The sequence below is a fragment of the Musca autumnalis genome, unplaced genomic scaffold (genome assembly GCF_047663935.1).
Source record: "Musca autumnalis isolate F117 unplaced genomic scaffold, ASM4766393v1 scaffold_2, whole genome shotgun sequence".
NCBI lineage: Eukaryota > Metazoa > Arthropoda > Insecta > Diptera > Muscidae > Musca > Musca autumnalis.
The window spans coordinates 40,899,669-40,971,757 of NW_027411755.1; positions in this window are offsets into that span (position 1 = coordinate 40,899,669).

A 72,089-nucleotide genomic window follows, 5' to 3' on the forward strand; every position below is an offset into this window, starting at 1 on the left:
GAGTCTATAAATTACTAAAATAACGTCTATTCTATGTAGCAATTAAAAATTCCTTGCACAAACTACTTTAAAAACAAACGGTTATGCCATTTTGGTTATATCATGTGGCTCTTTTGAGTTCTTTTCAGGTAAATATGTGCTCATAGTGACTTCAAAAGTTTGTCAAAAATGCTCATAAAGAAACAATTTCAAATTACTTTGTGCGTGAGTTTTTTTTATCGAACCTCCTAATAATTTATATATTCGAATAATTTATATATTCGCAAATTACTATTTCCATACGTTACGGAGAAATAATATAATAATAATATAACCTCCATACTATGGTGGAGTATATAAAAGAACAAACAAAAATAATAACGACTGTAACTTGTCAATTGAGTATCCAATTTTTGGGTGTTCGTATGTATATCGAGTTCCAAGGACGTCTGTATCGGACAACACAGTCTGGTACCTATCTCAAAAAAGTACAAGGCTTACGCTTAAGTATATGCTAAAGGCAGTTTGAGAATAATTTTTAGTTTTTTTCCTTACCCTTACCCTTAGCCTTTTGACTAATTATGCCCACAGACTTTAGGCTAAAGAGAGTATTTCAACTTATACAATGAAAATGTGCCTCGTCGAAATAATGGTTTTGGACGTAATCCGTTTCAGACAATTTGGAGCCGATTTAGCCATGTCTGTCTGGCTGGAGCTTATCATAACTCTCGAACGGATCAACCGATTGAATCCAAAATTTTAGCCCGTGATATTTTGTCCAAACATTGTTTAAGTTCGAAGATGGGAATACTTCTCCGGGTACATCCCACAAAAACTTCAAAATTGTTCGCTTAGATGGTACGAACGATAAATTTCGAGGGTAGTAACATTTTTACCCAAGTATTTCCATGAATTCCAAAAAGTGTTAAACGGATGGAACGGAACGGGTACAAAGTATATACGGGATAAAAAAGCACACTTTCAGGCGTCTTTTAGTGAAAACGAAAAGTTGTTTCGTGTTGTTCCTTAAATGTTCTAATCCACTAAATTTCAAAATTCACTAAAATGTATACCTAAGAAAAATTAAATAGCTCACTACGTGTAAACGCTATGGTAATTTATTAAAACGTTTTTTAAAGACAACAATCATACCTTCCTAACAACAAAAAGCAATGCACAGAATATATGTTATAGTTTCCACGAAAAAGCTATTTCAGTTTCCAGAAATTTGCAAAAATTACGTATTTTCCAAAATGTCAAAAAAATGTCGTCTTTAAGGAGCAACCCACGACTACAACTTCCAATACTTTGGCCTAATTTTTTTGGTTTCCTTTATTTTAATATGTTTTGATATAAAAATTAACAATCGTTGATGACAAACAATTGGGATTTTGGCCAGGAAAATTGATTTTTGAACCATTGTGTGTCGGTCCATTACTTTAAATACCTACTCCACAATGCTCAATAGTTTTGAGTTTTAACCTTTTGTGGCCACTACTCGCCTGGTGCTAAAATTTAAATAGCGAGAAATCGTATAATAATGACTATACATTTTTTGCTAGTGAAAGGCAATACTTCCGAGATATGGACACCAAAATGTCGCAATACGAGGGCAGTTCGGAAACTTCTTAGCCTAGCACAAAAAGCGCGGTATAAACAGAAATAAGTTAAGTGTTTTGGAAACTTCCATCTCTGTTATGAACACATGTTAAATTTTGTTTCGATCTGGCAACTCCTTCATATAGAAACAGGTGTTCAAAAAAGACGCATCCGCAATTTTTTTACAACGGAAAAATTAGAAATGCTTGCTGTCATTAAATATTTACATAAAAAAGGTTTATCGGGACAAGAAATTCATATTGATATGGTGAATGTGTTAGGTGAAAGTGCTCCTTCATATGCAACAATAAAAAATTGGGTTGCTGAATTTAAACGTGGTCGTACAAGCATTGACGATGAACCACGTAGTGGACGTCCAAAAACAGCAACAACAGAAATTGTAGCCAAAGTGCATGATATGGTATTAAATGATCGACGAATAAAAGTGCGTGAAATTGCTAATATCATGGGCATCTCAAATGATCGAGTCCATTTAATTTAGCATGAAGAACTACAGATGAAAAAGCTTTCGGCAAGATGGGTGCCGCATTTGTTAACAGTCGATCAAAAACGCATAAGAATGAACATTTCTCAAGCTTGTTTGGATCGTTTTAATAAATTGATTCATAACTGTTGATGAGACATAGATCCACCACTATACTCAAGAGACAAAAGAAGCTGGAGGAAGTGCCCCAAAGAAGGCAAAAACAATTCAATCGGCTGGTAAGGTTATGGCAACGGTTTTTTGGGACTTCAAAGGTATTTTATTGATTGACTATCTGCAAAAGGGTAAAACAATAAATTCAGAGTACTATTGCGACCTTTTGGATCAATTAAATGTACAAATTCGAAAAAAAAAACGTCCTGGCTTACAACACAAAAAAATAATTTTTCATGAAGACAACGCACCAGCGCCCAAGAGTGTTTTAACAATGGCTAAAATCAACGAATTAAAGTACGAGTTGCTTAACCACCCACCTTATTCTCCTGATTTAACTCCAAATGACTTTTACTTGTTTCCAAATCTAAAAAAATCCTTGCTGGCAAGCGTTTTACCTCAAATGAAGATGCAATTACAGTTGTAAACCACTATTTTGAAGACCTTGAGGAAAACTATTTTAATCAAGGGATAGAATTGCTAGAAAAGCGTTGGACTAAGTGTATTGAAGTTTCAGGAGATTATATTGAAAAAAAATATTTTTGAAAAACTAACTATTCTCTTTCATTGATAGGCTAAGAAGTTTCCGAACCGCCCTCGTATTGAGGGACATTCCTTTATACAACTCTATCACTAAATTTTTTAGTAGTCCTTGTACTTTAATTTTATTCTCCATACTTCTCTCGAATGTTCCAAAAACACCGCCCAAGTCGACTTGATTGGAAAAATTAGGTCCGTGGGAAAATTAGGTCCCTTATTTGTCATAATTACCTAACACGCCCCTAAAATCTCGAAGCTTCTTTTGTCACACTAAAAAAGTCTATCTATTTTTAAAATTAATTATTTGTTTATAGTACGTTTAGGTCCATTACTCGTGGTATTTTATTTATTAATTTTTCGGCAGATTTTGATTTTGTTTTTAATTGAAAAGAAATTATTAAGCTACACTGAGCCGAGAAGTCTCTAAGGATAAAAAAAAAAACATTTTTATGTGAACTGACTATTTTTAACTTTATTTGATAATGTTGCCTTTTTTAGGCGAAGGTCATTTTAAGTATTAATTTTTAATTAATATCCTTTTGGAATCGAGCTTAATGATCAATAATGAAGTAAAAAGGGGAAGCCGACGATTCGAACCCACACACCCACCACTATGTGACATGCATGTTTCGCCTTCGGCAAAGGCTCTTCAGACATATCGGATGTGGAGCGGCTTTGCTGTCCTCGAACTTTTCTTCTTTCAAATGCATTTTGTATTGTTTTTTACAACAACAATGGGGATTTTCCCATTTAGTTGTGCTTTCATGACAAACGCTTAGCGCTGTCTTTGAAAGTAATGAGTTTGGCTCTGAACGATAACACGCTTGCCAACACTTTTTTCTTGTGTTTTTTCAAGGACGTGGGTTCAAACCCCAGCCTGGCTCAGCTGATTTTATTTTTTAATTATGGATTAATCGAGCTAACATGGCCAAAGGAGTTTTTATATCCTCCACCATAGTATGCAGGGTATATTAAGTTTGTTTTTCCGATTGTAACGCATTGAAATACTCATTTGCGACCCTATAAAGTATATATATTCTTGATCAGGGTAAAATTCTAAGTCGATCTGAGCACGTCCGTCCGTCCGTCCGTCCGTCTGTGGTAATCACTCTAGCATCCACAAAAATAGAGATAGGACGCTGAAATTTTGGGAAAATTCGTCTTTTGTTTGCAGGCAGGTCAAGTTCGATGATGGGCTATATCGGTCCACGTTTTGGTATAGCCCCCAAATAATGGTACCCCCCGATTTACGGTATTTTGACGTTTTTAGCTACATTATCAGACCGATTTGGCTATAATTTGACATTTAGGGTTCTTAAGTGTCAACAAACATATATAACAAAACTTGTGGACATAGGTCCACGTTTTGGTATAGCCCCCATATAACGGTACCCCCCGATTTGCGGTATTTTGACGTTTTTAGCTACATTTTTAGACCGATTTAGCTATAATTTGAAATTTAGGGTTCTTAAGTATCAATAAACTTATATAACAAAAGTTGTGGACATAGGTCCACGTTTTGGTATAGCCCCCATATAACGGTACCCCCCGATTTGCGGTATTTTGACGTTTTTAGCTACATTATCAGACCGATGTAGCTATAATTTGACATTTAGGGTTCTTAAGTGTTAATAAACTTATAAATTAGAAGTTGTGGACATAGGTCCACGTTTTGGTATAGCCCCCATATAACGGTACCCCCCGATTTGCGGTATTTTGACGTTTTTAGCTACATTTTCAGACCGATGTAGCTATACCTTGACATTTGGGGTTCTTAAAAGTCAATAAACTTATATAACAAAAGTTGTGGACATAGGTCCACGTATTGGTATAGCCCCCATATAACGGTACCCCCCGATTTACGGTATTTTGACGGGTTTAGCTACATTTTCAGACCGATTTAGCTATAATTTGACATTTAGGGTTCTTAAAAGTCAATAAACTTATATAACAAAAGTTGTGGACATAGGTCCACGTATTGGTATAGCCCCCATATAACGGTACCCCCGATTTACGGTATTTTGACGGGTTTAGCTACATTTTCAGACCGACTTAGCTATAATTTGACATTTGAAGTTCTTAAATGTCAATAAACTTATATAACTAGTGGACATAGGTCCACGTTTTGGTATAGCCCCCATATAACGTTACCGCCCGATTTCAGGTATTTTGAGAATTTTACCAACAAGTTTTAACCGAATTATCTGTAATTTGAACATTTGACATTTGAAATTCTTAGTGGTCACCACACCTCTCCACCAAAAATTGTCAAGAAAGCCCCCATATAACGGTACCTCCCGATTTTCAGTAATTTGATGATTTTAGCTACAATATTAAACCGAACAAGCAGTAATTTGACATTTGAAGTTCTTAGTGGTCACAACACCTCTCCATCAAAAATTGTCAACCTAGGTCCATGTTCGGATATATCTCCCATGTAACGGTACCTCCCAATTTTCAGTAATTTGGCAATTTTAGCTACAATTTTTAACAGAACTAACTGCAATTTGACATTTGAAGGTTGTAGTGGTCACCACACATCTGCATCAACAATTTTCAACATAGCCCCAATATAACGATACTTCCCTATTTTCGGTACTTTGAGGATTTTACTTAAAATGTTTAACCGAACGTAGATCCATGTTTTTGTATAGCCCCAAAACAAACCTCCCGATTTTCCGTACCTTAGCTTTATTTTTTGGAAAAACTTTCTGTAATTTGAAATTTAAAAGTCAAAAAAATTCTGCAACAAAAATTGTTCATTTAAGTTCATATCTTCGTATAGCCCAGATACCTCCGAACTAGCTGTTAATAACATTTGATGTTCCCACGTTATGTACCGATTTTCGATATTTTGAGGATTCTAGCTAAATTTTTTAACCGAATTAGGAGTTATTTGACATTAAAGGCTCCCATCAAATACTGTCAACATAGGCCCATGTTTTATTATAACCCCTATATAACAGTACCTCCCAATTTCTAGCCCACCAAAAATTGTCAACAGTTAGATATAGGCACCATAAAAAAGGGCCTCCCGAATGAGGCATTTTATGTACATTATCTGACATTTTAACGTACTCACTTAAAGTTGGGGACAGGAATGAATATTTTATGGTGGAGGGTATGAAAGGTTCGGCCCGGCCGAACTTAATGCTTTTTTACTTGTTTGTATTGAAAAATGAATTCTAGCGTTATACCACAACACACATTCAACCAATTACCCTACGGACCGTTTCGCTTGGTGGTTGCCAAAGCTCGTCAGGGGTATTTTGAATGTTAATTAATGGCTAGAAGACAAAGGCTGATTTTGACAACTTCTATTTATACACACATTTTTACAAATTTGTAAATATGAAGTATTTTATTCAAGTATTTTTCTTTTATCAAGTCACCCTAGTGTCTTGTCTAGAAATCAATTTCTCAATACATACACATGTACAATCGAAGGGGGATTTCCTTCATGAATTGCAATGCCTACTTTTTCAGTAGTTAGATTGGCTGTGGCCTGGAGCGCTAGGATTTTATTTTTGTTTGAAAATTTTGCTTTTTTTATTTTTAACACTGGCGGTCTCGTCTCCTTATAAAACAATGTCATGACCGCAATTTCCCAAATTAAACTTATATTTCTCCAAAATGGTACATTCTAGAAAAATATTACAAAAGCCAATCCTGTAGAGAATCGTGAAAACCTAACAATAACAAGTAAGAAATGGCTATAGACGGACGGGGCCGACCATGTGATACCCTACACCACTACCCCTGGGAATTAGCTTTCCACAAATCAATATTTCTTTATGAAACAAATTAACTTATTGTTAGAAATAACTTTCTGGCACCGTATCACACCAAGCTTAAATAATAATATCGTCCGCTCCGTCGGAAAAGGTCCTAAGTACACTTTTTTTGGAAATCGCGTTTTTGTTACAGAATGGTAGTACAAGTCAAAATACGTCGTATGATATGAATAAAATGGTAGTATGTCGCGTTTTTTTATATGTTTTGAACTTGTCGGTAAAGGTCGTAAGTCCACAAAACGTACAAATTTGAGTACGAAAAGGTCGCAAGTCCACACGAAAATGTATACTTTAATAGAATACTACAGTTAATGCAGTTCAGATGTAATGTTTAACATCATCCATGGTTGGGGTACAATGCAAAGAACTAGCCTACACCTTTGGATGATATTTGGCGGAGCCAGTGGACCAAACTTTTGAACAAAAATCTTATAATTTCTATATTACAACGAAAATTTATATTTGAAATCTATTTTCCTCTATAAGCGAACTGATTATGAAAGATAGACTTCTGGACTGTTCATTGATACAAATTGGGATGTTGTATGTGTTCAAATACCTCATATATAGAGAAATATAAAAATCCATAAATTGTCGGAAAAGGTCGTAAGTCCCTACAAAAATACAAAACTACAAAAATATAAAAGGAAGTCCAAAGACATCCAATTATCTCCCAAACGCGACGAAATTTTATCAAACAAAATACAGGTATTGAAGCGGAATAGATAAACGAAGAATACTGCCTTAACCACCATAATAAGATCTTTAATGCAGAAAGCGCTGGAATGTTTTTTCTTCCTCCTGAAAAATTTATGGAAAGAGACTTACGACCTTTTGCGACGGAGCAGACTATATAATAATTGTTGCACAACAAATATAAATGGAGACTTCTCTCATATCAATGAGTGAGTGTACCCCGATTCATATTCGTTCATTCATATGGGACCAACAGCTTATCTCCGAGTCCGAACGGCGTGTCCTAAGACACAACTTGTAGAGAAGTTTTAGATGGCTGAAAGTCTCAGAATATGTCGCCAATATTACTAAAGGTTATTTGCCACCGTTGAAAATTTGATGTTGCCTGGTCGGGGAATCATTTTGAAAAAAGGTGGCAAAGCTACACATACGGCAATGTATGTATAAAAATCCTATTGTACAATGCAGTTTGAAATAATGCAAAAACTGTGTATTGCAAAATATAGTTTTCTACACAAAACCTATTATATATTAGGCAGTAGGCCCATTATCTAGCAGACACGTTAATGTAATTTGCATCAGGGTCAGTATCTGTTTTTTCCATATGTAGGCTATTTTGATGGTATATGCCCTCCACGAAATAAAATATAGGCCAAAAAAATATATTTTTTTATTTTTCATACAAAAGTAATGGTCCATTTCACCCACTAGATAATATCAGGTCATCTTCCAAAATTGTAGGCATCTTCTTCTACCTAAACTCTTACCTCGTACAATTTCGTGACTATTGAGCTGTAATTGCGACCTCTAGCGTGTTTATGATTACACTACAAACAAATAACTGGATATATTAGGCTGTAACTTTTTTATCTTATCATATACACAACACAATTGACATCAATAGAATAATACTTACCCGGATTGTTTCTTCCAGGAATAAAGATATAAGCTGCATATTAAAAATTTTCATAATTTTCACACAAAGGTTGTGGTCCATTTAACCCTCTAAATATTATCTGGTCGCCATCTTAAATTGCAAGCTTTTTCTTTGTCTATACTCTTACCTTATTTAAAATTTCGCGTTGATCGGACTATTATTGCGACCTACAGAGCCAGTAAAAAATTGGATAAATGTTTATGTTTTTCGTCCATTTCACCCGCTAAATATTTCACGATCATCACCAATAAAAATAGGGATCTATTCTGGTCTGAATCCGAAATCCATACAAAATTTCGTGACGATCGGTCCATAATTGCGACCTGGAGTTTGATTACAATTTATAATGAGCAGACGGACGGACGGACACACATCTCAAAACCGCTTTATCTCGTCGAGATATGAAGATTGATATACCACATTGGGTGTCTCCGACGACTATTTCGCGGTGTTACATGCATTTTTACCAAAACAAACTTATAATACCCTTTCCGCATAGTGGTGTAGGGTATAATAAATAAATAAAGACAAATTAAACAGGTATTAACACACAAAACAAGCATTTTTTATTTTCTGCTCATCCCGAAATTTAGGTACAAAATTTAGAAGTCATCAAGAAGGCCAAGCTATTTTATTTGCTAACTTAGTTACGTTCAGGAATAGATAGGTCGAGGGTGATTGAGTCGAAATGCCAATCATTTTTCTATGAGTACGTCAAGAGTGAAAAACAAAGAGCGGGATCATAGGCCACATATTGACATTATCTCTATTTCCAGGCGCCATTACGAGTAGTTTTCGAAGTCGTATTATTGGGCTGAGTGTTCGCTTTGTGAAGCTGTGTAAAGAATACATACAAGAAAGTCTCTGCTCATCCCAAACTTGATCCATAGCATAGTTTTCTAAAAAAACTCTAGACGCTGACAAGCACATAAACTTCTAAAAATTGGAGGCCTTTGGCCTAGCTCTCTGATGGTATATCGTATGACCATAATTGACGGCAAGATCTGTCGCACATAGAAAAAATAACAAAGGGTTAATGGCGTTTTCACAAAAGATTACAGTTAGACAACTAATAAATATATATTCATGCACAGAATAGTCTATTTGTATCGAATTCTGCTATCCAAATTGGCTGTGTGCATACACAATCTGAAGATAGGCGAGTGATTTTGCTTTGCAATTAAAAAGATGGAGCATATCGTGCGGTCCCAGCTCACATGTATTGTTGGGCATCGTCTTGTTGAAACCGCTGGTGGTTTCTATGTCATCTGGAGTTCGTTTGCTATGATGGATGTGGTGTTCATGGAGTAAGACATTTACAATATGTTTGTCAACTGCCTAATAGGCTCCTTGATCTAAAGATTTCCGTATATGCCTATATATGCCCTTCTCTCTCTATAGATCATGAATATCTCTTCTGACGTACCTGTGTGAGAGCATACTGTCCACTATACTGTGAAAGGGATGTGCATGCTGATATTACCCAATCCATCGACAACTTGTAGTTGTGCTGATGCCGCGAAGATGGTCATGTGGGGCCATCCTATTGCAGTTCTTAGGGCGGCATTCTAGTAGTTTTGAATATTCTTGAACTGCGTAGCGCTAACATGTCCTGCAATCCCACAGCACCGGGTTCTTTGTACCGGATTGACCCGAAAGCAAAAACGTTTCGGCTAGCAACCCAGCATCATTCCTATGCTGCTACAACAACATTTTCTTAACACACTGGCGGTGCATATCTTACCACAGACCAGGTCTCTTTGTCAGCAACACAAGTGCTGCCTTCTAATCTTATCGCAAATAGCAGTGACTTGCATGGACGACTTAAACATGCTATCAAACGCTACATCCAATACCTTGGGAGGTTAGTGGCCCGAATCTTGAGAGTATCGTCCATGTCATGAATACTGTGACAGTATATTTATCGGTGGATATTTTAATATTCCTCAGATGGAAGAATTTTACAAAGTCAGCTGTGTAGATATTTAACCTATCACATATACATATGTATATATCATCGACGATCGGACATTGCTATCTCTAGTGTGTGGAATTTAATGAGGTGTCTCCTTCGCCATATCTTGTTGTGCTGATGGAGCCATGAGGAGACACCCGGTATAGTGAATATTCCTTCGCAGCGTAACGCTAATATTTGCCTAACGCATACCACGCTGGTCTATTTCTTTATAAGAGACCAACAAGGTTTCTTTGTCAGCACCCCAAGAGCAACCTGTCTACGATTTGAGGACAATGTTCCTATTTCTAACCTTATCGCAAATAGCAGTGACATGCGCGGAAAACTTCTACATGGTATCGAAAGTTATACCCAATACCTTGGGTCAGTTGTGGCCACAATTAAGACACCGTTGTCCAATATGTTCAGGGGGAAAATGTTCAGCACCACATGGAAGGTGCACAATTTGGCCGTAGTTTATACCGCACATATTTGCACATTGCTCAGATAGAAGAACTGTACTTAGTCAGCTATATAGATAACTAATATTCGCATATGTCATATACAATGGTCCGCTTACATCTCCGCGGCGGAGGGTGTGGAATTTCAGTAAAGTAGTATATATGTATATTCTTGATCAGCGTGAAATTCTGAGTCGATCTATGCATGTCCGTTCATCCGTCTGTGGCAATCACTCTAGCATCAACAAAAATTGAGATAGGACGCTGAAATGTTGTGAAGATGCGTCTTTTGTTTGCAGGCAGGTCAAGTTCGATGATGGGCTATATCGGTCCACGTTTTCGTATAGTCCCCATATAACGGTACGGCCCGATTTCCGGTATTTTAACGATTTTAGTCACATTTTCGAACCGAATTAGCTATAATTTGGCATTTAGGGTTCCTGGTGAGCAACAAACTTATACTCCACACGATATGGGCATAGGTCCATGTTTTGTTTTAGTGTACCTCCCGATTTTCGGTATTTTGTGAATTTTAGCTACAATTTTTAACCGAACTAAATGTAATTTGACATTTGAGGTTCTTAGTGGTCACAGTATCTACTCACTACAAACAGCCTAAATTTGTTACCACAGCCCCCATATAAAGCTACAACCCGAATTTCGCTATTTTGAGGATTTTGGGTACAATTTTTAACCGAACTAGATGTTATTTGACATTTCAGGTTCTCAGTGGCCACGAAACTTCACCACCAAAATCGTCAATACAGATCCATGTTCTGTTATACCCCTCTTATAACGGTACCTCTCGATTTTTTGGTATTGTTAGGGCTAATCGTCCGGCCTAGTGGTTTCTCGGATTTTGAATAAAGTACACTCGGTTCCAAAACAAAGAGGTTTATTGACAAATGTACTTATATTAAAATTCCTATAGAACAAAAAACAAATACTTAGAATCTGACATAAAATTACACAAAATTAAAACATACTTTATGGTATAGAGACCACTAGCTTCTTAACACAAAAATTGAACTTTGATCACCACGCTAGTTTCAAACAAAATGATTTTTAAAATGAAATGGCGAATTATTGAGATGCTTTTTGACATTTAAGAACTTCGTTAACTTAATTTTAGTAATAGATTAAATTTAGTACATAATTAAAATGTTGCCAGATTAACTAATTTTTTGATGATTTTGGTAGTGGCGACAACATTCCCCCCTCAGTATGGCGAGAACATTTTTCGACGGCAGACTCTTCTCTTGAAGCAACTTCCAAAACTGCTAACTTAGCCACAGGTCTCTCGAGAATTCCAGTTTGCGTCATCACTCTGGCACTTCTTACTTGTCCGTCCCTTGCCAATCTGGTTTCAAGGACTCTTCCTCGCAGCCACACATTTCGCGGTAATGAAGGATCGACAATTATTACTAAATCCCCCTGACTTATAGGTTTTGATTTCTCAAACCATTTGGTTCTGCAAGTCAATGATGGCAAATACTCAGCCACCCACTTCTTCCAAAATATGTTCGCATATTGTTGTGAAGTGAGCCAGCTTTGTTTCAATATTATACCGCTGTCTTCACATTTTGTCATTGGCTTTAACCCGCTAGAACTTCCTAAGAGGAAATGGTTAGGAGTTAAAGCTTCTTCCGTATCCTCATCTAGAGGCACGTATGCTAAGGGCCTCGAATTTATGATATTTTCAACTTCTAGTAACATTCCGACTAGAAGCTCATCGCTTGGAGACCTCGAAGGCATAATATTATAGAGTATTGTTTTGATTGAGCGAACCAAACGCTCCCATGCACCTCCCATGTGGGGTGAGGCTGGAGGGTTGAAAATCCATTTTGTAGTTGTTGATGTAAACTTTCGTATCAATTCGTTTTCGTCTACATCTTCCAAAGCTTCGCGCAACTCCCTCTCTGATCCCACAAAATTTGTTCCATTGTCGCTGTAAAATTCCCGAGGTATTCCTCGTCGAGCCATAAAATTCCTTATGGCTAGGATGCATGAACTGGTTGTTAATGAGTGTGCTATTTCGATATGCACAGCTCTAATAGTTAAGCAGGTAAAAATACAACCGTACCTCTTCTCCTTATGACGGTTCACCGTAACCATAATCGGCCCAAAAAAGTCAACTCCTGTAAAAGTAAAAGGGGACATGTTTGTAGCAAGACGGGCTCGAGGGAGTTTGGCCATTTGTGGAGCAATTGGAGACGCCTTTTTTATTTTACATAGCTGACATGATCTTACAATAGACTTGAAGGTTGTACGTAAACGTGAAATGGAAAACTTTTGCCTTATTTCGTTAACAGCAGTTTCGTGGTAACTGTGGTGGTATTTTTCGTGATAATGCATCATAATTAAGTACGAAATTCTACTCTTTCTTGGTAAGATTATGGGTCGCTTTTGATCTCGTTCTACGTCGGCATTGTCTATTCGGCCGAGTACACGAAGAATTCCTTTTTCTAAATATGGCGTTTTAATAAAGATCTCACTAGTTTTTGGAATAGGCACTTTAGATTGAATGCACGAAATTTCCATCATATACCCCTCTTGTTGAGCTTGTTTGTATAACAGCTCCTCTGCTTCCCTTAACTCTTGCTGGGTAAATTCATCATTTTTTGAAAACTTTTGTCGGCAACGACTGATAAAACGTAAAACGAAGGCTGTGGCTCGCAATAACCGACTCCATTTTGAAAATCTATTTACGTCAACCAATGATTCCAATTTCCTAACCATAAATAGTTTATGTACGGTTTCTTCGGTTGACTCCGGAATTACTTCAGTTTTAGGCCACCCATCTTCTTTTTTCAAAAGGAAATCAGGTCCTTGGAGCCACCTACAATTGTTGTCTATAGTAGGTGTCTTTGCTCCTTTGGTGGCATCATCAGCGACGTTAAGTCTGCTAGGAATATATCTCCAGTCTTTTATAGAAGAAAGATCTAGAATCTCAGTGATACGAAAGGCCACAAATTGGTGGTATTTTCGATGATCCGAATTGATCCAACTTAAAACGGTTTTCGAATCAGACCAATAAAATTTCTTTGAGATGTTTATACTATGGTTTTCGCAAATGTATTTTGCAAATCGTGCTCCTATTAGGGCGCCCATTAATTCAAGACGTGGAATTGACGTTATTTTCATTGGTGCTACTCTGCTTTTGGAGCCAATGAGGGAGCATATAACTTTATTGTCATTTTCGAATCTAAAATAACACACAGCAGCATATCCATCTTTGCTCGCGTCCACAAAAGTATGAAGTTGAACATTTAACCCCTCATAATTCTTTAAGTGCCGTAAATAACATCTTGGAATTTCTATATTCTGGATGTTAGGCAAAGCTTGTACCCAGAGCCGCCATTTTTTATGTAGTTCGTAAGGAATTTGCTCATCCCAACTTATTTTTGAACGCCACACATCCTGCATAAGTATCTTAACGTACATTATGATATGCCCTATTAAACCTAGAGGGTCATAAATCGACATAATCAAACGCAATATCTCCCTTTTAGTTGGTATTCTGTCAGAAGATAACGCATCACTTTCCATCAACCACTTTGCAATTTTGAAAGTTATGTGATCTTTTTTATGATCCCAGAAGACTCCTAAAACTTTTTCGACAGAATTTTCCTCTTTAGAATTCAAACATTTTATTTCATCAGATTGGCTTATGTCTGGGACTGCTTCCATCACTGAAGCACTATTGGAAACCCAATTACGCATATGAAATCCACCCTTGTGGTGAATAAATGAAATATCTGATACAAGTTTTATAGCCTGATCTACTGTGTCCACAGAGTCAAGGAGATCGTCAACGTAATGATTTTCTGTTATTGATTTAACTGCATCTGGAAAAGTTTCTTTGAATTTTTCAGCGTTTATATTTTTGATGTACTGAGAAATACTAGGAGCGCAAGTAGCTCCAAAAATCATTACGTCCATAACATACACATCAGGATCTTTCGATTGGATACAATCACGCCATAAAAATCGTTGTACGTCGCAATCTTCCGGCCTTATGAAAATCTGATGGAACATCTCCTCGATGTCTCCACAAATAGCGACGGATTTTTGGCGGAATTTAAAAAGAATTGATGGCAAAGGTACTAATAGGTCAGGGCCTTTGAGAATAAAAGAATTCAAAGACACGCCACACGATTTCGAAGCTGCATCCCAAACCACCCGAGATTTTCCTGGTTTATTTCTGTTAAATACAGCAAATATTGGGAGGTACCAAACCTTCCCATCAACACGATTAACTTCACTCGAATTTAATTTTCTGATATAGCCTTTAGACAAATATTTTGAGATGGTACTTTCAAAAATGCCCTTAAGTTCCGAATTGTCCAGTAATTTTCTTTCTAAACAATGTAGCCTCTTTAAAGCCATTTGGTAACTATCAGGCAATTGAGTGATATCAGTCCTCCACAATAGTGGAACTTCATAATGACAATTTTCTTTTTGTTTTGTGTACTTTTTTAGTAAATCGAGAGCTCTTTTCTCATCCTCAGCTATGATTGGGTCACTTAAACTGATGCCAATACTTTCTAATGCATAAAAATGCTTAATCAATTCATCTAGCCTGTCATCATACACCGAAGAACAATCACAAGTATGAAAATTAAAATGCTTACTTGAGTCTGTGGCAGCTACAATTCCGTAGACTATCCATCCAAGTTTTGTGTGCACAGCTACAGGTTCTGATGGGCGACCTTCTCTTATTTTGCTTGATACGCCTATGTCAAAGTGGTTTAATCCAATAAGTATTTTTGGTGCCGCATTTTGATAACTTTCCACTGGCAGGTTACGAAGGTGATGATATTTTTGGCACAACTTGTTATAATCTAAAGACTGTACTGGCAAATTGATAGAAGTCACGGTACACACAGTTATATTTACTGGATTCTTGTCACCACCTGAAATGCTTATATTTAATTTCTGTGACTTTTTTTCGTTGCGTTCTATACCTCCCGTCCAACGTAAACACAAAGGGTTTTGGATGCCTTCCATTTCTAATTGTTGTCGCAATGATTCATCCATCAAACTAATGATGATCCCTCATCAAGAAAGGCAAACGTTTTTATTATTTTATTGTTTCCGTAAACTTTAATCGGCACTATTTTAAATAAAATTTCACTTAAATCGGCATTGTGTGAATTTACTACTTCAGCACTGTCCACGGTGTTTACATTTGTTTTTGACGTTTCTTCATTATACCGATGTAATGAGGGATGGTGAAAATATTCGCAGTCATCAACTCCGCACTTCTTTCTACGTTTGCACTCATCTCTATGTTTACATAGGCAAAATTTGCAGAGATTATTTTTTCTCACCACATTCCATTTCTCCCCACGTTCTAGTGAGAGATATTTATTGCAAGTAGCAAGAGATCTACATGTGTTGTTGTTACACACAATGCAATTGTGGTACTCTTTCGGAGTGTGAACAAAAATGCTCTTACTTGTTTTGGGTTTGTCATATTCGCTCTTATTAGTTGAGTACTCAACTGTTATACTGCTTGCTGTGACGCCAATATCAAAGATCCACTTGTCAAATTCGTACAAATTTGGTTTTATGTTGTTGTTCATCATATGACTTTTTTCGTTTGCCCATTTCATTTGATACGATGGCGGTAACTTTTGCACCAGTTCTTGAAGAAGGGAGGAATTGTTGATTTCGTCAACAAGGTTGCTTGCTAGAATGGTGGCAACTAAACTCCGCACGTGCACGGCAAATGAGGTAAGAGTTTGGACATTGTTTTCATGCACTTTTGGCGCTGATTTAATCTTTGTTTTTATTGAATTTAATATTTTTTCAGGCTGTCCAAAAAGCATGTGTAAAATTTGCATAACAGCTGGTACGTTTTCTGGGTGAACCAACATTTGTTGTACGCTTTTCAAAGCATCGCCTTTTAAAGCTCTTTGAAGGCGAACAAGATTTTCGGCATTGTTAAAAGCACAAGCGGTTGTGGACCATTCAAAGTTGGAGTAAAATACAGGCCAGTCTTCAGGGTTTCCAGCGAAGATGGGCAGTTCCTTTGGGATGGATTGCCTGGCATGTACTTGACTTGAATTTAGTATACCTGGTTCGTGAGAATAAGATGGAGCTGAGTAACGCGTAGAAGACATATTGGGCATGGTATTGGCCGCATTTCTTATTGGTTCCTGCAAATGGTTATAAAGATGATTACCATAATTTTCTGAATTTTGTAATCCAGATTGAATTGTGTATGGTTGCGGGTCTACATTAGTCATTATTCCCATTTGGGAAGATGAAAAAGGTAAGCTAGAGTTTGGCATATTACCGATCGTTCGCTGCATTCCATGACTATTCCCACTATTGGTGGGCCCTTCCGCACGACAATTTGGTACAGCGGCAGACATAGAATTCTTGGCAGATTTAAACATCACTGGTGGTACGCTGGATGGTTCTTCATCAATATGATAACACATTCTGGTTGTATTGTTGTTATTTGTAGAGCTTTCATAAATAGTTCTTGAAGTTACATTAAAAGATCCGTCGGGTAAGCAATTGGCTTGCCGATTGTTTGAATTCGTTTTATTCTGTGAATCGAAATGCTGGGATTCTTGTTGTTTGTTAATTTGTTGGGTTGAACTATTTGAAGTTTGGTTTCCTGATGAAAGATGTAGCGGTTCTGGCAAGTTGCGGGGTTGAAACGCAACGGAGTTATTTTGGGTTTGGCATGGTTGAGATGTTGGGGAAGAAGGGACATCATTTAGCCACTTTAAAATGGATTCAGTTGTGTTGGAAGACGTATCGGAAAGAACTTCAGCTTCATCAAGAAGTTTATATTTTTGGGATACATATGCCAAGTTAATATTGCGTTCCTCTTCGAGTCTCCGAAGCTGTAATTGAATCCTTTTGGATTGTGATGTATTCGAGGCGTCAGAACGTCGACTGCAAATGCTATGTTGCGGCGAATGGGGCCTGTTGGAAACACAACTTTCGCATGTATAATTGGTTGCAACTGGATTCTCAACACATTGCACGTGAACTACTTTATGACAATTACTGCATGATATCATATTTTCGTCAGGGGGATTAGAACAAATGTTACAAGTTTGTTGTTGACCTTCATTTTGTCGTTCACTATCTGTTGTGTGTGACTGCATTTTGTACTTACTGCGATAGGCAGGGATATTTGTAGCGCTTTTAGGTGTCCAAAGAAGTGCTCATAAAGAATTTTAAAAATGTTAGGGCTAATCGTCCGGCCTAGTGGTTTCTCGGATTTTGAATAAAGTACACTCGGTTCCAAAACAAAGAGGTTTATTGACAAATGTACTTATATTAAAATTCCTATAGAACAAAAAACAAATACTTAGAATCTGACATAAAATTACACAAAATTAAAACATACTTTATGGTATAGAGACCACTAGCTTCTTAACACAAAAATTGAACTTTGATCACCACGCTAGTTTCAAACAAAATGATTTTTAAAATGAAATGGCGAATTATTGAGATGCTTTTTGACATTTAAGAACTTCGTTAACTTAATTTTAGTAATAGATTAAATTTAGTACATAATTAAAATGTTGCCAGATTAACTAATTTTTTGATGATTTTGGTAGTGGCGACAACAGGTATTTTATCTACAATTTTTACCGAACTATTTGTAATTTGACATTTGAGGTTCTTAGTGGACACGGAACGTCCCCACAAAAAATCGTCAACATAGGTCCATGTTTTGGTATACCCCCATTATAACGGTACCTCCCGATTTTCGGTATTTTGAGGATTTTTGCTACAATTTTTAACCGAACTGTAGCTGTAGTTTGACATTTGAGGTTCTCTGTGGTCACGAACTTCTTCACTAAAAATCGTCAACATATATCCATGTTTTGGTACAGCTCCCATATAACGGTACCTCTCAATTTTCGGTATTTTGTGGGTTTTAGTTAAAATTTTTAATCGAACTAGCAGTAATTGGACGTTTGACTTCTCAGTGGTCAAGAAACTTCTTAGCTGAAATTCGTCAACATAGGTCCATGTTTTCGTATAGCTCCCATATAACGTTACTTCCCAATTTTCGGTATTTTGAGGGTCTACATTGTTTGATGGAACTACCCTCAATTTGACTTTTGCAGTTATAAAACTTTTCCACTAATAATTATAAAGATAGGTCAATACCTGGCTGAACTCATGTTTTAGATTAGATTAGCTAATTTTGGCAATTGGAGCATTGTGAAAGGACACTAATTATTCCATTCTACTTAACACTATTTTATGACTTAACGACTTTTTACTTGTTATTATTTAAATGGAATAAACTTTATTTTAGTCATTAATAGACAAAAGGTCATTCATTCGTGCAACAGGAAATAATTTTTTAAGAATTTATTTTTTCATTTCATCGTATTTAAAAAAAAAAAATGTTTGCAAAGTGGTTTGTGCGTGACCTTTATTAAAAACTAATTGGAATGAACGTTAGTTTTGGCATTAATAGGCAAATGTTCATCCATTCTCGCCACAGGAAATCATTTTTGAGAAAAAGTTTAAAAAGTCATAACCATTCCTCTGGTACCCAAGTATATATTTGCGCTTGTTTGCATGGGTGTGTAATTTTTCACTTCTTTGATATGGAATTTGATGTTAAGTAGAATTTGATGTTAGTATCTGTTGAGATTGCAGCTTACTGATGTGCAACTTTCGTGTTGTGTCTATTCGTGCTTTATTCGTCTAAGTAGTTGCGAATCTGTGTTTCAAGAAAGTAGTGATTCTAGTCAGTGTTTGCTTCTCGGACAGGTCTACATCCATCATGCTCAATGAATTCATTGAAATATGATTGATAAATGCATCGTTTAGAGAGTGACTTAAACATTGCCCACTACGTATGCTGATTTTGCCGATAAAATCATCTCCAGTGACGAGGCCCATTTCCATCTTAATGGCTTCGTCAATAGGCAGAATTGTCGCATTTGTGGTGAGGAAAATCCTCGAGTGATTCACGAGAAGCAAATGCATCCTCAGCATGTCACTGTGTGGTGTGGTTTTTGGGCTGGAGGAACCATTGGACCTTTATTTATGAAAATGAGGCAGGTCAAGCGCAAACAGTCAATGATGTTCGGTATCGTGAAATGACAACCAGTTTTTTCTTGATTAGAATTGAAGAAATGAATGTGGAGGGCATGTGGTTTCAACAAGACGTCGCCACATCGTCGGTGTCATGCTTAAGTGTTCCATACGCCATTTGCCTGTTTTGAGATAATCGCATTTTAATGTTTTGCGTCACAACTGTGTGGAGCTGGCTAAAGCAAATATTTATATTTTTGACTTGAAATATTAATAATAGTGTATAGAACATATTTGCAACAATTTAGAGGAATATGTATTGGAATATGAAAGTTATAGAAATTTTTTTAAAAAAAGAATTTTTGTCGATTTGTTCCATATCCGCACTTATGACACAAATGTGAAATATTGTAAATCACATGGAACAAAGTGAAAAAAAAATTTTCCATCTTTGCATCCATAAATTAAATACTTCTAAATCGAAAATTGAAATTCTGAATTTTGAAATGTGTTTTTAAACTTGTATGTTTTTAAAATATTAATTTCATAACTGAAAAAAGTTTATGCTTTCCCGCCGAGGCGTGGATATCTCGGAAACTAGAGCAGATAGGAGAAAGCCGACAAGAAATTCAGAAAGAGCATACCGGAAAACCCTGGAAACCACCTGTATCTCAAAAAGTCAAAAATGGCGTATGGAACACTTAAGCATGACACCGACGACATGTCATACAAATAGAGAAACAATTCAGTTGCTGCATCAGTCATTTCCCGGTCGTGTTATTTCGCGTTTTGGAGACCAGAACTGGCCGGCTAGATCGTGCGATGTAACACCTTTAGATTTTTCCTATCGGGTTTTTTGAAGTCGATGGTTTAAGCGAATAAGCCGACGATGACTCAAGCCTTAAAAGAGGAAATTGCACGCTGCATTAATAAAATACCGCAGCATTTATGGAAAACGGTAAATTAACATTTGATTAAAAAATCGCGTTTGTGCCAGCAAAGCCGCGGCGGCCATCTGCACGATATCTTGTTCCATACATAACCTGATTCTGTATACTTTACGATATAATAAACTTTCACGATTTTTTTACATATCTGTGTTTTATTTAAAATTTAAAAATTGCGTCCTGGTTGGGACATCATTTACATGTTTATTTCACATCGCTTTTTATTGTTTTTTTAATATTTTCTCAATAATGATGTCTAAAATATTTATTTGGTGGCATTTTTAAAGCAAAATCTGAATATGCAAACTTTTCACATGGTGGCTGCTTACAACGTTTGTGTATTTCTTCGTCCACTTCAAATGCCAAAGTAAAGGCCAAAACGAACAATAGGTAAATACTCAACAACATTGCGAGTTTGTAACTTAGCCAGGAAATAATATGAAATGACTTTCAGACTCGGATTTTTCCAGTAATTTATAGAAAATGGTTTTGAAATTGATATTAGTCATAAAACCACTAAACTATATAATAATAACTTCGCAGATTATTTGTTCGAAGTATTACAAAGAAATATTTTATATAGAACTAGCGATCATTTAGTTAGCTATTGTATATTGGTTAAGCAACGGATAAGTTTTAAGAAATAGTTTTTTTTCGCATAAAAATGATTCATTTAAAATATCTGTGTTTTATCCTTATAGCCTTTGTCGTCTTATCATCGGCTCAATTAGTGTATCACTGTCATAATTCTTTATGTAATGGTGAATTGTTAAAGAAATTGGGAAATAAATCGTAAATGTTTACATATTAAACTTTTGTTATTTTAAATTTCATACAATCACGCTGTTTGGAACACTCACTCAAGTCGCCAAAACTGACCCCCACTGAGGTATCGTCCCTGGTCAGGCTAGGAGCTAGGCTCCAGGTAGAGGTTATCACCCTTTTGACATGTAAGAGGTTGGACTGAATTAATGAAATCCCACTAGGTCTATATTTTGTTCCGCATCGAAGCCTGTACTACCCGAACTCTCCCTTGTACTCGAGCAATACACCGTCAAAACGGTTAGTGATGTGAGCCTTCAGTGGGTCCATTTTCATCCGTACCTTTATGAGTGCAACAATTAGCCTGAGAATGTGTAGTAGAACCTTCGCCGTCATCTTTATCCACAGCTTCTCTGTCTCATCCATGGCGTGTAGCATAGTAACAAAAACACTCTCACTTTTGAATAAGGCAGTGGTAGGCCCAAGAGTGCAAAAACAAATGATACTCGGTACAAACCGACGTAGCCAGTGGGTGCCCGGGGAGCCGTAATTGGCTGCAATTTGTGGACTATGGAATTTTATTCGAGCGAGGGCGTAAAGGAGTCAAAAACAGTCTCAATAATCAATTTTTTCCTTAGTAAAATCTTATTTTTAAGTGAAATGAGTACATTTCTATACCTTCTTTATTTAGTGATGAGTTTCGCCGCCAAAGGTGCAAGGAGTAAGAGCAATAAAATCGTCTATATTAGGTACAAGAGGCCGAGAATTGAGGCAACTTTCGATATTGGCTATAATTGGACCAAATTTTTAAACCTGTGCATCTTCCTATATTAAAGTTGGCCAACCACCAATAAATAAACTATAAAAATACCAAAAACCTAAAAAAAAACGAAAAAAAAAATTCAACATTTTTTTAAAAAAAAAAATTAAAAATTTAAATTTTTTACAAAATTAAAAAAATACTCCTTGGGTTTTCATAAACTCAAAAAATTCCATTTATGTAAAAAATCTGTAATTCATATGGGAAACGGTATGAAAAAATACACGTTTTTACGAAAGTATATATGAGCTGAAAGAGGAGACCTTCGGGAATCTCTCTGTGAAAACAGAACATTGTTCCATGTTGTTCCACAAAAGTTCTAGTCCACTAAATTTGGAATTTCATAAAATTTAGTACCTGAGGAAAAATAAAATATCTCATGTTGTGTAAACGAAACGAAACGATTTTTAAAGGCCACACTCCTACCTACCCTACAAAAAAAAAAAAAAAAACAATGAACACAATATCTTTCTCCAGAAATTTGCCAAAATTACGTATTTCCGAAAAATGGGGAAAATGTTTGTCTTTATGTGCACCCCACGCCCACACCTTCCAATATTTTGACCTAATTTTTTGGTTTCCTTAGTTTTACTATGTTTACTATCGAATCCCATATAGAAATTAAATATCTTTGACAAAACAACATTTTGAATTTTGGGCAGGAAAATCGATTTCTGAACCATTGTGCGCCGGCATTTCGGAAATTTATTGCCGATAGTAAATCTGATAATGCTGCCATTGGAATGGGCATTTTGATTTGAATTGCCATGACGGATGTCCCAACTCTAGTCGGGACATTTTAATTTTAGTGACTAATATGAAAGGGGTGAAGTTGGGGGTGAAAGCTGTCAAGCAATGGTCCTAACTGGTTTTAACATGGAAAAGACCATGATCTATCTTGATCCCTCTTTCTTATCAAGTGGACACTGACCTTTCCGTGGGGAGCTGCCTTCAAAACCTGTTAAGAACCATAAAAACTTGGATTGGTCGTTGGGCCTTCAAACAAAATGTCCCATGAAATGCAAAGAAATAGAAGAAAAACAAACCCCACTGAAATTGACGACCTCCGCAAACGTTTTAAGGACCATGATCTGCGAATCTGCAACTGTAATATGGGTTGTTGTTATAAAAGTGTTTATTATGTTTGTATGTTCGTTCTTCTGTTCAACCTGGCTCTAGGTCTATCTCCAGTTCCAGGAAAGTGTCTGCTTCGATGGGATGTAACCACAGATCCACTGGAGTTAGATAAGCAGGTTTGGCTGGGCAGTTGAAAAGGTGTTTTGTGTCGTGTGGGCCCATGTCCATGCACGGTTCGGTCGATTTCCGCCCAATAAGAATTTAGGCGACTGCAATATCACGAGCGTAGTTGAGCCAAAACTACTCTGGTTTGTCGTGGCAGCTGACGCTCCTCAGCTGCGATAGATGGGGGATGTACTCCGAGAACTTTATTTACACTATATTTGCTTATGGGCTTAGCAACTGCATCCGTGTGAATACTATTTCAACCTGCCTGATATGCCTGTTGATCTAGAGGTTATCTCCTATATTGTTGGACTTCCGTCTCTAGAGCATGAATATCCTTCCTGATATGCCTGAATGTGTCGGGCCTAGCCAGCAGATGGTGATTGGGATGGCTGTCACGGATGGCTCCCAAGCAAGTACTGCAACGAAAGCATATCATTGTGTTGCTTTACTGGAAGAATCTTTGCCTCCTTATGTAGATGGTCCACTGAAGACTTGAGGAGGCACCCTGTTTCTGGTTTCAGGGGGGCATTCTGACAGGTTTGAACCTTTTTCCAATTCGTATCACATAATCCCGGGGACCAAACTGGCGCCGCATAGCTTACCACAGACCGACCTATCGCGTTATATGTGGTCAAAAAGGTTTCATTATCTGCACCCCAAGTGCTGCCGGCTAGGGACTTGAGGACCTTGTTCCTACTTTTCAGTTTGTCGCAGATAGCTGTGGCGTGCGCGCACTAAAATTTAGGGACAGTTTGTGGTCGGAATTCTGTTACCGTCGACCACGACATTCAATTCTCTTCAAAACTGCGCTGTCCATGTTATAAACAGAGTAGCTGTTGATTTTGTGGCGAAAATCTGCATATTCCTCGAATGGAAAAAGGTGGTAAGATCGCTTAAATAGTTGTTCAGTCTCTCACAGATGTAATCAGAATAGGTACCTGACGCCAGGATCGTGCAGTCATCCGCATACGTTACGATCTCGATGCCGTCTGCCGGAGGCGGAATACAGTAAAGGTAGAAGTTAAACAGTTCCGGAGATATCACCCCACCTTGTGGAACTCCTTGTTTCACTGTACGGGGTTTGGACTTCTTGTTCCTGAATTCCACGTACGACTGGCGTCCACACATATAATTGACTATCCAACGTTTCAAGCTTGGCCGGAGGGTTGACCGCTCAATGTCCTCAAACAGCGTGGAGTGCCTGTCTGTATCAAAGGCTTTTGATAAATCAAGCCATCACTGTTCTATCGCACGGCCGTCTCTGGTTAAGTCCTTGACAAATATGTGTGGTAATGGAGTGCAGCGCAGTTGTCGTGCTTTGCTGCTTACGGAATCCATGGGGGAGGACTAAGGCCTCAAGGGTCTTTGCTACGGGCGACAAAAGCGAAATCGGCCTGCACGATTCACTTTTGCTGGCATCCTTGCCGGGCTTCCGTAGTGGGACATCCCAGCCCATTTTCCAGACTTCGGGAACAATGAGGGTGGATAGCGACAAGTTGAGAACTTTAGTGAGATTCTCCACTCCCGGCTCATCCAGCTGCTTCAGCATTAGCATGGAGATTCCATCAGGGCCCAACGCTTTGGATGATTTAGCGTTCCTGATGGCATTGGCAACATCATCCATTACAAACTGTGGTGGTTCCTTTTCGGCAAGAAGAGATCTGATGCGACGAAATACTCTTCTCTTGGCCCTGTCACTCTCGGGGTGCTCGACAAGAGTGACAGGAAGAAGACTCTTCTCTTCGTCTCTTCGTATGGGTAGTCTATACATAGTAGGTAAGTACAAAGCAAATGTTATTGCCTTACAGTATTACGCACTGTATTTTAGTGACATGAGTCAAAGTATTGGATTTATGGTAAATCGAAGGCTCCAGATTCACTCCGGATGTTGAGCGAATTGCCTCAATTCCTATAGAAGCAAAATTATTTAACATCAGTCTCATCTGCGCCCATGCCCCGACCAAGGAGAAAGATAAACAAGCAAAGGATATATAATACGAGAGAGCATATGGCCGTGACATTAACATTGTTCTAGGTGATTTTAATGCTAAAATTGGAAAGGTAAATAGGTTTGATCCCACGGTCGGCAAATTCAGCCTTCATGAGGTAACATCCAACAACGGAATGAGGCAGAAAGATTTTGCATCGGCAAAAAACATGGTAGTGAGCAGTGCCAGATTCCAATACCTCGACATACACAAACCATATGTATGTTTCCAGATGGCATAATCAGATCATTATATGATAGACGGAAGACACAATTTCACTGTGTTTGATGTCCTATCCATTCGAGCAGCGAACATCGATTTGGATCATTCCCTTGTAGCAGCCAAAGCAGCAGTAATGCCCTTTTAGATGACAGCTGATTGACCTTCAAAAAGAGAAAAATGAAAATGAAGTGAAATATATATTTACTTTAATCTTGCGGTTAACAGTTTTTATTCAGTTATCTGAAGTAAATAATTAATGATTAATACTTACCTATATATGTACAATATTATCTGAAAATTACGATATATAAGTTACATGCCATAACGTTATTGTCTTCAGTTCAAACTATTTCTAAGCTGAATACAAGACCAAATCAATTACCATATTATTGCAATGCAGTTACTACATATATTTTTTATTATGACCATGCTGTTGGCATGGGCCAGTGGGAAAAAATTGTCATCAGCATTTCAAGCTCCTTGTAAGCATCCACCATGTGCTGTAGTGGGGCCGTCTGGTCAAGTGGAATATTATTCAAAAATGCCATATAGAGGTGGAAAACTGTAATTGTTTTTCAAATACATTTTTACGAAAATAAACATTTATAGAGATGCCTATTCTGCAGAACATTAAATTTGGATTTGTAATTATTAGTTGGACGAAATAAGGGAAGGAATCAGATTGGGTGGTGGTACCGTTATGATCAGCATGACCGATTTGCACACAGAATGACTCAAACTTCTTTAGCAAAAGGCTGTTTAAACGAACTATCTAAAATTCCGTTCGAACTCAGCCGAAAAATAATGTCTCATATCATAATTGCGCTGCGCTCACTGATATAAGCGAAGTCTCAATTTTCTCCTTCAAGGGGCTACTGCAGTCCTGGATATGATAGCGGATTTTGATAACAAATATTTTTCTTGTTGTTGTAACAGCAATTTATATGTTTGTGAGCTAACATGTGCCGCGCGTTCACCCATACGAACGTTAAAAACTTGGGTTTGGGCGCCGGGTTAGTAACCCTCCCCTAGAAAAAAGCATTCTACTATGAAAAAACAAAAGAAAAAATCTCTCTAAAGTTGACGACCCCCGCAAACGTTTTAATGACCATGATCTGCGAATCTGGTCCTGAAATTTTCGTTCTTATTATAGAGAAGGTGCAGTTTACACATTGGCAGATGTACTTCAAAAGTACAAGGCCGACATTACTGCCATACCGGAAATACGATGGAATGGGAAAGGCGTCACAACAACACCTAAAGGTGACGCACTGTATTATAGCTGCCATGACACAAAGCATGAGTTTAGTTGCGGATTTTTAGTTGGTCGGCGTTTAAAACATCTGGGCACCAGCTTCACACCAGTGAATGAAAGACTTGCTACAATTCGAATAAAAGCAAAATTTTTCAACATCAGCTTTATTTGCGCTCATGCTCCCACTGAAGACAAGGACAAATTGACCAAAGATATATTTTATGAGCGCTTAGAAGAAACATATGACCGTTGTCCTGTCCATGACATTAAAATTATTCTAGGCGATTTTAATGTGAAAATTGGAAAGGAAAATATCTTTGGCCCAACAGTCGGGAAATTCAGTCTCCACAGTGAAACATCTGACAATGGTATGAGGCTGATAGACTTTGCAGCTGCAAGAAACATGGTAGTTAGCAGTACCAGATTTAAGCATATCGATATTCATAAGGGCACCTGGCTGTCTCCAGATCAGAAAACAAGAAATCAAATTGATCACGTTGTGATAGATTGAAGACATGCATCGAGCGTGTTGAATGTGCGTTCGTTCGGAGGAGCAAACATAGACTCGGACCACTACCTTATTGCAGCAAAGGTACGCACCCGGATAGACATCGGTAAGCTGCAATCACAACAGATAGCCACAGCATATTCCACTCAACAAGCCCAATTGCTTAATCAAAGCACTCCTCATCCCGATAACATATCAGCGCAATAGCAAAGTATTGCCCACTCCATGCAAAAAAACAGCCGAAAAATCCGTACATGGATACCAGAGACCTCCACCAAGGAATCAATGGTATGATCAGGAGTGTCGTGCTGCTACCAGAGAGAAAAATGCGGGATGCAGGGCTACTCTACAATCAGTTGCCAGCGCAGGAGAGAGATATCGGGAGAAAAGGAGAGAGGAGAAACGTCTTTTCCGCAGGAAAGAGAGAGAGAGAGATGGAAAAGCGGGAGTGTGAAAAAATCGAGATGTACAGGAACCAGAACGAAGTCCGAAAATTCTACCAAAGAGTCAAACATCAAACTGATGGCTTTGGTACAGGCAAATCCTCTTGTAGAGACCAGCAAGGTAATTTAGTAACTGATAGAGATAGTGTACTCAGGATATGGAAAGAACATTTTTCAAAACTGTTGGTATCCAATAGCAGCAAAGACGATGAAGATACCACATATTCAATCCCAGAAGATGATATTGAATGTATACCGCCCATCCAAGATGAGGTAAAAACGGCAATAAATCGGCTGAAGAATAATAAGCCAGCAGGACCCGATGGCTTACCAGCCGAGCTGTTTAAAACCGGAGGCGACACCCAGATAAGGTGTATGCATCAGCTAGTTAGCTCCATCTGGCAGGAAGAACGTGTACGCGACGATTGGAAGAGTTTTGTACCAAAAAAGGTTTCAGGCAAGGAGACAGCCTTTCGTGTGATCTTTTGAACATCCTGCTAGAAAAGGTTATACGAGAGGCAAACGTCAAAAGAAGTGGCACAATCTACACCAATAGCCACATGTTACTTGCTTATGCTGATGACGGGACGATCAGTAAAAGAAGTAACCGATACCTTTATGAAGGTCGAAGGAGAATCTGCTAAAATGGGTCTGGCGGTAAACGGCGAGAAGACCAAGCTGATGGTGTCGACGCGCAATGCCTCCATTGAGATCGGACCAACTGTTGATGTTGGTTCCTATAATTTTGATGTCGTAAAAGACTTCGTATACCTCGGCACCTCCGGAAAACAACCAATGGCATCAGTTGTGAAATAAAAAGAAGAATTATATTGGCTAACAGATGCTATTTTGGCTTAAGTAAGCACTTTAAAAACAAAGCCACAACTCGTCAAAAAAAAAAAAAAAAAAAAAAAATAACGCTTTACAAAACACTCATACTACCCGTGCTGATGTATGGTTCCGTAGCCTGGGTACTTGCGCATGCAGCCATGGCTGTGATTGGTGTGTTTGAGAGAAAAATTCTTTGATAGATCTACGGACCAATCTGCGTTGACGTTGAATATAGACGTCGCATGAACCACGAACTGTATATCCTATACAACGACATCAATATAATTAATCGTATCGAGATGCAACGATTGCCTTGGCTAGGCCATAACATAAGAATGAGCGATGATGAACCCCCTAAAAAGGCGTATAAATACAGGCCGCTTGGCGGTGCACGCAGAATTGGCAGGCCAAGGAATAAATGATGCAAACAAGCGGATGAAGAGATGAAAAGGCGCGGTATTTCAGAAAGCGAAGCACTAAACAGAGAGAATTGAAGATCTTTTCTTAGTTCGGCCTATGGAACAAATGTTCTCTAATGGGCCAACTAAGTAACCCTAAACCTAATGGAGTCAGTTGAGTAAGCTTGGCAGAAGTTTGGCCTGTGTCGCACGCTAGGCAGATGCTTTGCTTGGTGTTAACAATCATTTCCCTTTAGGGCTTCACCATACAGAGCTTAGTTAAGCCAAAACTTTTCTGGTAATGCCCACCAGCTGCGATGGATGGGTAATGTTCCTTGAAGACTGCATTCACACGATAGTTGTTTATGATATCTGCGAATGCGTCTCTTTGAATGCTACACAAACCTTGTTTGTAATGTTGGATCACTAAGCTGGGTAAGCTGGGTGGGTGGGGTTCCTATCCACCATATGGTAATTAGGATGCCTGTCACGGTGACACCCGCTCAAGTACTGCAACCAATGCATTTCGTTATGGTGCTGTACTAGAAGAATCTTTGTTTCCCCATGTAGATGGTACATCGTAGACATGTGGAGCCACCCTGTTGCAGTTCTCAGGGCGGCATTCTGATATGTTTGACTATTTTGTCATCGCGTGAACTAGTATTCATGGAACACTCCGGCGCCGCATAGCTTACCACAGATCTGCATTATAAGTTCTAGGGACTTTCTGTGGAATGCACAAACGAAGTACACATGCAGTAAACATTACTGTTGGGGCAGTTAGTGATCGCAATTCCGCTGCCATTAAATTCAACACAGTGCTCATCTCCGCTGTCCATGTGGTACATAGAGTGACCGTGGATTTAATGGCAGATATTTGCATATTCTTCGCGTGAAAAAAGGTGTTAAGATCAGTCAAACAGGAGTTCGGAATTTCACAAATGACTTGACGCCAAGATTGTACAACCATCCTCATGCGTTACGAACTCAATGGAGTCTGGAGAGGGTGAAATACGGGGGACGTAGAGGTCAAACAGTTCCGGAGAATTCGCCCTATCCCTGTTTTACTCCACCCTAGAAACCTAGTGTAGTTATTTCATGAAATTCTTCTGCCATCGACCATGACATTTTACTCAGTACTCAGCTCTGCAGTGCATGCAGTGCACAGAGTGGCCGTTCCGCCGTTTACAAATGACATCAGGGAAGGTACCTGACGCAAAGATCGTACAATTAATGCCGTCTGGTGGGGGTTGAATATAGAAGAGGTAGATGTTGAAGAGTTCCAGAGATATCCCCCACCTTGGAGTACTCCCAGTTTCATTCTTGGGATTTTGGGGGCTTGGACTTATTGTTCCTGTATTCCACGCGTCCACATATATAATTCAGTATCCAACGTTTCAAACATGGATGGAGGGTAGGCTGTTCAATGTCCTCAAACAGCATGGAGTGCTTGAAAGTATAAGTCGTACGCGACCAACGCTGTTCTATTACACGGCTAGCTCTGGTTGAGTCCTCTGCGAATATGCGCGGAGATTGCGTGCAGCGCTATTGTCGTGCTGTGCTGCTGATGATGGGATATCTACTTCTGATGCCGAATAGGAGTAAAGCCTCCAAAAACTTTGTTACTGGCGACATGAGCAAGATAAGTCTCTAGGATTCACTTTTGCTGGGATCCAAGCCTGACATCAGAAGAGGGTACACTTTAGAGAGGAGTAATGACATAAATGTCGTTGCTACTGGCGACAAAAGAGAAATCTGTCCATATGATGCACTTTTGCATACATTACCATTCCCATAATTTATAAAAGTGTGGCGTTTAGAGGGGATGAAATCGGGCGGTCTGCTTATGGAGGCAACTACACAGAAAAATATATTTTAACCTTTAACTGTGGAGGTGGGGGTAAATTTTACCCCTTCGATCATATTTTGTTAATTACTTTCAAATGATTTGAGCGATCGGTCTAATTTTCTCTGTATCTTCATATTTCCTTAACATAAGTAGGCAGTAATGTTTTGGTTGTTACATGACTAGCAAGTGAGGAGATATGCTTACGGTGGTGTAAAAATTACCCCACGTCCAAGTTCTTGTCACTGTGGCACAGAAAATATTTTACCACCACCTCCAAACTAACGTAAGTATCCTATGTAAAAAAATGACCCCACGTCCAATACGACGTATGAATTTCATGGAAAAGTTTTGACCACACGTCAAACTCTGCATAAGAATTATATATTCAGCATTTTCAATTAATCCATTTTTACAGCAAATCAGTGTTCCTATAATAAGGTAATTGCTAGAAGAGGACGATAAGTTCAGCGACGTTGACGGTGATGGTCGATCCCGAATTCAACATAACCAAAGGCTACTTACGTTAAATTATTACTAGGATCTTGGGCAAGGACTCAATAGCCCCATCCAAAATATATCCCAGAGACTCGAAAATATGTTATATATGCTTAGTAGGCATAACAAAAAACTACACATACCTGTATCCAATCCAATAAAGGAATGTAAATGGGTTGCATCATACCCATATGTATGTGTACAGTGTACGATCACTATGAATGACAAATCAACTATTTGGTACCCTGCAGATTTTTAAAAAACGTGTGTTTTTGAATGATCTCTGTATTTTTATTAAATATGTAGGCAAGACTGTCAAAAAATGTAATTTACGTTTTTAAGTATTGTTATATTATTTATTTCTTCTAAAAATAAATATGTCTTTTTTGTTGGATTAAAAAAAGGTCTGTGAAATATAGAGCCTAATTTTCTATATAAACAAAGAGTGTGGTTTGATTTGATATTATTTTATTATTTGCTGACACAATATCATGCAACAAATGCCAAATATTATAAAAAATATAAAATATATAAAGAAATATTTAAGAATATGTATAGGGGTAAAATTTACCACCACGTCAAAAAGTACGTCCTACATTTTCACCTCCAAAGTTAAAGGTTAAGAATTTTTACATATTTTCGTTCGTGATGTAGTTTTTTCATACTGTACAGGTACCTCACATAAGATACATGTACAGTTTCTTATTTCCATCAAAAATATGTAAGATTTTCATGAGATGCAAAATCACTTTCCCATTTTTCCCTATATTCCAGAATTTGCTATCATATTTCCTCTCTTGTTTGGTAAATGCTCTCAACTTTGTTCTCGTTTTCTTTTGAATGGTCTGGTCGTCTCACCATCGTATCGTTGGTGCTCAAAATATTTTGTGCATTAGTCTCTCTGAGCGAGTCTTTCCTTTGCTAAACCACGACAGAAGAGAACATATGTTGTTGTTGCAGTCACGTTAACGTATATGGGTGAACTTGGCTGAACGTATTGCCAGCAAACCACAACACAACTCCCACCATCGTCTTACCATCACATTGAGACTATATCAACAAACCACACCACACACATACGCACTATAACAACAAACCTAAACAATTTTGTTGTTAGTTAAATGACAAGCCAAACAACTACAGTGCGTGTCGTGTCGTAAAAACACAGTGTTTGGCTGCATAGTTCGCAACTACAAATTTTTAATTTCGTTGATATAAAGGCAACATCTAATATCTCAACTTAGTGCTGATAGACTCAACATGTATGTATGCACATATGGTTCGTATTGTTCTGCTATGTTCACAAGACGATAACAACTACAGTGAAAAATCCATTAGTAGGAACGTAAATTACAATAATCTATATTAATAAAAGAGTAAAGTGATTGACTGACTTACTGACTGACTTAATGATTCATCAACGCCCAGACCAAACGGCTGAAGCTAGAATCTTGAAATTTTGGGTGAGGGTCAGTCTTGGTCCGAAGGTGTCATATAAGGCTGGGTTTTTGGACATTCGAACTAGAACGGTACGAAAAGTACTAAAAGGTACTAATAAATATAGTACCCTTTGTATTAGGCAAACGGGAAGAGCTTGAATTCTGAAATTTGGAACGAGAGTCACTAATAGAGTGTAGGATAGATATACCACAGGGTTTTTAGAAATTCGAAATCAAAGTGTACGAAAAGTACTAAAATGTACTAAACATGGTACTATTTTGTATTATGTGAACGGATAGAGCTGGAATCTTCAAATTTGAAATGAAAATCAAGAAAGGGAAGTAGGACTGATATAAGTGGTGGTTTTGAAAAAGTGTACGAAAAGTACTAAATTTGGTACAAATTTGATTTGGATGAACGGATAGAGCTGGAATATTAAAATTTGGAATTAAGATTACTGTTGAAGTGTAGGATTGAGGGAGATTTGGAAATTCGAACTTATGTGTACGAAAAGTACCAAATGGTACTAACTTTGGTACGATTTGGATTTGGGCGATCGGATAGAACTGGAATCTTGAAATTTGGAATTAGTATGACTATTGAAGTGAAGGATTGAGGTAGTTTTGGAAATTCGTACTTATGGGTACGAAAAGTACTAAATGGTACTAAATTTGGTAAAATTTGATTTTGTTGAACGGGTAGAGCTGGAATCCTGAAATTTGGAATTAAGATTATTGTTGGAGTGTAGGACTGGGGAAGTTTTGTAAGTTCGTACTTGTGGATACGAAAAGTACTAAATGGTACTAAATTAAGTACAATTTGGGTGAGGGTGAAGTAATAGAGCTGGAATCCTAAAATTTGGAATTGAGATTACTGTTGGAGTGTAGGATTGAGGTAGTTTTGAAAATCCGTACTTATGGGTACGAAGGGTTCTAAATTGTACTTAATTTCGATTTAGTTGAACGGGTAGAGCTGGAATCCTGAAATTTGGAATTAAGATAACTGTTGCAGTGTAGGACTGAGGAAGTTTGGAAATTTTGATTTGGGTGATCAGATAGAGCAGCAATCCTGCTGCTGGAATCCTGTTAGTGTAGGGGTCGAGATATGCTCCAATACATACCTTAAGTATACGACAGTTACTATGTGGTACCCAATTTGGTATTGGGTGTAGGGACAGGTCTGGATAATGTAGTTTTTTCTTTTGTTTTGTGTTTGTTGCAGTCAGGGTGGGTGTTGGTGTATAATGTTGGTATATGGAAATGGTTTAAGAAATAAATTCACGGAAAGTACTAAATCGGTCCAATTTTGGTATTGGGAACAGAGGTGGAGTTCTAAAATGTGTTCTTGGAGTCATTTTTGGTAAAGGGTAGGAATATACAAATATTACGAGGAGGTTTCGAAAATGCATACTTATGTATTTATATGTAAAGTTTTACATTTGGTTTTGTGGGAATTGATAGAGCTGGAAATGATAATCGAGTTTGGTATATAGGGTTGATATTTTTTGAAGGCTATACACAATTGTACGAAAAGTACAAATCTGATACCATTTTGGTATAGCATGAACAATAATATAAGGATTTTTTTTTTGAAATGCGTACAAATTCTAAAATTTAGTACGGAGGACGCCCAGGGCTGAAAAGGTATTGGAAATAACTACTGTAAGGCATCGAAAAGTACTAAATGGTTCCAAAATTGGTCTTGGGTGTAGGAATAAAGCTAGAACTATATATAATTTAAAATAACGCTGTGTACGCTAGATGTACTAAATAATACTAAATATTGGAGCACTGATATTGAATGAACAGCTAAATCCAGCGCTCCGAAGCAGAATTCTCACCATTCAAAAAAATAAAAATTTCGTTAATTACCGAAATTATAAGCATTTTAATTTTACCGATTTTTGTCGGTAACTTGAAAATTAATTACAGAATTCCACTACTGAAATTTGTTATGAGGATCACTGTTGGGACTAGATCTGAATGGTTATGAAAATTCCCACTTAAACTGTATGCTATGCTTATACATGTAATATCCATAGGTAGTGGGCGAATACGTAGGGCTGACGATGTAAAATTTGAGATAAGGTCCTGGGTTTTGGTCTGGTATTCTACCATTGGTTTTATGTGAACCGTCTTTGGTTTCTATCTATTCAATAAAATTGTTTCTTTTTTTCTGAACGGTTTAGTAATTTTATTCGGAAACGTAGACCTATGCTACAATAACTTTTACAAGAATGTTTTACCTTCTGAGGACACCTTTATTAAAATACCTCAAAAAATGTGGGACGCTGTTGATGTTTTGGGGTGAGATGCGGCTGGTTTTTTAGAAAATCCGACTAAAGTGATACGAACTGTGATTAGTATTTAGTACAACAAAATGTTCAGTGTTCACCATTTCCGTATTATATATTTTTTATTTGTTTGTATATATGTATATGTATAGCGGGCACTTTGCTAGTACATAATAAATGCATTAATTACTAAAAAGCAGCAAAATTTGGATTGGTTGGTGGTGTATGGTGGTTGTTAGTCAATAATAACAAAAACAACAACTCACCAAAATTGTTTTTTTAATCTCTCAGAAAAAAAACAGTTTTTTTTTTTTTGCTTTATGAAAGGCGTTCATGAAATGCCGAAATTTGAACCGTGGCAAGACTATACGAACACTATTCCTGAAATGCAGAAATTATATCTTTCTGTGTATGGGGTGGTGATCTGACCCAAGAAAAATTAATTTCACAACTCACGATAAGCAGTAAAATCCCCAAGACCAGTCGGTGATGACCTGGAGTACAGCTGTTTATCAGCAGAGTGTACACCATAAGCAAGTCTACCTCGGCAATTCCACATCGGACTGATAGCTAATTGTCTACAGACTATGTCAGTGGTTTTGGAACATTCGAGCTGATATCGGGAGAATATAAAGAATATCTTTATAGCGTTGTAATAAAGACCATAACAACTAATTAAAACTTTATCCCGATAGGTTTGTGCAGTATTACCATGTCTAAGGAAGTATTAGTTTCCCCTAAAAAATTAAATAAATAAAATGTTGCAGTCACACCGACTAATGCTATAAAAATTTTCACACGATACGAGAGGTGTCACTGTATGAAAGATTAAAAGTGTTGATGAATGAATAGTCTGTCCTAGTTCTGGGAGACATTACTTTCGATAGTTATCATACCATTTCAGTTCGTCACCATAGGTTGTTTTTAGAGTTTTTTGTTATTGTTCAGGAAGAATGGACTTGCCCACGAAAAAAATTATATCGTTTTAAAGGAGTACCTCCGATGAATTTTTCAAAATAATCCAGTACACTGCACTTAAGCGAAAATTTTTAACTTATGTGACCAACCAAAGCTGTTGTCCGATATAGCCCTGTTGAAACTTAATGGACGTTTAAAAGAAATTTCACTATATCTAAAGTTTCGGCCAAATCGCGTACTCAATTCATTAATTTTCGTGCTCATCAGTCGGTCAAGTCGTAATAGGTGCAGAGCAAACTAAAAAAATCAAAACTATCCAATACATGCATTTAAAATAAACCATTGTGATTTTTTGTGTTGAAGGTACCCGAAGGAGTGGACCGATTTAGTCTATATTCGAACATGGTCTATGGTTGAAAGAAATATTACGATGTGCTAAGTTTGAAAGACATCGATGACTCCTTTTCAGAGTTCATTTTAGCAAAAAGTTTTAAACTTTTGTGGTTGAGGTACCCGAAAGAGTGGACAGATATGTCCCATCTATAGTTGCACAAAATATTACGAAGTTCTGTTTTTGGAGTTACGTGTACACGAGCCACCCAAACGGAATGGCAGAGCAAAATTGACTCCAAATAGTCGGAAACGGATTCCGAATGTTAGCGACCAATACAATACAAATATTTTTTTATAAATACATATGGATACAATATTTGTAATATTTTTGTTTATAGATTGCTTAGTATATCTGCAAATGCCTCTCTATCTCTAGCCTTAAACAATAGGGTTGTAATGTCTCGGATGCCAGTCCATTCTGTGATGTTATCGATCCATGTTGTCTCCTTTCTACCTCTAGCAGGCCTTCCTTCTATCCTTGTGCGGATTACAATTTGCAGTAATTTATATTTTTGATTTCGCATTATATGTCCCAAATACGCTGTCTTTCGTCTTTTTATAACTGAGATAAGTTCTCTTTCGCAGTACATCGGATTACATTGAGAAAATAGAGTTCAAAACCAAACCAAACCCTATTAGTGTATACATTATTTCGTTATCCTAAACGCGGAGGGTAAAAAACTACGTTGTTATAAAAACGAAAAAAGGATGATTTAATTCTGAACATTTTTATTTAATTAATTTTTTTTAATAAAATGTATTAATATTTATAATTATACTAGTTTATCAACCATCGTCTATCAGGTAGAGACACGCGAGCTTCATCTCCAGGACAGTGGCTGCCAACACATGGAATCTTTAACTCTGACCATAATGATGTTGCAATTATTATAAGAAGTGAGATTTTTATGTGTTTCTTTGGAAACATAATGCGAGGCTGTGAATGAAAATTTTGGAGTGAAAGAAAACTGTAAAGCTAATGCAAGTTGTTCATTGTATTTATATAGCTTTGTTAGAAATATGTGTTAAATATAGGAAAATTGCGGTTGCTGACTATGTATTATTGCAATACATGAATGCTTGGAATTTCCATGAACGAAACCGCCAACTGTGTAAGTAATTACTCATTTGAATTAATTTTACGCTATTTTCATTTACAATTGTGGTTTTCTTCTTCTAATATTTTAGTATAAATAACATTTGAAAAACAATATAAAATGTAAGCAGAACTCTGTGTGGCGTTAGTTTGAATTGCTTAGATAAACATTTTAGTTTTTATTAATTAGTTTTTCTTTTAAGTTTACCCTTTATAACTATGGACGTTTTTAAGGTGATGGCATTGATTGTTACCTTTATAGTAGGCAGTATGGCATCAACTCGCTGCTCAATGCCACCATGTCCACAAATATATCCCAAAGAAATGCCTGATTTTCCAAAAATAATTATTAATAATTAAAATAATTTGGAAACTCTTTCTGTTTTAAATAAAATTGATAATGTTAAAAACGTAATAAATATTTTATTCAAACTATTTTCTTGAGCCTAAATAAAAATCAAATAAAAATAATTTTTCAATAAATAAAATTGCGTTTAATATTGTGGCACATCGCCTTTTTCTAAAAATGTAATTTCTAAATAACACTGTGCCTTTATAGCAGGCATTCTGGCATTAACATTATTTTCAATGCCGGTAAATACGTACATATATCCAAAAGAATTCTCCGGTTTTTGAAAAATAATTATTAAATATTTGTATTTAAAAAAAAAATAATAAAACATTTTTCTAGTTTCCTTTTTTTCATTAGTTGGGCCTAAAGACTAACAGGACATAAAACGTTTTAAAGTTTTGAGTTAAGGACAACAATATTTAAGTGTCCTTATACATTGTATCGGTTATAAAATGGTTGTTATGGAATGGTGGACTTTCAAAATTTAGACGTGTCATGAGGCCACATTAGTATCGGGTGATAAGAGACCCTCTACGATAGAGACCTTTAAAATTCTATAGAGACCTTTGGATTATTGGGTTATTCCCGGAATAATTTGTAAGCATTTGGTTTTATATTCATATTTTTTGTCAATGATTCCAGAAGAAACACAAATGTTTCTTTAAAATTTGAAATCTATATGCCACCAAAACTCTGCTTCCACTTGAGATGAATGGGCAAACTTGATGATACCATGTACAAAGTCTTTGCCTTTAGTTAGTTACTTGACAAATATCAAGCGCAAATGACTGCAATAACACTGCCTACACAGAAAGGAACATTCAGCATCACTACGGCTTAGCTCAACACGAATGAAAGACATACACAATACTCACACATCGGCGACTACGTTGACATTAGCTTTGTTGTAATTCTCACTCACTTAATAACATTAGAGCCATTAGATTTTCCTATTGACGCAGCTTACAACTGCATGGGGCTGATATCCGCCAAGGGACTCCTGGTGTGACGTGTTGTTAAAAAATTTTGGAAAGACCACCGAGACTTCGTTTTACGGTTCTTCCAACAAGGATTTGACCTTTTGTACCATACAAAGTCTTCTGTCTCCTTACCTTACAGAGGTTTTGTCATCCTATCCCAAAAACAGATTTCGGTTTACTGTTCGTCACCGAGGTTTTGGTTTTCTGTCCCACATACAGGTTTCAAATTTATGTACCACACGGAGACGTTGATCTCCAGTCAGCACACAGAGATTTCGGTCCCAAGTTCTCCACACCGAGACTTTTACTTCTTGTCACTCACAGATACTTCGGTGTTCTGTTCGGTAAAGAAACTAGAGTAGTTTGTATTAGAATTTAGCGTTTTGAGTGTACAAAGCACTTGTCCTTAAATCGTCGATCCCTATTCCAATTATCGTCGTTTCCGATATAACTTGTATTCCAACATCTTCATTCCCAACTTCGTCAGTAGAATCATGGCTGTCAATGACCCTTGAAATCGCCAGTCATACTCCATGGTCCGAGACTTTTCATCTTATTATACCCTCAGCATTTATGCTAAATGTGCCTCATCGAAATAATGGTTTTAGACCCCAAGTATGTTTGGACGACATGTGTTTCAGACAATTTGGAGTTGATTTAGCAATGTCCGTCCGTCTGTCTGTCTGGCTGGCTGGAGCGCACGATAACTCTCGAATGGATCAACCGATTTGGTCCAAAATTTGGATTTCGTAATATTTTGCCGAAACTTAGTTTAAGTATCGTTCCACTAGTATCATTAGTTGGGCCTAAAGAATAACAGGACATAAAACGTTTTAAAGTTTTGATTTAAGGACAACAATATTTGAGTGTGCTTATACATTGTATCGGTTATAAAATGGTGGTTATGGAAATGTGGACTTTCACAATTTAGACGTGTCATGAGGCCACATTAATATCGGGTGATAAGAGACCGTCTACGATATAGAGCTTTGAAACTCAATAGAGACCTTTGGATTATTGGGTTATTCCCGGAATAATTTGTATTAAAAATTCCTAAAATTTGGTTTTATATTCATATTTTTTTTGTCAATGATTCCAGAAGAAATACAAAAGTTTCTCTAAAATTTGAAATACCACCGAAACTGCTTCTACTTGACATAATTGGGGGAACATGATGATATCGTGTAAAAAGTCTTTGCCTTTAGTTAGTTACTAGACAAATATAAAGCGTATATGACTGCCTACACTGAAAGGACCATTCAGGATCACTACGGCTTAGCTCAACGCGATTGAGACACATACACAATACTCACACATCGGCGACTATGTTAACATTCGCAATATATCATCACCCAGTATTTAATGCTTTGTTGTAATTCTCATTCACTTTATAGCATTAGAGCCATTCGATTTTCCTATTGAAGCAGCTTACTGCATGGGCTGATATCCGCCAAGGGACTCTTGGTGTGACATGGTGTTAAAAAATGAGACTTCGGTTTACGGTTGTTTTAACAAGGATTTCATCTTTTGTACCATACAAAGTCTTCTGTCTCCTTACCTTACAGCGGTTTTGTCATCCTATCCCAAAAACAGATTTCGGTTTACTGTTCGTCACCGAGGTTTTGGTTTTCTGTCCTACATACAGGTTTCAAATTTATGTACCACACGGAGACGTTGATCTCCAGTCAGCACACAGAGATTTCGGTCCCAAGTTCTCCACACCGAGACATTTACTTCTTGTCACTTACAGATACTTCGGTGTTCTGTTCGGTAAAGAAACTAGAGTAGTTTGTATTAGAACTTAGCGTTTTGAGTGTACAAAGCACTTGTCCTTAAATCGTCGATCCCTATTCCAATTATAGTCGTTTCCGATATAACATGTATTCCAACATCTTCGTTCCCAACTTCGTCAGTAGAATCATGGCTGTCAATGACCCTTGAAATCGCCAGTCATACTCCATGATCCGAGACTTTTTATTTTATTATACCCTCAGCATTTATGATAAATGTGCCTTATCGAAATAATGGTTTTAGACCCCAAGTATGTTTGTACGACATGTGTTTCAGACAATTTGGAGTTGATTTAGCAATGTCCGTCCGTCTGTCTGTCTGGCTGGCTGGAGCGCACGATAACTCTCGAATGGATCAACCGATTTGGTCCAAAATTTGGATTTCGTAATATTTTGCCGAAACTTAGTTTAAGTATCGGTCCACTACTTCCGGTACCTCCCCCACAAAAGTTCGAACATATTCGGAAAATGTGTGCGCACGATAACTCTTGAGGGAAGTAACCGCTTTGGTCCATACTTTGCACATCGTGAAATTTCTACCAGACTTAGATGAGGTTCTAATATGGACTAAATCGGTCCATTCCTTCGGGTACCTCCCACACAAAATTTCGGATAAGTTTTGATTAGGACCTGCTTTCGAGCCGCTTTGATTTTTGTTGCAACAACTTGTATTCACTCCCCCCATATGACGGTACAAGTTTCATAAGGGGCAAGTCCATACTTCCTGAGAAAATAGCCTGAATGTTACAAAAAAGCCCTATGACACCGTGTGTAGTGGTTGGAGCGCAAGATAACTCTCGAAAGGATCTGCTGATTCGGTCCACAATTTGGTCTTTGTAATATTTTATGCAAACTTAGTTTAAGTTCGAAGATAAGCCAAATCGGTCCACTCCTTCAGGTACCTCCCCCACAAAAGTTCAAAAATGTTCGGAAAAATTGTGCACACCGAAACTCTTGATGGGAGTGACCGATTTGGTCCATATTTTACACATCCTAAAATATCTACCAGATATAGATCAGGTTCGAATATGGACTATATTTGTCCACTCTTTCGGGCACCTTCCACAGAAAATTTGGGATAAATTCACTTTATGACCTGCTCTCGAATTACTTTGATGCAACTTGCATTCGCTGCCTCAATTACGGCAGTAAAATTTTTTCAGGGGCAAGTCAATACTTCTTAAGAAAACAGTCCGAAAGTTGTAAAAACCCATATGGCACCATGTGTAGTGGCTGGAGGGCTCGAACCGAATATACTACCGGTAGATGAGGCTAGATTATGTTTCTCCCAGGCTAGTGTGATAAAAATAAGCCCTATCTATCGATATCACCGCAAATTTTTGAGCTTTAATCCATACTTTTGTCGGTGCATACGGCCTACATTTTGAAAACCCCCCTAAATACATGTTTTTTTTAGGGAGGAAAGTATTTCAATTTCTGTCGGCAAAGTCGACTGATTCTTTTTTACTTCCTTCTACATTTTTTACCGAAAAGGCGGTAATTTGACATTTGAGGTAGGTAGGGGTTAAGCTACATTTTTGGACTGAACCGCCTACCCGTAATTTGATATTTGAGATTTCCAGCAGTCTCAATACTGCTCCTTAAAACGTTTGTGGAAGTAATCTCAGCGTAATATTGACTACATTCTGCGAAAATTTCAACTATGTAGAAACTTCTCTGCAAGTGGTAAAAGTAAAACACAGTAATATCTAGGTCCCATATAAGTTATCCAATATGAATTTGGGAGCACTCACTGATATGAGGGAAGTCGTCCTTTTCTCTTCGCTGATGTCAGTGGAAGCATATCTATGTTTGTATATGTTAATATTCGTTCTCCTGGTTACAATTGCTGTTGTTGACTTCAGGAATGATTAGCCACGTCAATCAAGGGACGCCGACTCCAGGACTATCTCCCAGACCCGATAACCTGTCCACGACTACCTTTTGGATTTATAACTAGGCAAATTGCCCAATTCAAAAGAACTAAGCCTTTCTTTCATGAAGGCACAAGTCGAGATATGCAACGCATTAAAAAAATAAAAAAAATTTCACCACGGATTAATTTCGGTGAAATATGTCAGACGTTTTCAATGTACCACGGATTAATGTCCGTGAAATATGTCAGACGCTTCCAACGTAATGAGGATGACATCGCTTAAACCCAGCAAAACTTTGCCCATGTATGCCTTCAGCATAATCGTCAACCACAACAACGAACTGATCTCAGTTTGAAAAATATATTCATATATTCATTCACCACAAGTAATACCCAAAGATAGGTCAATAATAGAATCGGCAAACTAACGATAGGGCGGCCATCAATATACCACTTGAACTTTATACCATTCCATACATTCAACAATAAAACATTAACCCAGCGTTTGTTTACACACAGACAATTTTGAGCAGACAATAGCAAAGATACAAACCTTTTTCTCCAATACATTTATAAATTTCTCAACACATATTTTAAAATGTATAAATGTTTCACCAATACAAAACTGTCATTTGAAAACGCCGGGTTATAGAATTTCTCTGCAGATCGCCAATGTTTGTTGTGCTTAGAAAAGAATCGATCAGAACTCTATGCGTGTAGTTCTCCCTTGTTGCTACTTTTATACATACTTACAATGAGCCCAATAATACTAATTAATATACACAGTTTCATTTTTGTTCTTTATTATGTTTGAAATATTGTTGTTATTGTTAAAAATAATGTATTTTTTTCTCAGCAATTTGTTGAACTGTAATCATTATAGCGTATTCGTGCTAATCTACTATCACAATCAAAATTTACATTTGGCCATACCCGTTTGGCACTTGCTGCGACAATTAATAAGGCAATAGCAATTAAATATTTTATAGAAATCATTTTGAATAATCTTTAATAATTATGCGTAAGTAACCCTTTAGTAATGCCAGTATATTTCAAACTGACCAAGATTTATTCACAACTGAAGAGAATATTTCTCAATTTTAACCACATACATATAATGCGCAATTTTAGTCACGAATGTATCAATACTCATGCCGATATTCTTCACCACAAAATACTTAAATAAAAGCAAAAGAATAAGTCATTAAATGATTCATGACATTGAAGAGGTCAACAAAATGTAATTAAGAAATAAATATGTCAGAGCTGAAGAACCAATCAAACTTCAACAGAAAATCGGAAGGTTTTTTATGGGATAAGTGAGTATTGCAATCTAGAGCCAGATTGGGACTTGAAGTTCCATATCAAGTCATGTGGTTGCCAGCGGTATATCAAATCGAATATAGAAGTGGTCTTGTGTTTTGAAGGGATGCATTGTAACTTTGCAGCTGGATCCATTGTATCAAATCTGACTGGGCTTGGTTAAAATGCGTGTATGAAAGCCACACACACATCGATTGTTATTTCGTTATGCTTTGTTCGCGATAATATCCAGTCCACCGACGTAGTCAAAATGATTTTGGTTTTCATATGATATTAGCCTATTATACAATATTTTTCATTTCTAAGTAAATTTTAAATTTTTTTTAAATTTGTAAAGAAACATGTAAATTATTGGAGAAAGTATTTCAGAGGATATAATTTAACTACATCTTTATATTGTCCAAAATATTTGAAAATATAAAAACTATGAACAATTTATACTTTTTAAATATTTTTCCATTGTTTATAACAAACTTAAATTTGGTTTGAAGGGTATAATAGTCATTTTAGTAGACAGTAGTGTTTCTGACTAAAAGCAATATGTCTATTTGTTTTTATACCCTCCACCATATGGAGGGTATAATTAAATTTGTCATTCCGTTTGTAACACATCGAAATATTCGTCGGAGACCCTATAAAGTATATATATTATTGATCAGCATAAAATTCTATGTCGATTTGACCATGTCCGTCTGTCCGTCCGTCCGTCCGTCCGTCTGTCTGTCTGTTGAAATCAAGATACAGCTCGCAATTTTAAAGATAGAGAGTCGAAATTTGGTACAGAAGTTTTTATTACTTGCAGGATGGTTGGTATTGAAAATGGGATATATCGGTCCACGTTTTGATATAGCCCCCATATAACGGTACCTCCCGATTTTCGGTATTTTTAAGGTTTTAGCTTCATTATCCTACCAAAATAGCTGAAATTTGGTACGTAGTCTTCTTTAGGGGTACAAAACTTTACCCCAGAATTTTGTCGGTATTGGTCCACACCTTCATATAGCCCCCATATAACGGTACCTCCCGATTTTCGGTATTTTGAAGGTCTTAGCTTCATTATCCTACCAAAATGGCTGGAATTCGGTACGTAGTCTTCTTTAGGGGTATAAAACTTTCCCCCAGAATTTTGTCGGTATCGGTTCACACCTTCATATAGCCCCCATAGAACGGTACCTCCCGATTTTCGGTATTTTGAACGTTGTGGCCTCAATATTCCACCGAAATGGCTGAAATTTGGTATCTAGACTTCGTTGGGGGTACTCAAACTTCTCCTTTAAATTTGTCGGTATAGGTCCACGCCTTCATATAGCCCCCATGGAAAGGTACCTCCCGATTTTTCGTATTTTGAAGGTTGTGTCTTCAATATTCTACCAAAATGGCTGAAATTTGGTATTTAGTCTTCAATGTGATATAAAACTGTTCGCCAGAAATATGTCTGTACAAGTCCACGCTTTCATATTGCCCCATTTCTGACTAAAATTCGTCGGTGTAGGTCCACGTTTCGATATAGCCCCCAAAGAACGGTACCCCCGGATTTTCGTAATACTGAAGGTTGTGACGTCAATATCCAACCGAAATGGCTGAAATTCGTTATTTCGTCTTCCAAGAGTTACAAAATATTCCAGAAGCGTACTATCAGTACTGGTACACGTCTTCCTATATACCCATAGAAGCTTACTTCTTGATTTTTGGTATTTTTTTAGTTTTAGCCAATTTCTCTTACCAAAATATAGGAAATTTGGTATTTAGTCTTCTTTGAGCCTAAAAACTTTTCGTCAGAAATTTGTCGGTATAGATCGACGTTTTGAAATAGCCCCCATAGAATGGTGCCTCACATTGTTTTACCGAAATTGCTGAAATTTAGTATTAAGTCTTCTTCATACATGAAAGGAACTAATTATTCCATTTTACTTCAATACAACTTGTGGTGGAGGGTATAACAAGTTCGGCCTGGCCGAACTTAACGCCGTTCTTACTTGTTATTGGACGTTTTTGGCAGATACCGTGCAACACTATGGCTTATGAATAACATCTAGAAAAATATTTTTTTTTTTATTTTTTGTCTTTGAAACTTTTGGTAAGAGTAATTCAGCAATAAAAGACAAAATCGTTACTTACGGGTTTATGGCCACTTAGAAATTTTACAACAACGAAAAATTTTTTATTGGTTAATTTTAAGGGGTTATTGCCGCTTACAAATTTTAAAGTATAGGTGGAATAGAATATGTAGCAAAAAATGTCGAGCCAATCGGACAAAAATTAGTTGATATTTGAGCGTTAGAAAGAGAAAATTCATTGTGATTTGTATGTAACATCGAAGTTTAAAACGCGGTTTTCTCGAAATGGCATTTTTAAATGCGGTGCCCACTGTAGCTCAGAAACTGATGATCCGATCTTCGTATGTTTTTGTAAGGTTATTATACATATAAAAAGCTTGTACTTAAGTGAGAGACTTTAAAAAAAAAGAACGGATTTATGGCGAAAAACTGTTAATTTTTTAGTTAAAATCGAAATTTTGACTTTGATAGTCCACAATTTTTTTAAAAATGTATATTTTTTAATTCCGTTTCGCTTAAGGACGAGATTTTTAAGTTCTTAATGATCCCACAAAACATATGGAGATCGGTTTATTCGTTTTCGAGCTACAGTGGGCACCGCAAACTGCTTTAGTAAAAACAGTGTTTCGCAGGAGACCATTTGTCAGAACACTGTGCAATATTTTTCAACAAAAAAAATCCTATAGTAGCCCAAAGTGTGATCTATCAGATGAAATGAAAATCTTCTAAAAAATTTTGGAGATTTCTTGTAAAATATTCATTAAAAATTTAATTTTTCGTGGTCAATAAGTGGCCATAACCCCTTTAAGTTTGTGGTTTTCAATTTTTGTATATTTTCTCTAATATGTTTTTGTAATGAACTATTTTGAATATCATAATTACAAATTCTTTATTGTGTTTAAAATTTGAAAAAAAAAATATATATTTCAAACATTTTTATTTATATAATTTCTGTTCCACCGCAGTGATGTCTGTTAAGATTATTTTTAACTGGTCTCTTGCTACTAATTTTCAATACTTCGAATAAGTTTCCGAGATATAGTCTTAGAAAATAAGCCGTATTCTGCACTATCTCTACTAACATAGGACGCTATCGAACGAAGAAGTACTTCTAATAGATGCATATATTTAGAAATTGTCCTTTTTCCGTCTTCGGTAAAGAACTTTGTGAAAAAGTAAAAAGACAAGTAAAAAAGTATCAGTCGGCTTTGCCAACAGAGATATACCCTCAGCTTGTGTATATTGAAATATTTTTTTCCCAAAAAACGTATGTATTTAGGGGGTTTTAAAAAATGTTGGGCATTTGAACCGACATAAATTTTTATAAGGATTAAAGATCAAAAGTTTTGCGGAGGAGATACTAAAAAGATTGGATCTCCAGTCACTTACATATGGTGCCATAGAGGGTTTTTACGCCCTTCTGGCTGTTTGCTCAAGAAGGTATGGACTTGCCCCTGAAAAAACTTATACCATCGTAATTGAGGCAGCGAATGCAAGTTGCTTCAACAAAAATCAAAGTGATTCGGTATCAGTTCATAAAGTGAACTTATCCGAAATTTTGTGTGGGAGGTACCGGATGGAGTGGACAAATATAGTCCATATTTGAACCTGATCTATATCTGGTAGATATTTTAGGATGTGTAAAGTATTGACCAATTCGGCCACTCCCTTCAAGAGTTACTGTGCGAACAAATTTTCCGAACATTTTTGAACTTTTGTGGGGGAGGTACCTAAAGGAGTGAACCGATATGGCTTATCTTCGAACTTAAATTATGTTTGGACAAAATATTACTAAGGCCAAATTTTGGGCTGAATCGGCAGATCCGTTCGAGAGTTATCTTGCGCTCCAACCACCTCACACGGTATCATCGGAGTTTTTTTTGCAAATTTCAGGCTATTTTCTCAGGAAGTATGGACTTGCCCCTGATGAAACTTGTACCGTCGTATGGAGGGCAGTGAATACAAGTTGCTAAAACAAAAATCAAAGGGATTCGAGAGATGGCTCTAAACTGAACTTTTCCGAATTTTTGTGTGGGAGGTACCCGAAGGAGTGGACCGATTGAGTCCATATTGAAACCTTATCTAAGTCTGGTACACATTTCACGATGGGCAAAGTATGTACCAAATCGGTTACTCCCTTCAAGAGTTATCGTGCGCATAAATTTTCCGAACATTTTCGAACTTTTGTGGGGGAGGTACCGGATGGAGTGGACCGATATAGCCCATCTTCGAACTTAAACTAAATTTGGACAAAATATTACGAAACCCAAAATTTGAACCGAATCGGTTCATCCGTTCGAGAGTTATCGTGCGCTCCAGCCAGCCAGACAGTCAGACAGACAGACGGACGGACATTGCTCAATCGACTCCAAATTGTCTGAAACACATTTCGTCCAAACATACTTGGGGTCTAAAACCATTATTTCGAGGAGGCACATTTTGCCCGTATGAAAGTGTATATACCCTCGTTAGCATAAATGCTGAGGGTATAAATATACAGGGATATACCCTGGGCTGTTGTGAATTGAAGCGTGCGTCTATTGAAAGATCGAATACCGGCTAAACAACCAAAATCCTTTTTCCCAAAAATTATGTATTTAGGGGATTTTCAGAAGTATGTGGTCCTCTTTGGACTAATGAACCTGTCGACAAAATGCCAAGTGCTGCGAAGAAGTTACATGAAGAAATAGGCCGAATCGACGTTGTCCACTTCTGAAGTTGAACTTATTTTGGGAAATATTGCTTTCAATAGAAATTGCGCCCACCAGTCATTTCAATTGGTCACGGTATAATTTAGAGCTTTTGGACCATAATGTCAGGAAATATGTAAACAGGATCAGAAGGAGTACCTTCGGTAAAAATTTCCAAAGGATCCTCGAACAGACATCAAACAGCACATAAACAAAAATGTTTACCTTTTGTGAGGAGGCTAACCTAAGGAGCTTAAATTAAGTTTGGGGAAAATATTACTTAATCCAAAGTTTGGTCCAAATCATTTTAGCGAAAATTTTCACCATCTTCGAACTTTATCTAAGACAAACATATTACGATATTGTACCAACGTAGTATCCGGTTCGAAAGTTGTCGTGCGCACAAACCACTACACATTGTGAAAGTATGAACTTGTCCCTAAAAAAACTTTCTGCACATTTTTGAAATATTAAGTTTGGACAAGTAGACAGATTTTGGTCGTATGAAAGTACGTAAATACCTTTATTAGCATAAAGGCTGAGAGCATCTAAATGTGTTCATGAATTTTTGCTAAAAAAAGAATTACACGGATAAAGAGTTTTTGTATACATGTATAGACCTTGGATTGGGCGCCAGAATTTCATTTTAAAGAATTCAAGATCCCCGATAGGGAACCAGAAATTCTCCAAGAGAAGGCCTCGTTTGTCTAGAACGCCAAAGTCTATTGCAGATGCACGATTGGGCGACAAAATTTGTAATTGACAAACCCACGATTGTGTGCCTGAATTTCATGAAGGTACTATTGTTCAGCATTAGTTCTCTATTCACAATACCACTATTGACCTTCAGAAATTCTTTATCAAAATGTCATTGTGATAATATCAAGGATTGGGCACCATAATATCTTTAGGGAAATAACTACGATTGGTTTCTTTATGAGAATAATATGAATATTCAACCATGGATCACCAATATTTGGATCACCAATATATCCATGAATGTTCCCTATTTAAATAAGGCGTTTGGGCGCTAGAGTTTGTCTGTTAAATAAAGCACGATTGGATGCAACAATTTTTCTATAAACGTATTCATATTTGGTTGCCAGAATATTTAAAACACACAGTTTAGAAGCCAGAATATTAATACAAAGTTGCTCATTAATATACCCACGGTTGGCTCCAGAATGGGTCTATTAACAAACCCACTTTTGCCGCTAGATTTTTTTTATTTACAGGATCTCGTGTGGAAATTATAATAACACAGTGTTAATTGTTGGGTCATGGAAAATTGAACTAATTCTGACACCACACCGTGATAGAAGACAAAAAAAAAACGATAGAAGTGTCGTTTTTCCCATTACCTTTATAACTCCTGAATTCTACATGTCAATGCAAAAAACAAAATACAAGTAGACCCCTGATGTCCCAGCGTTCCATATGCATAGATCAATTCTACACTAATCCCATCTTCTTTCCATAAATCTATATAAATAAAAATCAAATGTCGTTCGTTGGTAATGGCATCAGTTGAGAACGGCTGGACCAATTTCGATAATTCTTTCTGTAAAATGTGCGCCATAACCCGACCTGGGTTTTTGGTTACGCCCACTTTTACGCCCACTTTTTTCAATTTTCAATTTTTGTCATTTCTACAAAAACTACTGAACCCATTTTCTGAAATTGCCAGGGAATGTACAGGGATGGCCCCCGGTTAAAATAGGCTACAAATTTTGTTGAATTTCGGAAGGGGCGGCATTTAAAAATGCTATATCTATGGTGAAAATAGGCTATATATATTTTTTTAATTTCGCAGAAGGCGGGGTACCTCCTCCATGCCCTATTTTTATAAAAATCCTATTTTATCACGACCACTTTTTAAATACGTTACATACCCAAAACTACTGAACCGATTTTACTGAAAATTTCAGAGAATGTACAGGGAGGACCCGTGGTTCAGATAGGCTATACATTGAGTTGAATTTCGGAGGCGTTTGGTACCTCCACTATGTCTGATTTAATAAAACCGCTTTTTTAGCAAAAATTAAACTAGTGATTGAATTAATTCTTCCTAACAACCACCCTCTGAACCACCCCGTTCCGAACCCCCCGCTCCGAACTTCCACCCTCCGAACCACCGCGCCCCGAACTTCCACCCTGCTGCGGATTTCCACCCTCGGAACCAACCCGCATTGAACTTTCACCCTCCGATCCACCCCGCTTGGAATTTCCAACCTCCGAACCACACCCTCCCATCCACCCCGCTCCGAACTTCTACATATCGAACCACTCTGCAACGAACCACCCTGCTCCGAACATCCACCCTTCGATTTTCCGACCCTAGGTACTCATTTTGGGACCTTAAGACCCGACCACGCCCGAGGGACTTACTTGTGCCTATAAGACCCGGCCACGCCCACTTTTTTAAGTGTGTTATATAGTCAAAACTTCTAAACCGATTTCCATGTAATTTTCAGATGATGTACAGGGATGGTCCTTGGCAGAAAAATGCTAAAAATTTTGTTAAATTTCGGAGGTGCTGGTTATACCCTGCGTCCTATTTTTTTTAAATGCGCTATATATGTAAAATGTACAAACCATAAGACCTGACCACTCCTACTTACTTAAATATGTTACAAATCAATGGAAATACAAGATGTTATGCATAGCGAAGTTTTGGTCTTATTGGAAAGCAAGTATTTCAATTAGAAGGCAACATATCGATAGCTATAGCTTCATCAGGTATATAAGATGTACATTATAAGAAGGTGGAAGGACGACACAGTTGGCCCTTAAGCCACTGAACATTTATGTGAATGAAGGGCACATATGCAATATTAAATATAAGTTATCACCTGGAACGAATTTACAATGGCACATAATAATTTAAGAAGCAATTCACCTTTAAATTTCAGACAAACACTTCCAGTTATACTATTCCAGCAGATGAAATAAATGCATGCCTCAAGTCATCAGCTTTTTGGCGTTATGTTAAAATTACATATCGACACAAACAAATCTGAAGATTTTTTATTTATAATCACTTGCAGATCCCGACTATTAAGCGATGCAATACAAATACAATCGCTGACTTAAGGTAACATAAAACTGCTTCAAGGGCCAGCAACGCCGACCGGGTCGGCTAGTTACTCAATAAAATTAGAGAGGACATTTGAAGTCGTGTTTTTGAAATTTTGTGCAGTAGGTAACAAAGGAAATTACCTAAACAATTAAAATTAACGCAATTTTGACCGGGGGTTTTAGGGTATTATTTCGGGAAGTTTGGATTTTCTAAGAAACTGTGCAGTTATATTATCCAAAGTGCTGTGCTATGTTCTCTGTGATAAAATAAAAATATGTGTAAAGAAAAACAATATTTTTTTAAATTTTTAAATATTTCTAAGGGTTTCCCATTGTCTTATATTAAACTACGTTGGAGTTACCGAAATGAAATCACTGAATTGAATTATACGTATGTATATACTCTAGTTGGGTTTATAGCTAACTTCTGAAGTATTCTGACGAGGGTCTCCAATTGATCAATGATACGCCCAAAAATATTTGCAATTATTTATAGATACATTGTTCTCAAATATATATTAACTTCGATTTATTGTTCAAAGTGCTCATAAAACTATTGGAACTTTTCCAAGAAGTTTTACTTCATTTTATGAAAAATATCAATTGAAATTATTTCATCTGCCTGAACAAGGTTTACATCATTGTTAAATAAGATATTTTCGTTAACATTAACTTCCAATATTTTGGGCTAGCTAATGCTAAGTTTACATTTACGAAATCCACTCGATTTCAACTGTCAATTCCATAGCTCAAACGTCAAATGAAATCTCATCTTGATTTCATTTGACGTTTAACCTATGGATTTGACAGTTGAAATCGAGTGGATTTCGTAAATGTAAACCAAGCATAAGCAAGTACTTCTTTATATTCTTTACATGCTTTGATGTGACAGAATTAGATTTTAATGCTAAATGCACCGCCTGGCTGTCACAAAACCTTTTATGGCCAATTTTCCGCCTGAAGAACTCTGCGCTGTTCAATGAGTTTTATCAATGAGGATATGTTAGCTTCCTCTATCTCTCTGGTTTTTGAATAAGACAAGCATATTCATATTCCTGAAGCACTTAGTCTTACTGCAATACCTTTCGCACAAGACATAATGTGTAAATCTATTGGTTAAAATGATTAATCATATTGCAAATCGAATGTGTCTCTAATACGGACATCAAATTCCAAAAAGTTCTATATCAGAGAACTCATTTGAGTATAAAAACTTAAGGGTTTCTTTAAGGATCAGTTTAAAATTTTCGCCAATGACAATCCTTGTGGATCTTAAACACAAAACTTCAAAATTTTCGCTTCAGTGTGGTTTAAGATCTGTTCGAAAATAATTTTTGTCCTTGTGGCAATGGACATTGGAAAATCAAAAAAATTAAATAGGAAAATCGTAATTTTAATTTTATATAAACAAAATATGCTAGTGTGTATTTCGAATTGTCCGCAGTTCACTAGATGATCTCGACTATTTCATTCGGTGCTGTTTCGACAGATTTTTACAGATTGTTTGGACTTGGGATCCTATAAAAAAATCTTCCTGAATCTAACCACATCCTTTCTTTCTTTTTTAACTTTCCGTAACCTTTCTCAATTTTTACCGATACATTAAGAACATCAAAGTAATTATGCAATATTATTTATTATTATTCTGATTTAATTGACACAGATTTCTTCTCCCTTTAAACTGCAACCATCCGCTCCATCATTGAGTCGGGACCCAATGATTTGATTGGCTTATAAAATTGGTTATATACTGCACGTCGGGGTCGAAATGTTCCTGTGATTATTGGTCGCCAGGTAGTGGTTTGTGATTTTGATTTAGATCTTGATTTACTGGCGGCAGTCGTCATTCCAATAATCACTGCCAGAAAAAAGAGAATCTTGATGAAATTCATATTAATTTTATAATTAATTTTTATTTTTTTTAATTTTTATTAATATAATGTACTTTAACTCTCAAAGATGATTGATGAAGTACTGTATTCAAACTTGAATTTATACCTAAACTTATACCCATTAAAAAGATAAGTCTTGATGATACATAACCACAGAAGATGGTATAATTAGAAAAACTATTCTGCAGTTCAAGGAAATTTCAGCTAATGTTAATTTTGTGAGATGTGTTGCAGTGAAAAATATAAATGTCTCATAGAAGACTATATTACAGGAGACAAGTAGCTCTTCGTATAGAATAACTAACGACCTTCGGAAATATGACTATTTTAATAGACCAATAGGCCTCCTCATAGAAAACCAGTAATTCTTCGTATAAATGTTATTCGGAAAAGAACTATAATCAGATCAAGAAAATATTCTAAGAAGGTTACCATGCTCAGCATCAAACAAATAAAAAAGTAAACTTAAATGCAATGATTTATCAGAAAACGTATAAAATATAGAAATTGATTTAACCACAAGTTCTTATTTCTGATAAAAATGTGTTATCAGAAAAATTATATTTTTACTAACACACTTCCCACAAAATTCTCATTAAATTACATTTCCTTGAACTGCAGAATATTGATTCTAATTAAAGGATCTTCTGTGGTTATATTTCATCAGCTTTTTGTCCAATGCCTTTGGGTATAAATGCAACATCAGAATCAAAATGTCATCAGTCAACATTTACCGTTCAATAATTCAAACAAGTCAATCAAAGTAAAGGACAAACCAAAATCAAAATGAACATGAATTTCATCAAGTTACTTCTAGTCCTGGCCATGATTATTGGAATGACGGCTGCTGGCAGATCCCGCTCAAGATCAAAATCACCCACTCGGACTACTACCCATAGACCAACAACAACAACATTTAGAATTGTACCAAAACGCATAGAAGATAGTCCATTCTATAAGCCACACAAGCCATTGGGCAAATGAGAGAGTGAATAACTGATGGAGGAGTTCTTTCTGTCAACTAATATACAAATATATATATAATGAACTCTTTTTATTATTTTATAATCCAAAAATATTAAAAAAATTCTCAAAATATATAAAGGTGAATGCTCTATATGAACCATAAAAAAACGATACTATAAAATACATCACGGTGCTCTTGAAACAATTTTAAATGGAAGGTGCTTACACCTCGGAAGTTTTTGCGGATTCTGAAACTACAATGTTTATAGATGAGAAAAATCAAAAAACAAAAAAATCGCCGGAGCGCTTTTTAAATAAATCGCGATTTAAGTTGACATTTTTAGGGGTGGTTTAGGTTTTCACGATTTTGCTTAAAAACCGCAAATCCTATCAAAATGGGACTTAAGAAAATGTTGTAGCTATGAAAATTCTCTACAAGATTGACATTTATGGTATTCTCGTCGGTTTTACCGTTTTTGAGATATAGAAGTTCAAATTGGGACAATTCAAATTCAATTGCAAAATCGCGAAACCCTAACAAAAAAACCTAAAAATGTATACTGAGCTTCTTTATCTCAAAAATGGTACAGGTTGGGAACAAATGATAAACGTCAATCCTCTAGAGAATTTTCACAGCTACAACATTTTCTTTAGCTCCATTTAGATTGGACTTGCGGTTTCCAAGTAAAATCGAGAAAACCTAAAAAACACCTAAAAATGTGAATTTTGACCGCAATTTATTCAAAAATCCCTACAGCGTTTTTTTCTTGTTTTTGGAATTTTCTCATCTATGAACACTGCTGTTTCAGAATTCACAAAAACTTTCCCTGTGTAAGCGGTTTTCATCAAAAGTTAGTTAAGGCGCACCCTTCATGACATTGTTTTATAAGGGGGCGATACAGTCAGTGCATTGTCCCAATTTGAACTTCTATATCTCAAAAATGGTAAAAACTACGAAAATACCATAGAGGTCTATCTTGTAGAGAATTTTCATAGCTACAACATTATTTTTACTCCCATTTTGATAGGACTTGCGGTTTCTAAGCAAAATCGTGAAAACCTAAACCACCCCTAAAAATGTCAACTTAAATCGCGATTTATTTAAAAAGCGCTCCGGAGATTTTTTTGTTTTTTGATTTTTCTCATCTATTAACATTGTAGTTTCAGAATACGCAAAAATTTCCGAGGTGTAAGCACCTTCCATTTAAAATTGTTTCAAGAGCACCGTGACATTTTAACCTGCTTAAAGAATACCCTTGTTATTCTGGACCTATTGGTATTCTATATAAAGTACTATTGGCATTATATAAGAATACCATTTGGCTTCTGTAAAGAGACATATTAGCCTTCTATGAGAAGATTAATTGACACTATATAAGAAGACCTACTAGCGTTCTGAAAGAAGACTTATGGAATTTTACTAGACTCTTTTACCAAACTTTAATTCAAAGGAGCTTACACCTGGGAAGTTCTTGCGGAGTCTGAAACTACAATGTTCATAGATGAGCAAAATCAAACAAACAAACAAACAAACAAAAAAATCGCCGGAGTGCTCTTTAAATAAATGTTGTAGCAATTAAAATTCTCTACAAGATTGTTCTTTATGATATTTCCGTAGGTTTTACCATTCTTGAGATATAGAAGTTCAAATTGGGACAATTCACTAAATCTATCGTTTCCTTATAAAATTTCCCAAATTAAACATATATATCTAAAAAATGGTACCGGATTGACTCGGAGGAATCTTCGACCAGGGGCCGTCACCTCAACAATTATGTGGTTGTGTGCGTGTATTTTTTTTTCAGCATGGGAACGGCAATTTTTCCCGGAATGCCTGCTCCGAGTTCTTCTGGTCCGTGCCGGGATAGAGATGAGCCCCGGGCCAGTATGTATCTGTTCTGTTTGTCAGATCCGCATCCACCACCTGTTAGTATCGGTGAGATGTAATGGATGTATGGAATGGGTTTATTTTCGTGGGTGCTCTGGCCTTAGTAGCACCCGGGGTTAAAGCGATGCTGCGATAGAACATCGCCCAGCGCGTTTTCAACTTCGTCGTCTGACACTTGGTCATTGGAATACGAGACGTCCCCGCAGTCTCCCCAAAAACAACAAATGCAGCATCTAACACCACAAGTTGTTGTTCAATGGCCCGGAAATGCATCATTCCTGCAATTCAATTGCAACGGTCTCCGCAATAAGGTCACCGAAATTGTGGATTTTATGAGCCGGAAAAACATCATGGTCGCCGCGATCCTAGAAACAAAACTCACCGCCACCTGGAGCTCGCGCTGTGATGGTTACAACGTTTTCCGGAAGGATCGCACAAGAAGCGTAGGAGGACTTGCCTTCTTAATACACCAGTCGGCCCAGTATAGACCTATCTCGCCCAGTATAGACCAGTAGCAAAGATCCTAGAGGCACTGCTCCTCCCCACGATGAGAAGTTGTTTACCAGTTGCCCAACATCAACATAGATTTTGGAAAATAAATAGTACGACAACGGCATTAGGCGCCATATCCAAATATATTAGTAGAACCATGCCAAGCTGTTCGAGGATATAGAGAAGACTACTCTCCAGCCATGTTTGAAACGTTGGGTAATCAGCTATATGTGCGGACGCCCGTCGTTTGTGGAATTCAGGAACATGAAGTCCAAAACCCTTTGAGTGAAGCAGGGAGTTCCCCAAGGAGGGGTGATAGCTCCGGAACTGTTTAACCTCTACCTTTCTGAAATCCCTCATCCTCCAGGCGGCATAGAGATCGTGATGTATGCGGATGATTGTACGATCTTGGCGTCGGGTCCTATCCTCGATGACATATGTGATAGATTAAATGTCTACATAGCTGACCTAGTGCAGTTCTTCCATCTGAGGAATATGAAAATATCCGCCGCTAAATTCACTGCCACACTGTTCACGACATGGGCGGTGAAATGAGGCTCCCACTGAACATATTGGTCGATGGTGCACTGAATCCGACCACTAACTACCCCAAAATATTGGGTGTAACGTTCGATAGCATGTTTAAGTCATCCGCGTATGCCACAGCTATTTGCTATAAGATCAGGGGTAGGAACAAGGTGATCAAGTCGCTGGCCGGCAGCACTTGGGGAGCTGACAAAGAAACCGTGTTGACCACCTACAATGCAATAGGCCGGTAATAGGTGGTAAAATATGCGGCGCCAGCGTGGTCTGAAAAGGTTAGCAATACGCTGAGGAGACGAAGATTTTACCGGTGCGTCAACACAATAAGATGCTGTCGATGCAGTACCTGCTTGGGTGTTATCGCAGTGAGTGTCTCTGTCACGATTTAATGGATAGGCCTCCTCCACACAGGCACGTCAGGAGAGATCTTCATGATCTAGACAGAGAGGTCCAATGGCTTGGATGGCATTCACACCGATACGGTTGCGCAGGCAGTACAGAGACTCAGTGTTAATGCCGTACTTGGTGACCACCCAGAATAACGGCAGCTACCAAGGCAAACACGAGTGGTTTTAGCCCAGTTAAGATCCGGACGATGCATCCGCCAAAATTCATATTGGGCCAGAATTGACATGCCCAGCTTGTGAATTGGGACCACACGATGCACTGCATTTGTTCAGCTGCCCATCTAACCCCACTCACCTATCTCCTGATTCCTTACGGACGCAACCAATCCAGAACTCAGTTGCAGAATTTTTGAGTCTGGATACAGAGGATCCAGAACCTGGTAACTGAAATAATACACGAACGAACATATTTGCGTTGCTACAACAACAAAAATGTGATATGAACTTCTATATCTCAAAAATGATTAAAGCTAGGAACAAATCATGACGGTCAATCCGCTAGAGAATTTTCACAGCTACAACATTTTCTTTAGCCTCATTTTTATGGGACTTGCGGTTTCCAAGCAAAATCGCGAAAACCTAAACTAGACCTAAAAATGTGAATTTTGGCCACGATTTATTTAAAAATCCCTCCAGCTATTTTTTCTTGTTTTTGGATTTTTCAAATCTATGAACATTGCTGTTTAAGAATCCGCAAAACTTCCCAGGTGTAAGAGGTTTTTATTTAATGTTAGTTAAGGCGCACCGTACATGACATTGTTTTATAAGGTGGCGATACAGTCAGTGCATTGACCCAATTGGAATTTCTATATCTCAAAAATTGTAAAATCTACAAAAAACAATATCATAAAGGTAACTCTTGTAGAGAATATTCACAGATACAAGATTTTCTCTAATCCCATTTCAATAGGACTTGAGGTTCCCAGCATAATTGCGAGAATTTAAAAAAAACCTTAAAAATGTGAACTTTAACTGCGATTTATTTAAAAATCCTCCAGCAATTTTTTCTTTTTTTGATTTTTCTCATCTATGAACATTCTAGTTTCCGCAAAAACTTCCCTGGTGCAAGCTCCTTTCATTTCATTTGGTTCTAGAGCACCTTGAAATTCGTGTTGAATAATTGGGTTTTCCACGAGAAGACCTATGGAGCTTCTATTAGAAGACCAATTAGACTTTTATAACAAGACCTTCTATATGAAGACCAGTTGGTCTTATATAAGAATATATGTATATTGACCTACTATACGAGGCCTTTTCTAAGAAGACCAGTTGGTCTTATTATTAGCCTAATATAAGAAGACCTATTAAACATCGGTAAGAATACTTACTGACCTTCTATAAGAAGACTGTTGGCGTGATACCAGTGTATTTGAAACCCAAAAAGAAAAGAAATAAAAACAATTTGGTGTATGTAATTTTGTTTATGTAAATATTTTCAATTTTTTATTAGTAAAGTTGGTGGGTTTCAAAGAAACAAGACTTTACCTTTTGTGTGTGTTATAGACAAGAGCGAAAGAACAAGTGAAGTTGCAGGTGGGCAGAATAACGATAATAAGGCCGTGACAATCAACTACGACCGCAGCATTGGAAAGCGCCCCTCTGCATCCGAACTATGCGAATAAGCTTTCCAGGAGAGGTAGTAGAAAAGAGCGAACTCTCTCCTACAATCCGAACTAGGCGAATAAGTCTCCTGGAAGAAGTGCAGAGAAGATTTCCCCATAGAGCTCAAAGAGCGGCCAATTAACGTAGTTAATTGTAATGCTGGGAAGGGGAGACAATGTATCGAACATATACATTGGCGTAACCAATGTATCGAACTTATACAAAGACCAATTAGCCTTCTTAAAGAAGAACTATTTTTTCTATAAGAGGAATTTCGACCTTCTATAAGAAGACTTATTGGTCTACCATAGGAAGACCTAGATACCTTCTATAAGAAGACCTAGCGACCCTCTATAAGAAGACCTATTGACCTTCTGGCAGATATACTGAAATTTGTTTCCCGAATTAATCCACCTTCGACCACAAGAATTACTTCCGGTGAACATTTCAAAACAGTCACCGATATGCTCTTAAGTGGCAATTGAACGAATATATTGTATTTTTGTTAGTGATGCATCCGAAAAAGTTGTCGAACATGAGGTGGGAGAAATATTACGATGAGCAAGTATCGAACCTTTGACAATCACCCCTTTCCGAAGCTATCGTGCCCACCAGTTATTGAAGTTTGTTATCGCGAGATTTCTAGTGGTTTCAGATTATTATGCCATTAACAAATGTTATCGTTGTAAAAGGACCCAGAGAGTAGAAAATAGAAAAAAATTGCACAGTGGGCCTAGTTGCAATTTTTGCGATTTTATATTTAAAATAAATTTTTATCCATGATTATTCTCTTCGATTTTCTTTAAATTCACAAATGTTAAGTCCTATTTAGAAGTGGGATTCAAATAATTACATACTATTTTTTCTAAATTTTTTAAAATTTGTCAAAAACTTTGTTCCTCTATACCACTGTGCAAAATGTGCTATTTTATCCAAAATAAAAAGTTGCATTTATAAATACTTTTTTTTGTTGTATTATCTATAAATGTTTCTTAAACATCTTAAAAACTCTTCCGTTTTGCGATTTAAAGAATGGTTGCCCATTCATATAATTCCGTAGCTGTAGTTATTTGATAATAGATTTAGTTATTTTATTGTCCGGATGTTACAATAATTGTTTATCCATTTTCAAAAACGAAAAATAACTGTTTTTATTCGATGTTTAGGACAAATTCCTAAATAAATCAACAAAATAAATGTTAAGAAAATTATTTTTTTTTTAATTTTTTGGTAAAATAGCAAATGTTTCACGTTGGTATAAAGGAAAAATTGTATTGACAAATTTTAAAAAATTAAGAAAAAATACGATCAAATAGGACTAAAAATGTTTGTAATTAATCGTAGTTTAATACAAAAACATTTAAAGAAATCGAAGAGTACAATCATTTACAAAAACTGATTTTAAATATTGAATCACGAAAACTGCATTTATGGCCATTGTGCAATCTTTTTATACCCTCCACCATAGTATGGAGGGTATATTAAGTTTGTTTTTCCGTTTGTAACGCATTGAAATACTCATTTGCGACCCTATAAAGTATATATATTCTTGATCAGGGTAAAATTCTAAGTCGATCTGAGCACGTCCGTCCGTCCGTCCGTCCGTCCGTCTGTGGTAATCACTCTAGCATCCACAAAAATAGAGATAGGACGCTGAAATTTTGGGAAAATGCGTCTTTTGTTTGCAGGCAGGTCAAGTTCGATGATGGGCTATATCGGTCCACGTTTTGGTATAGCCCCCATATAACGGTACCCCCCGATTTACGGTATTTTGACGTTTTTAGCTACATTTTCAGACCGATTTGGCTATAATTTGACATTTAGGGTTCTTAAGTGTCAACAAACATATATAACAAAACTTGCGGACATAGGTCCACGTTTTGGTATAGCCCCCATATAACGGTACCCCCCGATTTGCGGTATTTCAGACCGATATAGCTATAATTTGACATTTAGGGTTCTTAAGTGTAACTAAACTTATATAACAAAAGTTGTGGACCTAGGTCCAAGTTTTGGTATAGCCCCCATATAACGGTACCCCCGATTTACGGTATTTTGACGTTTTTAGCTACATTTTCAGACCGATTTGGCTATAATTTGACATTTAGGGTTCTTAAGTGTCAACAAACATATATAACAAAACTTGCGGACATAGGTCCACGTTTTGGTATAGCCCCCATATAACGGTACCCCCCGATTTGCGGTATTTTAACGTTTTTAGCTACATTTTTAGACCGATTTGGCTATAATTTGACATTTGGGGTTCTTAAAAGTCAATAAACTTATATAACAAAAGTTGTGGACATAGATCCACGTATTGGTATAGCCCCCATATAACGGTACCCCCCGATTTACGGTATTTTGACGGGTTTAGCTACATTTTCATACCGATTTAGCTATAATTTGACATTAAGGGTTCTTAAAAGTCAATAAACTTATATAACAAAAGTTGTGGACATAGGTCCCACGTATTGGTATAGCGCCCATATAACGGTACCCCCCGATTTACGGTATTTCAGACCGATATAGCTATCATTTGACATTTAGGGTTCTTAAGTGTAACTAAACTTATATAACAAAAGTTGTGGACCTAGGTCCAAGTTTTGGTATAGCCCCCATATAACGGTACCCCCGATTTACGGCATTTTGACGTTTTTATCTACATTTTCAGACCGATTTAGCTATCAATTGACATTTAGGGTTCTCAAATGTCAATAAACTTATATAACTAGTGGACATAGGTCCATGTTTTGGAATAGCCCCCATATAACGTTACCGCCCGATTTCAGGTATTTTGAGAATTTTACCAACAAGTTTTAACCGAATTATCTGTAATTTGAACATTTGACATTTGAAATTGTTAGTGGTCACCACACCTCTCCACCAAATATGGTCAAGAAAGCCCCCATATAAAGGTACCTCCCGATTTTCAGTAATTTGATGATTTTAGCTACAATATTAAACCGAACAAGCAGTAATTTGACATTTGAAGTTCTTAGTGGTCACAACACCTCTCCATCAAAAATTTTCAACATAGGTTCATGTTCGGATATAGCTCCCATGTAACGGTACCTCCCAATTTTCAGTAATTTGGCAATTTTAGCTACAATTTTTAACAGAACTAACTGTGATTTGACATTTGAAGGTTGTAGTGGTCACCACACATCTGCATCAACAATTTTCAACATAGCCCCAATATAACGATACTTCCCTATTTTCGGTACTTTGAGGATTTTACTTAAAATGTTTAACCGAACGTAGGTCCATGTTTTTGTATAGCCCCAAAACAAACCTCCCGATTTTCCGTACCTTAGCTTTATTTTTTGGACGAACTTTCTGTAATTTGAAATTTAAAAGTCAACAAAAATTCTGCAACAAAAATTTTTCATTTAAGTTCATATTTTCGTATAGCCCAGATACCTCCGAACTAGCTGTTAATGACATTTGAAGTTCCCACGTTATGTACCGATTTTCGATATTTTGAGGATTCTAGCTAAATTTTTTAACCGAATTAGGAGTTATTTGACATTAAAGGCTCCCATCAAAAACTGTCAACATAGGCCCATGTTTTATTATAACCCCTATATAACAGTACCTCCCAATTTCTAGCCCACCAAAAATTGTCAACAATTAGATATAGGCACCATAAAAAAGGGCCTCCCGAATGAAGCATTTTATGTACATTATCTGACATTTTAACGTACTCACTTAAAGTTGGGGACAGGAATGAATATTTTATGGTGGAGGGTATGAAAAGTTCGGCCCGGCCGAACTTAATGCTTTTTTACTTGTTATATTTTTATTAGATAGCGGATAAAAAGATAAAAAATACAAAAAACATTTTTTCCATTTAGATTAATATTAACGAAGTTATGAGTATTTCTTTGCATATAGTTTTTACAGAATTAGACTTTATCAAGACGCGATACCTCTGGAACCTTTAGTCAAAAAATCTGAAACTATACTAAATTGTTTTGCTAATGAGAAGCATCACCACAGCAAAAAAGTAAAGGAAATCAAAAACCTCATATTTTTGGGTAAACGGATGCTTTCCCAGCAAAATAAATTGGAAGTAGTGCAATGTAGACTAGTTCTTTCCCGGCATGTTTTGACGCAGTTCAAACGGAGTCGTGAAGGAGGCACACCATTCCTTACATTTTAGTCGCATTCGGATGCGATCGAATGAATGGCATCCTTCCCTCACATTTTAACAGGGCGTAAATTCGCCCGAATTTTTAACTTGATACAAGACACGTCCTTTTTCCCCCAAACAACTACTTTCATACATCACAATCGTATTTGAACGTAACTTGTTTGGTTGTGAAAATAGGTTGATATTTTGGTATGAAACCAAAAATCGCGCGAGTTTTTGTTTTATATCAAAATATCAACCTATTTTCACAACCAAACAAGTTACGTTCAAATTTTTAATACATCAAAACATTGAATATGTATCTTTATTAAAGAAAAATGAGCCAACAGAGTTATTAGAAACTTTATTATTATAATTAACGGTATAAACTTTATTATCTTCCAAATATATAAGGAAACTGCATGTATATAAATATGGTACCATAAGTAGATATTATCCAAGAGGGAATTCCGGAAGTTTCTTTTTCAGATGAAAATAAAATGGTTGATGAATAACTTAATTGCTGAACAAAATAACGCCTTTAAGCGCCCTTATTTCCTAGGAAATGTAGTAGATACAGTGCTTATTTTTACCTAAATTTATGTTGTATAAGTGTATAGCTTAGTTCCAGAACCTGCAAGAAGCTACTATTTTTTACTACTATAGTATTTTTCCCTTTATGTTATCGGAAAAAATAGTAAAAATTAGTATGTTCTTGCATTTCTGGAACACATCATATATTTTATAAATTACTATTTTTGTTGCATACGAACGAAATTAAAACATGTAACGGAGAAAGAAAGTTTTGGGGAATTATTTCATTTTTAAAATTGGGGACTTGTTTCATAATGAAATAAGTCCCCAACTTTGGGGAGTTATTTCATTTTATTTTGGGGGGTTATTTCACTTCTTTGGGGAGTTATTTCATATCAATTTTTGGGGACTTATTTCATTATGAAATAAAGCCCCAAATTTGGGGACTTATTTCATTTTCACTTTGGGGAGTTATTTTGTAATGCCTTCAGTGCCATTAAAAAAGTTTTGTATTACTCTAAGAAAATAATATTCTTTAAGTGGTTAAAACGCCAAAACTTTACTATTTTACCAGAGGTGATAGAGTGCGTGAAAGCTAACTAAAAATTCTGAAAATTACATTAAAAAAAGAAAAAAATATCAGGAGCAGGGCGATGCAATCTACGACTCATAGGGGGACCTAATTTTGGAATTCAATTTAGTTGGTCGGCGTAAGATTTATTGCTTTTGGACCAATCCTGACATAATTATGGACTTACTCACTTAAAATACAATATCGCTGTAAACAAGACCTCAAGAAGAGCTATTGGTCAAAATATGCAATGACTCTTCGAACAGCCCTTAAACTACACTGATGTTGAACTTTTGCGAAGGATGTATCCGAAGATGTTGTCCCAAAAAGGCCCTCTTGGTACTTGATATATGTACGTAATTTTAGGGTGTTTATAGTTTCGGTAAAATCGGATAATTGAAATTTTGTGTTGGAGGTATCTGAAGGAGTGAATCGATATAATCCATATTCGAACCTACTCTAGGTCTAGAAAAAATCGAATTGGACTTTGCTCAAAATTTAAGGAAACATTTTGAAGTCTTGTTTCCAAAGGAAGTTTGGACGAAATATTGCGACCAAATCTGTTGAGCTGTTCGAGAACTGTCTGGCACGAGCCAGACAGACGGGCGAACTGTGATAAATCGACTCCAAATTGTTTAACGCGGGTTTCGTCAAAACATATGATTAGTCTAAGAACTTTATTTCGATGAGACACATTTGTATCGTTAGCCTAACGGCTGAGGGTTCAATATCACGGTGCTCTTGAACCAACGTTAAATGAAAGGAGCTTACAACTGGTAAGTTTTTGGGGATTCTGAAACAGCAATGTTCATAGATGAAAAAATCCAAAAACAAGAAAAAATCGCAGGAGGGAATTTTAAATAAGTTCACATTTTTAGGATTATTTTAGGTTTTCGCGATTTTGCATGGAAACCGCAAATCCTATCGAAATGGGGCTAAAAAAAATGTTGTAACTTTGAAAACTTATTTGAATTGTTCGTAGATTTTACCATTTTTGTGATATAGAAGTTCAGGTCACATTTTTTAGGTTTTTTGTTAGCTTTTTACGATTTGCTTCAAAACAGCAAGTCTTATCGAAATGGGACTACAGAAAATCGTATAGCTGTGAAAATTCTCTACAAGATTGGAATTTTTGAGATATATAAGTTTAAGTTAGGAAACTGTAGTCATGACATTTTTTTATAAACAGACGGTACAGTCAGTAAATTGTCCCAATTTAAACTTCCATATCTCAAAAGTGGTAGAATCTACAAAAATATCTTATCAAAAACAATATTGTAGAGAATTTTCATTGCCACAACATTTTCTTTAGTTCCATTTTGATAGGGCTTGTGGTTTTCCAAAACCGTCAAAACCTAAAAAACCCTAAAAATGCGATTTTTGTTTTATTTTTTGATTTTCTCATCTAATCTTCTTTCATTTTAAGTTGGTTCAAGATCACCGTGATTTACAATACAAATGATAGCAGATTTTAATACAATACCATATAACCAAAGTTTGAACATTAATTTCGTTTACGGTTGTTTTCAGCTAAAAATTTTTTACTGATAGGAAAAAATTCAAATAGCATAAAACATATAACAGAAATGATAAAGTTCGATCGATATCTACATCGAGTGACATGCAGTTCTGTGTTGCATGAACTGTAGCGGATCGGAGTCAACCGATGTTGCAAACGATAACCCCAGCCTAAGCCCACCTTTGTGGCTATGGGTATATCCCCCAATGTTGCACATAAGTCCAGCAGGTACTTACAACAATGGATCATAGGTGGAAACTGGAACAGGTGCATACGTCTACAGCGATATCCTCAAACAGAAATGATAAACTTCGATCGATATCTACATCGAGTGTCATGCAGTTTTGTGATGCATGAACGGTAGCGGATCAGAGTCAACCGATGATGCAAACGATAACCCCACTCTAAAGCCACCTTTGTGGCTTTGAGTATTTCTCCCAATTTTGCACATAAGTTCAGTTCAGTGTCACTTCTCAAATCGTTTTGCTTCTGATTTTAGGGGTTTCGTTTTTTCTTGAGGAAGCCCATGTTTCCCGGGGCATGGCCCCAAAACTTCCGAGTACCCTACCACTACTAACCAAAATTTCTTTTTCAAAAGCTAAGGCTATATTTTTGTTGTCCCAACCGACTTATACATACATTTTAAATGAAGAATGCAAGAGCACTTACAGCAAAATCGTATATCCAGACCGACAAGGCGTTGTGAAGAACTCTTTGTTGCCCTCTACAAAGAACAAACTAAAACCACAAGTTTATTTTTTTCAATAATAATTTTTATCAGACATTTATATTTGTACTGCCACACTTGTCACAACATTCAGATTAAATGGTATTTCTTAGAATTGCAGAGTATTGATTCCAATTAAAGGACATTTTGTGGTGGTGTTTCAAGGCACATTTTTCAATGCCTATGATTATAAATACAAATTCAAACTTAGTATTGCCTCAGTAAACATTTGGCTTTTAGAAATCAATCAACTCCAAATCAACAAAAAAACATCAAAATCAATACGAATTTCTTCAAGTTACTGCTGGTCCTGGCAATGATTATTGGAATGACGGCTGTCGGTAGATCGCATTGGGTATATGAGGGAGTACATAAAGTCCACATGAAGATAAATTATATGGCAAATAAAATAGATATGAAACAAAAATGTTTTTTTTTTTTTTTGAAGGCCGAACAAATTTTAGGAAAGTTATTCAAAAAATCCTACTATAGCACTATAGGTAATTTGGCCTGTTTTTGAGGCAAAAATTAATAGCGGTGGACTTATTTGTACACACTTAATATCACTGTGCAACATTTTTAAGGTGATCTTGTGCAAACAATTCGAACTGAGGATTTTTTGAAAGTACAGACCCAAACGACAAGAAACCCTAGTTGGGTTTTGTTGTGTCAGATCCAGCCATAAAATCGCCCCATCTAAACATGGTTAAAAATTGAGTTTTTAAAGAAATTCGGGGCTATATCTCTGAAACCAATGCGAATCTTCTTCTGACCTCTGAAGCAAATTTGTAGATAAGGACAAGAATAACATATTTGGAGAATTAATGAACTCGAAAAACTACAACTATTGCCTCAATTTTCAAAATATATGCAAAAATTCCACAATTTTTATACATTTCGCACCGTATCTCCAAAACCGTTAGTTTTATCTGAATATTTTCTTTTGGAAAAATATTCCCTGGAATGTAATACACAACTCTTCAGAACATGTCATTGTTGTAAAATGCCTCTATGCTGTTGTTTTCAGTACATTTTTCAACGACGATTTAATAAAAGTGTCAATGATGTAGTGAAATCCGAAATGAGAGAATAAACTGTTGGTGTGAACTGTGTTTGAAATACGTGTTGTAAAAGATATGATGCAAAATACCGCTGAAACAACAAGAAGGAAGCATTTTAGAGTTTCAGAATGTTCTAAAGAATTGTTGAGAACTTTATTTGGAAGATTTTTGCAAAAGGTTACTTGGTTCAACTCCCAATAGTTTAGCCGATACTGACCAGAATTTCAGCAATTATGTAAAATTTTCTATATTTTATAGATTTTGATGTCCTAGATGGAGTTTTTCTTATGTGGTTCTCTCAAAAGATAAGTTTTACTAGTTTAGTGCTACAATATTGCCAAAGACAGCAAGGCAAAATTCCTATTCGTTTCTGAGATAAAGGCCTGATAAATGGAAAAAAGTGTATATTTAGCCCGGTTTAGATGACGCCATAAAATCCGAACTGGATCTGACAGGACAAAACCCTACTAGGGTTTTTGTAGTCTAAATATGTACTTTCAAAAAATGCATGCTAGAAGTTGTTTGCATTTTCAGTGTTGCATAGTGTATTTGTACACACATTCAACTTCTTAAAATGACCACGATTGTAACGAACAAAAATTGCCACCCAGCGACATTGATATGTTTAAAATATTGATTCGCTTTATAAATATGATTATTTTTTTAATGACCAAATAAACCGCGCAATCTTCATCCCTAGTTAGAACGTATTACCGATATAATTAACAAAAATGTTGACCACGACACCTCTGTACATTTTCACAACACATGGTGAATATTTATTTAAAAAAAAATGTCTTTTTAGCTCAAATCCTATCGGCCTTCTATAAGAACAACTATCGGTTTTCTATATGAAGACCTATTGGCCTTCTATAAGAAGACTTATCGGAATTCCATAAGAAGACCTGTCGACATTCTATAGCAAGACCTATCGGTCCAAAGGTCTTCTTGTTAAAAATTAATAGGACTTCTTGAGAAGACCTTCAATAAAAATATCTATAGGCCTTCTGATGGAAGACCTATTGGCCTTCTATAAGAAGGTATATGGACCTTCAATAAGAAGACATATGGACTTTCCATTAGAAGACCTACTGCCACTTTTATAAAACGGTCCATTGACCCTATATTAGAAGAGCAAATACCTTTTCGCTTTCTAAGAGGGATAATCTGATTACTATTTAAATACTTATTCACTTTTGGGCTCGTATGATCAATAAGCCTTCCGGTAACTGTCGGCCTGCAACAGGAAGTCTTACTGATCGAAATTTTTTAATAAATGATTTACCTTCTAAAAAATACAAATTTTTGTTTTATATATATTCGTTATTATTTGCCAGACAGTTTATCTTCATTTCATATAATTTATATTCATTTGGACATTTCTCCCTCATTTACCCAATGGCTTGTATGGCTTATAGAATGGACTATCTTCTCCACGTTTTGGTACTATTCTAAAAGTGGTTGTAGTTGTCGGCCTATGAGTTGTAGTCCGAGTTGGTGACTTCGAACGGGATCGTGATCTTCCGGCAGCCGTTATTCCAATAATCATTGCCAGGACCAGCAGTAACTTGAAGAAATTCATATTCATTTTGATTTTGTTCTTTTGTTGACTTGAAGTTGATTGATTTTTAATGTTAAATGTTGACTGATGGCATATTGAGTTTGAAGTTGAATTTATATCCAAAGACATTTTAGGATGCATTGGTGAAACATGACCACAGAAGATCATTTAATTAGAATCAATATTCTGCATTTCAAGGAAATGTAATTTAATGTGAACGTTGTGGTAAGTGTGGCAGTAAAAATATAAATTTCCGATAAAAATTATTTGAAATAGAAAGTTGTGGTTAAGCCTTAGATGGAAATTTCCTTCATATCATTAAATCACCCAAAAATATATGAAATGACAAGTTTACTTTATTCTTATCATGTCTAGATATCTTTTTAAAGTCCACTACATAGAAAATAAAAAAAAACTTGTAAAAAAAGCAACTGCAATTAACAGTAAAACGAGCTTGAAACAAAACTCCGCTGTTTGAAAATAAAACTTTAACAATTATTATTTTATATTTATTTGAATTTTTTATATCTAAAATTCTGGAGATTAAAAAGTCATAATGACTTGAAATATCGTTAGTAAATAGGGTTTGTGACTTTTTTAAAATATAACTTGAAGAAAATATCTTAAAGTATAGAAAATATTACATTGTGAAATATTTTAAAAATTTCAGTATTTTGCTCAGATTATACTTCAAATACATACTAAAAAACGTGTAACTATTTTTTCCGTAATTGGGAGCTCGAAATCTATCACCTCCATTAATTTCGTCAAGAAAGAAAAAATCATGTTATTAAGGGTTAAATACAGTTTAACCTTTGTTGTTGTGTTTGTTATTATGTTTGTATGTTCTTTCTTCTGTTCAATCTGGCTCTGGGTCTATCTCCAGTTCCAGTAAAGTGGCTGCTTCGATTGGATGAAACCACAGATCCACTGGAGTTAGATGAGTAGGTTTGGCTGGGCAGTTGAAAAGGTGTTTTGTGTCGTGCGGGCCCATGCCACATACTGAGCAGATGTCTTGCACGGCGCGGTCGATTTCCGCCCAATAAGAATTTAGGCGACTGCAATATCCCGAGCGTAGTTGAGTCAAAACTACTCTAGTTTGTCGTGGCAGCTGACGCTCCTCAGCTGCAATAGATGGGAGATGTATTTCGAGGACTTTATTCACACTATAATTGCTTAAGGCAACTGCATCCGTGTGAATACTATTTGAACCTGCTTGATGTGCTTGTTGTATCGTTGGACCTCTTCTACTAGAGCATGGATATCCTTCCTGATTTGCCTGAATGTGTCGGGCGTACCCACACATCCAAGCAGGTACTGCAACGAAAGCATCTCATTGTGTTGCTTTACTGGAAGAATCTTTTCCTCCCCATGTAGATTGTCCACTGAAGATTTAAGGCGGCACCCTGTTGCTGTTCTCAGGGCGGCATTTTGGCAAGTTTGAATCTGTTTCCAATTCGTATCACATAATCTCATGGACAAGACTGGCGCCGCTTAGCTTACCACAGACCGACCTATCGCGTTATATGTGGTCAACAAGGTTTCTTTATCTGCACCCCAAGTGCTGCCGGCTAGGGACTTGAGGACCTTGTTCCTACTTTTCAGTTTGTCGCAGATAGCTGTGGCGTGCGCGCACGACGTGAAAGTAGTGTCGAATGTGACCCCTAAAATTTTGGGGCAGTTTGTGGTCGGAATTCTGCTACCATCGACCACGACATTCAATTCTCTTCCAAACTGCGCTATCCATGTGGTGAACAGAGTGGCTGTTGATTTTGTGGCGGAAATCTGCATATTCCTCGAATGGAAAAAGGTGGTAAGATCGGTTAAATAGTTGTTCAGTCTCTCACAGATGTCATCAGGATAGGTACCCGACGCCAGGATAGTGCAATCATCCGCATACGGTACGATCTCGATGCCGTCTGGAGGGGGCGGAATACAGGAGAGGTAGAGGTTAAACAGTTCCGGAGATATTTCCCCACCTTGGGGAACTCCCTGTTTCACTATACGGGGTTTGGACTTCTTGTTCCTGATTTCCATGTACGACTGGCATCCACACATATAATTGACTATCCAACGTTTCAAGCTTGGCCGGAGGGTTGTCTGCTCAATGTCCTCAAACAGCGTGGAGTGCCTGACTGTATCAAAGGCTTTTGATAAGTCAAGCGCCACCATCACTGTTCTATCGCACGGCCGTCTCTGGATGAATCCTTGACAAATATGTGTGGTAATGGCGTGCAGCGCAGTTGTCGTGCTGTGCTGCTTACGGAATCCATGCTGATGATCGGCAACTTGATAGCTATTTCTGATACTGGGAAGGACTAAGGCCTCAAAGGTCTTTGCTACGGGCGACAAAAGCGAAATCGGCCTGTACGATTCGCTTTTGATGGCATCCTTGCCGGGCTTCCGTAGTGAAACCACCCTGCCCATTTTCCAGACTTCGGGAACAATGAGGGTGGATAGCGACAAGTTGAGAACTTTAGTGAGATACCCCACT